General features: G+C 32.7%; 3 protein-coding genes and 1 long non-coding RNA gene across 12 annotated transcripts; 2 read left to right on the plus strand and 2 right to left on the minus strand.

The window, feature by feature from the left end:
• Positions 1-86: 86 nt before the first annotated feature.
• LOC111394709 lies at positions 87-2,300 on the minus strand. Of its 2 annotated transcripts, none has more exons than XR_002702695.1 (3): positions 1,598-2,300; positions 594-739; positions 87-508 (listed from the first exon to the last, which is right to left on the minus strand). It is a non-coding gene; the product is annotated as an uncharacterized LOC111394709 (long non-coding RNA). The 2 variants fall into 2 exon arrangements; XR_002702694.1 differs by having other exon boundaries at positions 594-700; positions 1,598-2,283.
• A 2,341-nt stretch (positions 2,301-4,641) lies between these two features.
• LOC111394963 (protein MIZU-KUSSEI 1-like) lies at positions 4,642-5,954 on the minus strand. The gene has a single exon (XM_023020999.1). The coding sequence runs from the start codon at positions 5,691-5,693 to the stop codon at positions 4,962-4,964; it is 732 nt and encodes a 243-aa protein (XP_022876767.1). The 5' UTR covers positions 5,694-5,954; the 3' UTR covers positions 4,642-4,961.
• Positions 5,955-19,022: 13,068 nt separating this feature from the next.
• LOC111394711 (tRNA(His) guanylyltransferase 2-like) lies at positions 19,023-28,764 on the plus strand. 8 transcript variants are annotated; one of them, XR_002702696.1, is made up of 15 exons: positions 19,023-19,296; positions 21,927-22,076; positions 22,167-22,298; positions 22,390-22,434; positions 24,148-24,317; positions 24,466-24,551; positions 25,406-25,513; positions 25,952-26,208; positions 26,383-26,514; positions 26,604-26,648; positions 26,789-26,958; positions 27,366-27,451; positions 27,857-27,970; positions 28,069-28,403; positions 28,516-28,764. XR_002702696.1 is itself a non-coding variant. In XM_023020651.1 (15 exons), exons 1-14 carry the CDS (start codon positions 19,289-19,291, stop codon positions 28,398-28,400), a joined length of 1,782 nt encoding a protein of 593 aa, XP_022876419.1. In that variant the 5' UTR covers positions 19,025-19,288; the 3' UTR covers positions 28,401-28,403; positions 28,480-28,764. The 8 variants fall into 8 exon arrangements, 6 of the variants coding, with proteins under 6 accessions (XP_022876419.1, XP_022876420.1, XP_022876422.1 ...); XM_023020651.1 differs by having other exon boundaries at positions 19,025-19,296; positions 28,122-28,403; positions 28,480-28,764; XM_023020652.1 differs by having other exon boundaries at positions 19,026-19,728; positions 28,122-28,403.
• Positions 28,765-45,477: 16,713 nt separating this feature from the next.
• On the plus strand, positions 45,478-49,300 carry LOC111394256. The gene is made up of 7 exons (XM_023020012.1): positions 45,478-45,561; positions 45,898-45,965; positions 46,920-46,992; positions 47,793-47,905; positions 47,988-48,089; positions 48,772-48,871; positions 49,124-49,300. Exons 1-7 carry the CDS (start codon positions 45,478-45,480, stop codon positions 49,298-49,300), a joined length of 717 nt encoding a protein of 238 aa, XP_022875780.1.
• Positions 49,301-52,298: the final 2,998 nt, after the last annotated feature.

Raw genomic sequence — 52,298 nt, forward strand, 5'->3', positions numbered from 1 at the left:
TTGCTAACTTAAAAAACTAACATTAAACCAACAACCAAATATATTATAGAAACGATTTATATTATAAACCATCAAAACCAACAGTGTTTCAAACAATTAGTTGAATACTATTCAAGAGAGGCATAGTAAATGAGTCTAATGTGTTTCAAACGCTATATTTCGTTTCATTTTCCTCTTTTGAGTACCAGACTCATATTTAGGAGGCATAGTGTATGAGTATGTACCTAATGTCCAATGATTAACCTAAAAAACAATTACAAAATATCTCAATCATCACACAATTACAATTTCTAATACAGTTACTATGTGCGCTTGTACAATTGTTCATTCCACAATAACCAATCATATAAGCCGACAAGGCTGCAATTATATATGCCGATAAGGTTTCAAATATTTCCAATATCTTCAATAACAAGTTAGGGCAAGCCATTGCTTACCTAAGAAGTGGAATTTAGACGATAATTATGGAATTACACCCTTGAGAATGATCTCGTCACAACTCACGAGCCTGAAACAAAAATTTATATAAAATTATATATCATGTCTAAGACTGCCAAGACTAAGGGAATTAAGAATATTTAAGAGTAGCAAACCGTCAATTTTTGTGATTTGTCACCTCTCACTTTCTTTTTGCTCATTATATTCTTGAACCAAACTCCAGAGCCCATGATCAATGCTTAATATAGCTCACTGAAATACCCTGCAGATGATGTCAAATTCTTGAGTGAAAATGACATCACTATTGAATTATTGATTCAGTTAAATGCTTAATTTGCAAGTGTCTTGTGAAATCGTTACCATCATATTCCAGTCTACAGACAATAATAATTTGTACTCTTCAACTAAATTTATGATAAGACAGTTGAAAGTACTTAAAGCTAATATTGTACATTATTTCATATCACATCGCTCCCGCTACTCGCATTTTACTAGTTCTAATCCAGCATAATTTTATTCTGTCATATACTCAAAACTGGTTGCAGAAGCTATGCATGAGATCTTCAAGAAATAAAAATAAAAAGATAAATCACAAAGGACTAGAATATTGACAACGCTGAAGTGAATTCACTAAGACCCAGCAGAAAGTGTTTCTATATCTTAAATTTGTTGATACGATTTGAGTACTGGAGAATAATAGCTTTATACAAAAGCCAAAAGAAGAACAATCCAATTTCACTTTTTACTCCAAACATAATTGAATCAATTACAAAACATAGAGCCTATACAGTTTATATTTTGAAGTAAATGAATAGAATTCAATCTTATGAATTGAAATGTAATTTTAATTCATAATAACTCAAATTGATCAGCAACTTATTACTTACTGGAACTGGTTTTTAGCCTTTTGTAGCTAAGGGGGAATGTTTGATATTCATTACTTGAAAAATTCATTCACTTGTATAATCTCCAACTTAGTCCGAATTCGAGCAGGAATAGATATTTATGCACGTATCTTATTTTTTATCAAGATGGATCCAGTTCAGCCACCTATTCTGATCATGGTGCCTACTCTAAAATCAAGCTAGAGGCCCTACAACTAACTAAAAAATTACAGAAAAGAAGAATGGGTATATAAAAACTATAACATGTAGAATACCTTGGGTTTATAAGTTCTTCTCTTCTTTTTCTTTGAAGATGATTCACCATCAATATCTCATTTCCTCTTCAAATCAATTTCTCTAACCATTGTAGAAATAGGAGTCAGATTTCGGAGTGAAAAAGTTAAAATCGGAACAGCTAGGGTTTCTTCTATTTGTGAATTAGGGTTTTTGCAGTAATATCAACGAATAGAAGAAGGAGAAGGCGAAAAAAGGACGGGCACGACATGAAATCGGCAATTTGGATCCAAAAAGCTTAGGGCTTCTGCTATTTCGATCCACGCAAACTGGTGTTTATGGTACACCACGAATAGGAGAATGGGGAGACAATGGATGAAGACAAAAGCAGCGGTAACGGACGGAGGTGAAAACTGCAGAAAATGGCATGAGAAAAATCGCGAAGGAGAGCAGAGAGAGGCATGGCGTTTTTATGTCTTTTTGTACTAATTGAAGATTGGGTGGGTTTGTAGTGAATGAAAATTGAGTTTTATGTTTAGGACGTATTAATTACGGGTGAATTGGTTTAATTAGTTTTAAAAGGGTATAATCCAATTTAGTTACATTTAGGAGGTCATTGGGCCTAATTTTCCCTCATTGATTTTGGTTCTTTGGGCCCGCTGACCTTGATCTTAAGAGGGGAAAAAAAAATTTTGGGCCAAAATTAGGCCCTTTCAGGCAGCTGGTTTTGCTCTTTAAAAAAAAAATGGGGGCCAAAATGAGGCCCCCTATGGTCTTGGGCCTGAGGCGCGGGCCTCACTCGCCTCGGCCCAAGACCGGCTCTGTCAAACAACACCTCCACTAATGCGATCATGACATCACCACTATCGATTCAGAATTTCTGTAATCTCTCTTTTCTTGCCTCTCGCCACCCACCTCCGATTTACACACCAATGTTTCCTCGTCCCCATTTTCTATTGGTACATGAAGGACTATTGCATTCACTTCAAGCTCCATTCTGTTGAAACCCAAAAATCTCTGCCATGGTCCAATGGGTTGGTGGCCCTCCATTGTCTATATACTTCTCGAAGTTCATCGACTGATGCAACAAATGGGCTACATTGAGATTTTTTTGGAGCGATTTTATTCGAAGCCAACTTTGCAACATGGTACCTTCTAGTGTTGGCCATTATGTCTTTTAATGTCAAGGCATTTATTATGGTGGTGATGAGGCTTGCAATTAGGCACTTAGTTTTTTCAAGGACTACGATGAGGAGGAGGATATCTCATGTGATTTTTTTGAATCTTTGAAAGCTAAAATCGATCAACGCAACCAAACCCATGCTCATCATCTATCTAAATTTCATTCGCCCAAGTGGCAAAAAAAATTCTACGTTGTATTTTCTCCTTAACTGTGATTTTCTCACTTAACTATGATTTTAATAAATTTTCTCACTTAACTATGATTTTCTCCTTCTAAACTTACTCGTTTCGATACTCAAACTTGAAGTAAGAGGGGAAATAGTTATTTGTGAGGGAAATATTTGAATTGTATGCGTTATTATTAAAAAATAGGGGTATATATGGACTTTTCTCAGGCTTTGGAGGTAATTTAGTCTTTTTAGGGAATACAATTGATGTCGGATCCCTATTGGTTGCCTTGTAATCGATTTTGTTATGAATATCATATTTTATTTGTTAGCCTACGTGTTTTTGTATTAGTAGCCCGTAGTCGCGCGTTAAACATTTTCTTTGCATTTGGATAGTAGTTTTTGCTAGCCCTGATGGGGATAAGTTCGTCTACTTGGGACGAGCCTCTAAAACCCCTTCGCATGTAGCTTTTGCTTCGCCAATATGGGTAAGGTTCGTGGAGTGTATCTCAATAGTTCGTATTTTGATTCGGTATTCCAACCCCTTCCTATGTATATTCTTTCTTAAAGTGGTAGAAGTTCACCCTAAAAAAAAAATAATAATAATAAATAAAGATGAATTGTAAAACTAACCAAGAAAAAAATAAGCTGATATAATTATTGCTGGGATTTTTGTATAGATATTATAACTAAACATGTATAGCGGAAATTAAACAATAATATGATAAACATAATCAACAATAAATTAAATAAAGAAATAAGAGATAAGAAATGTTGGCATTTAGAGTCGCACAACCTTCGTACAGTTACCACCACAGCTTCAAGATCGAACCCTATAAAAATCATATTGATTTCTCCTAAAATGTGCACGAGAATATGGACAATATATTTTTTAATTGCCCAAAATAATAACTATATGGTAAAGAATAAGATGAAATACCATATATAGTTTATACGTACACTACACTTACCAGTATATTTGAAAATGGAATTAAAGTAGAATCAAGTGTCTCTCCTCCATTTTAACCTGTTATGAAATAGCAAATTATACCTTCCTTATTAATAATATTAATACCATAATTATGTAAGAGTTACAAGTATTTAACATTTTAATTAGGGCTACAAATAATATTGGCTAGTAATATAGTAATAATATACAAAAATATAATTGTATTTATCTAAGTTACAATATATTTTCAAAACTAAAAATTTAAACTTAATAGTAACAAAAAACAGAGATTTTTTATTTTTTTATTTTTTATTTTGAAAGCGACAATTAAAGTTTTTAAAATTATAAGCTACAAGCCTACGAAAATGTAAAACGAACAAATTAGAAAGCCTAAAAATTAATCTTGATAAATAAGTTATGAATAATCTCTCATGTGTTCTTTCCATACAATCCTTTTTATCTACCAAATTTCATCTAAAATGCACCCTCATGTACGTACTGAACCTCGGGTTTTCCAAAAAACAACCCGGTACCATCAACATCGTCTCGAGGATCTCCATTTCATCCAAAATCTTCTTCGTAATTAGTATATCTTGTTAAAGTAGATCAATAAAGGTAAGACCATTTTCTTAGGTTTCCAAAATTTTTGAAAAAAAAATATTAGCTAGTGATTCGAGGTTTTCCATCAAATATAAATTAGTAAGAGTCCATGCAAAAAAAAAAATAATAATAAATACATCATATCGCTAATCTTGATTCTAAAAGAAAAAAAGAAATTAAGAACAAATTAGAAAGCCCTTAAATTAATCTGGATAAATAAATTATATATTTATTTTTTTCAATATTTCGTCTACATAAAATATGTATCTATAAATTAACACTACTCAACCTTGGCATAGAATTAAAAAATTAACCTATTCCGAGAAGCCGCAATATGAAGGTTTGATTCCTTATATATGAAATTGGACTCTTTGTGAGCACCAGTGTACGGGCAAGCTGTTGTTCCCTGTCCTACTATAGCACATCTCACGATTTACCTCCTTAACGATCTTCAGAGACGAGGCGGTGGGAGTCCTTAAGGTTGGGGTTAAACCTTTTTTCAAAAAATCAACCAATCCTTACAAAGAAAATACTCAATTCAGGTCCATTGTTCCCATCAGGGCTCAACATGTATAGAGTCTCCGAGTCTTTGGATCCCACAACTCGTTCGAAACACGCCCTCATGTACGCCATTTCACCGTCCGGTCCTTCCGCCTCGGATTTCCCTGGCAACACCCCCGCCCCCATCGACACTGCCTTGAGAACTTCCATGACATTCAAATCCTCCTCCGTTGCCTCCCTCTTCACGCCATAGCCGGATTTCTTTCCATTACAGTACATTGTCCATAATGGCTCCTCCAAGAGCTTCGTCTTGTCTTTATCGGGTCGTTTTTCGGATTCCAGGGCGATCCTCACCATTCCAAGGCTCATTTCCTTTTGCAGCACATTGGTTTGAATGGCCAACTCGACCACCAGTGTGGGGAGGGTCTTAGGGTTTTCTTGAATGGACAGGCTTACACGGCCTTTCCGGTATCCGAATAGTGTGCCGGTGATGCGTGAGCCCGTGACAGAACGACCATCAGGTAATATGCCGCCGGGGAGGGAGGGGAGTTTGCATACGGGTGTCATTATCGGAAATGATCGGAAAACATTACGGAAAACACGAAATACCCTGGCATGTTTGTTTTTCTTCTTGGTTGAAGGCTGAACCAGAGACAATGAAGGGGTTGGCGGCGGTGGAGGCGTTGGCGGTGAAGGTGCCGACGGTTGCGCCTCCATGCTTGAACTTGGATCCCCCATGACCGGACCTTCAGAACCAGCAATAGGAGAATGCCCACGAAAGAGAGAGATCTAGAGAAAGAAACAGGTCTGATTTTTCAATCTGAGGTTTCAAACCTGAAAATAGTGGCGATGAAATTGGGAATTTTTTTTACAAGAACTGAAGAAAAATGGGTAATGGTTTTGAGGTTTCCATGGTTTTTTATTTTTATTTTTTCTGTTCATGGAAGATGCTTCAGTCCAATGTCTTCGGACCTTAAATTGTGGAACTAGAAATACCAATTCATATCATATAAAAAGCTATAGGGAAATTTTAATTTCAACCGCTTTACTCAATTTATTTAATTTTGATTAAATTATTATGTTTATAACTACGATCAACAATTATCGTCACTTCACATGAATGGACTATGCACCAATTACTTTCGAACGTCATATCGACCATTTTTGCCAACGAGAATAATTCAAATTGAGTAAATTAAGAATATTAAATTTGCCTTTATATGATTCCCTTTCAATTCATTTGCTTAGCGATTATTAATTTAGCATCTAATAAGCCACGTCTAGCATCTCGTCAATCAAGTGGAATTCGACTTCAGTTGGCATGATTTTGGACGAAATGGTCACATTGAAGCAAAAATATTAATTGGTGATGAAATTCGAAATTTAATCACTAACATGGAATAGACCTGCAAGTTGAGTGACTTCCAATGAAATTTTGCTGAAGATTATGAATTCATGAGTTGATGATGACAATTTTCTATATTTCAGAGCTGAAATTTTTTCCATTTACTCAGTTAGGGGGTGTTTGGGATCCATTTTTATGTAAAAGTGCATTTTTGAATAGTAAATTGATAAGAAATGTGTGGTAAAAAAATAAGAAAATGTTTTTAATTTACGTGTAATATTATTTTAATAAAGAATATGTGGTTGAAAAGAAGAGAGAGAAAAATACATTTTGAAAAAAATGGATACCAAACGGCTCCTTAATTAGTCCATTTTCAATAATAGTTGCTAACCTCGTACTAAATTTTAGACAATTCTATTATCTATAAAGGTCCAAGATGGTATATTGGATGCTAGAAATGCGATTATGCTACACAAGGTATATAAGTATTACAGTCCACAAAGGGACATTAATATAATAAATAAATTATTGTATAACTCATTTAAAGGTAATATGGGTGCATCAACTAGACAAGTGAAATACGAGCTTTCCAAGGGATATTTTAATGGCAATGAATGAAAAGTAATGAATAAAAGTGACGAAAAGATAGCACGTCTATTACATAATTTGATATCGAAAAATCAACCAAATCGAATTGCGTCAAATCAGTTTGGATGGATTTGAACCAAAAATTCGGGTTGATTCAATTATGAAGTTAGATATTATTTCTCAACTTGACTAAATTGATCTGAACAGATGTCAAAAATTTGAAACGAATCATGCTTTCTCATTACACGACAATTAATATAAAGTTAAATAAACTTAGCAATATATCTAATCTTCATAAAAATTGAATATGATATGCATGCAATGGCGGAGCCACGCTTGGGCAAGGGTGGTCAGTGGACCCCCCAAAAAAATTGATATTCTCTAATTATTTTATTTTATTTTATTTTTTTTTGGGAGGATTGCATGAGATTGGAAGTGGTAAGATTCAAAGGAAAACGTCAATAAATACAAGTTCACTTCTATATACATTCATATATATTACTAAACAGGATGAAATAATGGTATTGAGCGGAAGACGACTACGATTACTTATTCAAGGTGGTGCTGATATGCGATTCAAGTGTCGACAAATTGAATTTCACTCGAAATAAGTTCAATCTCAAGCCAAATTCGACCATTTAAGTTGAGTTCCCCACTCGAAGCACCCAAATTGATGATAAGGTAGTCAAGTCCCAGATTTGGGACAATGCCGGCCAAAAAGGGTATATATGTATATGCGATTTTATTTTATTTTATTTTATTTTGTAACATGAAATGTGTGCTTTTTGTGAATTGGAGTTATTGTAAAATATCTAGATCTGGGTAGCATTATGTTGATTTATTTTCTAACATTTTATTTGAATTAATAGCATGGTTCTCTTTCAATGAAACATATTTGTCTTTCCGTGTTTACTTATGGGGTTATCTTACTTTTTCTTCTTGTACTTTTTGTTATTGGTGTAGTTGTAAGTAGCGATGGAGCTAGGGCCAAGGAAATTGACAATTCAAGTTTCATCTCTAATCGTTGTGCAATCTTCATGTACTTCTTGGAAGGTTTTAGCTAGCAATTTTTTGAAAAGATTTTGTAATAGAACAAAACAATATTTTGTCTATTGAGAAAATATATTTAACGAAATTGATAATGATGTAATTATACGATATTTTTAAAATATGAAAATACGTTGAGAATATTTATAATAATATCATTTATAATAATTTTTGCTACATAATTTTTGCCCACCCAAATAAAATATCCTAACTCCACCACTGTATACATGTCCAAATAGGGAAGTCATTTGGCTATAAACAATAATCACCTTAGTTAATAAGATTAATTACTTTATTTCTATGTTTGTTCAAGAGCGTGGTACTGGTACATGCTATGTTCATACAAAGAGAAATGGGAGAAAGAAAAGAACGTCAAAAAGTTCAGAGAAAATTGCACTATTTTATGAAGTTAAACTTCTCAACTCGACTTGAATTAACGTCAAAAATTAGAATAACATCTCAACCTGACTTGGATCGCTGTCAAAATTTAGACGCGTTATGTGACAAATAATGTAAATTAGAATACATGTAACAAATGCAGCTACAATAAAGTCATAAGTACATAAAAATTTAATAGAATTTGTACCGATACTGATGTGGCAAAATTTAAGTGGACATTTTTTTTTCTCATCTTTCAATGATATCGTACCGTGTGTTGTCTGTAAAGTTTTCCTATCAAAAAATTATGTACTTGTAGCATGGTTCATGCAGCTAATCTTCATAAAAATTGAATACAATTGACATGTCAAATACCGTGTTGAAAATACAAGTATAGATAAATGCAACTGGCTTTCAAAACAACTCTATATTCGGAAAAAGGATATTTCATACTTGTAAAATGTTTAAAGATTATCCATCGACGTAGGTACACAGACCAAAATTCGATGGTTGATCTCTTTTATTATATTCTTAAATAAAATCATATCCCTCATCAACCATAAAATGAGTTAACTACACGTCGATCCACAGATTGACCCAAGTTGTAATTCACTTCTAGCCCCGATATCTCCATTTAACTCTATCTATTACCTATAGCTTAAGCCGACCATAGGAGATGACACGCTGTAGCTTACTACAAAGCCTAGCACAAGTAAAAAAACTTCTATGCTAGAAATTCCATTCATGCATCATGTTGCAATATTTTCCTCAACTTTCACTTCTACACCTTTTTAATGATTTGTACAGCATCTTCGTCTTCCAATTCATGCTCCTGGTAAATAGCAAGGTGAATCATTAATCACTCAGCAACAAATGCCCTTGTTTGATACCCATTTTGGGGGGAAAATGTATTTTGGAATAGTGTTTTTTTGGAGAATGTAAGAAATAGTTTTTTATCTACGTGAAAAATTATTCTATTGGAGAATGTGTGGTTGAAAATGAGTTTTCAAAAAATTAATTTTTGGAAAAATAGGGCTCAAACAAATGGAAGACCTGCATTTAAAAAGTTCTTATAGTTAGTTACTGTTGCAGAAGCTCTCTCAAAATGATCTTTAAACGGTGGTTTTCCAGGCTCAGTCTAACGTACCTTTCTCTACCAACAACCAATCCAAACGGCTCCAAACCACAACCAATTGATTCACCTTAGTTGCTATACAATCTTACCCACGTAGGACAAGAAGGGATGATGATTTATCGCCACAAAGGCTAGGAGAAGACACCACAAATGTATACTATGAAAAAACTACCAATTGCACATGTTATACAAGCGTTTTGGACACTTCTGGACACCTTTTTCTCACACAAAAGGTGGGCAGCCGGGATTCACTAGTTTCTTCTCTCAAAATCACACAATCATCATCACAAAGAGGCTAGGGTTATATTTATATATATACTCTAGGGTTAGGCTTTAAGTTGGACCATTAAAGGGGTAAACGGGCCAAGATTCAAGTCATCCATAAGTAATACAATTGGGCCGGGTGTAGCTCATGGATTTGGTTGTTGGACTTATTTCATTCATCGGCCTATACCTATGAAATAATATTAACCCACGTTAACATCATAGCCCGGGATTTATTGGGTATCAAAAACCCAACAAATCTTCACCTTGATGCCCAATAAATCTGCAAGCAATCAAAACACACAGTTAACACTTGCATATCAAGGTAGCCAATAAAATTGGATCACAGACCTTACCTCGTGTTTCCAACTTGAAACACATACCATACCCGCTCCATGTACTCACTGGGGCTAAGGTCAAAAACACCCAAGTAGAAGCAAATATTTAACAGTAAACAATCAAGAGCGAATACACATGCGATGACGATATATTATAGGATAACACACACAGATCTTTTCAGAAAACACGTTCACATAGAACCATAGATTAACACCAAGTCAATCAAACCACGGTCAATCACATATGCAACACATGCATAAATGACCCTAAGAAAAGACCTCACCACACTTATCCTATCCCATTCCGTGTTGCTCACACCTCGAGAACACATATCTCCTCTCATCGCCCACCACACTCACTAGACAGATCACTCAACTCATGTCTAACTGGCAAGTCACAATAGATCCTAAGTCCATGGGATAATCCTCTATCTCCACATCACTTCTCCCAACCTACGTGGATAATGGGTCTCCACCTAACAGAAGTGATAGAAGTGCCTCTCTCACACTCCACCTGATCAGGGTCTCTTTCCAGATAAAGGATTCTAGACATTTGATCACATCTCCACTCGTGATCCAAATGTCACACTCTACATCCCTCGGTACAAACCACCATGTACCCTTAGGCAACTATACTCCACCTCACCAAAAGACACACAACACACTGCTAATGCATCCTAACCCACTATGTATGCAAGCAATTACACCAAGTAATCCTAATGTCTCAAATTCATGTAAATGCACATATCAAACACATTGAAATGTAGCAGATAATCATGCAACAAAATTTAGACAATCACACACATGTAGAAAGGATCACACATAGATGCATATGCAGTACTAGGTTTACACTCAATAAACCTCACTGGGGTCATAACTCGACCCCTCAACCAAATTCGTCTCACCTCTCATCTTTCCCTTCAGCTTATTTTTCTTCTTGGGACAGTCCCTAATAAAGTGTCCAGATTTACCACAACTGTAACACCTTTTACCATTAGACTTGTCTCGTCCCTTGCCCTTCTTCTTACTACGCTCATCACTCGAGTCACTACTCGAATCACTACCGTTTTGAGTTCTACCCAAATTCATTTGCTTAAACTTCATCCTACTCCTCATCATATGTAACTCGCCACTCCTCTTATCCTCTTTTTCAGCCTTAATCTCCATCTCCTTACTCCTAAGTGAGTCTATGACAATCTCGGGTGTTAAGGTATCCCTACCATACTTAATTGCATTCTTAACTTCCCTATATGAATCAGGCATGGAATTAAGCAGGATAATAGCTTTATACGTTTCAGATACCTCTTCATCACAGTTAACGATGTCTTGAACTAATTTGTTAAAGACATCTAGATTATCATCGAGATCTTTTGAAGGATCCATTTTAAAGCTGAAAAATCGTTCAAGCAAGTACAATTTATTAGGAGTTGATTTAAGCAAATATAAGTCCTCCAACTTTTCCCAAAGTTGTTTTGTAGAATCCAGTTTTCCTACTTTTCTCAAAACAGTATCAGATAGGTGTAAAATAATTGAAGTGTATGCAAGTTCATCATACTCTTCTTTTTGTACTTCTGTTAAATTTGCAGGAAATTTGCCATCTATGGCCTTTGAAACTTTTTGTTGGACCAAAATACCCTTCATCTTTTGTTGCCAAATTGAAAAATCCCCTTTCCCATTAAAAATTCCAACTTCAAAGCGTAAAGACATTTTTAAAAAACTAGAACAACCAAAAGCACAGATAGATTACACGAAGTTATCCTACGGCCGCAATATACACCGTTCTAAATTCCCAGGGTTTCGTAAGATTCACGATCTTAGATCAAGGGAATGTTCGAACGGGTCAAGTCCAGGTGTTCTAACAGGAAAATCAATGCAACACGAAGGTATATAAACAAAAGTTCGAATTTCCACGCAACAAGCCTCACACAGTGACTATATGACAGGTAAAGCACAAAATCAACTACTAACTTGCAATCAAAACTCAACACTTCACAAACAGAGCAAATAATTTCTAAATTTTCTAGCACAAGCAATGGTTGCCAAGCAATGACAACCCCCAATCCTAACGATCACCCCACACGATGATCTGCTAATGCTGAAATTTAAAACTAAGTTAAGCCAATATACCAGAGCGGACTATCTGAGTCCGTAAATTATGAGAGTTGTGAATTTATCACTTTAGGACCACCACTATTCGTCCTAAAGTCTCTGGAAACTACAGCAACCAAAAAATCACGATCGAGTCCCGAACGCCCGAAGAACAACGCTATCTATATTCTTCTGCGTACCCTGAAACAGAAAACTTTCAACACGAAAAATGTCAGAAATAATATAAGGAACAAATTGCCTGAAGAGACCGTCTCCAAATTAAGCTTCACGCGCCCTCACGCGCGGCCTCTCTTCTCTGCGCGTGGGCTTCACGTGCCACCACACGCGCCGGCCCGAAGGGTTCACCTCCTCCTGCACGTCACGCCAGTGGTCTCCGTTTCCCCAAACTCGTTCTGGATTGGTCAGAAAACACCAAAATAGAGACTGATTTTTAACAGTTTTCTGGACAGTTTTTCGATCTGATTTCTGCCACGTTTCTGCTGATTTTTTGGACGATTTCTGGTAGATTTCTCGAGTCAAAACCTTCACCTTGAAGCTCTGATACCAATTGTTGCGGAAGCTCTCTCAAAATGATCTTCAAACGGTGGTTTTCCAGACTCAGTCCAACGTACCTTTTTCTACCAACAACCAATCCAAACGGCTCCAAACCACAACCAATTGATTCACCTTAGTTGCTATACAATCTTACCCACGTAGGACAAGAAGGGATGATGATTTATCGCCACAAAGGCTAGGAGAAGACACCACAAATGTATACTATGAAAAAACTACCAATTGCACATGTTATACAAGCGTTTTGGACACTTCTGGACACCTTTTTCTCACACAAAAGGTGGGCAGCCGGGATTCACTAGTTTCTTCTCTCAAAATCACACAATCATCATCACAAAGAGGCTAGGGTTATATTTATATATATACTCTAGGGTTAGGCTTTAAGTTGGACCATTAAAGGGGTAAACGGGCCAAGATTCAAGCCATCCATAAGTAATACAATTGGGTCGGGTGTAGCTCATGGATTTGGTTGTTGGACTTATTTCATTCATCGGCCTATACCTATGAAATAATATTAACCCACGTTAACATCATAGCCCGGGATTTATTGGGTATCAAAAACCCAACAGTTACCTTGCTCACCCTGTGCACGCTTGAACCCCAAACTAATGCACTAAATAATTTGAAAAACGAAGAGTCAGTTTAGAATAAAGGAAGTGTTGAGAATCAGATAACTAAAACATTCTATGAAACATTTTGTCACAATTATTTCAGATATCCCAAAAACATATTCTAAAGAATACAGAAAATTTCTAACAAAATGGTGGAAATGAAGCAAATGCATGGAATGAGAAGAGAAACTAATGAACAATCGAAAGTTTCAGAAACAAGGATGTGGTTGCAGAAGTCCTCAATTGTTGTCATTTTCGATGACAAAAATTACAGGAACGTTGTAGTCTGGGTTCATTCCCTTGGGCTTTGTGTATATGTGAGTTAAATTGAGATATTCCCATATTTTCTCCAGCAGACCCTCATGTTCCATTCTAGATGAGCACTTCATTAATTTGTTGCAAATCATAATAAGAAACAAATTATTACGCGAAACATAAGGAACAACGAAATCGTCAGCCACTATATTTTCTAAAAGGGAAACAGCACAGAGATTTACTGATTTAGAGGACAACCTCATCTATGATGTCATTAGCTCATACATTTTTGAGAAGTACAGCCTAAAAATGGTGTGAGCTTAAGATTTTACAACTAATAAACTTGAGAAAATCAACTGTCTTAACTGAAAATCTTTTAACTGTCTAGATATAAGCATCGAGAAAAATGAAGATAGAATAACACCTACGGGTTCTAAGTTTTCACAGGCTTGTGATTAATGAGACACCAAATCATTTTTTGCATGACGAGAAAAAAGGTAAGCTGCTTATTCAACTCTTCATCTTACAAGCACAGACATCATTTTTTCAAATAGTGGAGAGAGGGAGAGGAAGAGGTGGAGAGAGAGACCCAGGAATTGTCTATTTCACCATATGAAAAAAATTCAAGAAGCTTCAATACAAAGTTAAGCATTGCATGGTTTTTTTTTTTTTTTTTTTTTTTTTTTTTTTTAAAAAAATGGTTGTTTTAACTCGTTTTCGACCCACTTTAACACATTCCAAATGAAAATGAAATATTGCATTCTTAATATCATTTCTAAGCATTCATGGTCTAGTTTTCCGCTTCTTAATAGTGTGTGAAATGATCGACCATAGCAAAAGATACGATGTATTAAATTCTTGACCCCATAATCCAAAACGGCTGGGTCCGTCCCTGCTTGAAAAGAAGACTAAAAGAAGAATAGGTCGCAACAGAACCAATAACAATATTTTGGATGAATTTAAGAATCAAAGATCTTGAGGTTGAATCAAGGAATCAATAGAATGCGTTTTAGATCTTCAAAGGAATGATCTATAACGTAAATTAATGATTCAACCTACCTTTGAGACGATTTAATATTTGGTATAAATAATATGAAATGTTTTGAGGTTGAATATGATTAGAAAATAAAAAAAAATCGTGAACCTAAGGTTTCCCCAGTAACAACGCCTCTCAAGCGATTATCGAGCAACCAGCGAGCGATCTCTAAGCAGTCGTCAGTATTTTCAATTCTTTTAGAAATAGCATGTTTTTGTATGCGAAAAATGCATCACAACTTGTGACTGAGAATTTGGAAAAATGACTTGGGCAACACTTTGACACTCCTTTGACTTTTAATTGCATTCCATTGATCATATGTATCATGGACATCTTTGACTCCTCGTAGGACCATACTATTAACACTACCATTTCTGTCATACTTCAATGTTCTTTCCAGTCAATTTCTAGGAAAACAACAATTAGTTCAGTTGTATTCTATGATATGACTTTACAAAATCAAAAATCAATATGATAGGACAGTTTACAAGATTGCATTCTGTAACATATCTACCACATATTATCAGTTATGAAACTCGGAAATTGTAAAGTAGAAAGCATCCTGCAGCATATTCTTTGAGGATTCAGGTTACACGAGCAACTCCCTATTTATAATCAAACAGCAAATAAAGAAAATGATAGATGGCAGAAAGCATCATGATAGCATAGAGAGGATATTTAACCAGATGAACAGCAAGTATATATAGCACAACAAAGATGTTACCTTATACCTAATCCCTCAAGCTCTCTCTCAATGAGTCGTTTGTGAGTAATTGGCTTTATTGCATCCAACACAGTAAGAATACAGTTACATGACCTGAATTCAGACCAGATAGAATCATGGTATGAAGAGAAACTGATGAAGAGCATAAGAGGGGATGGGGTTAAAACCACCAAGAAAATAGTACTGAATCAGTGATCAGAAAAAATGTCTTACCTGTCTACCTCTACCCTTTCCATCTTTAGCACCCTCAATAATACCAGGAAGATCCAATAACTGCCAGCAAAAAAAAAAAAAACGATATTCAATAATAAGTACAAAAAGGCAAAGGCTTTCAATTCTGATAGAAAATGGTGAGACTGCTGGCGCTGGAACATAATCTTCCACAACAGTCACTCAGTTTTTCATAGATGATATACCTTATTATGATCTATGCCATGAAAAATTAAAAAGGGAACCACATAAGAAAATTTAAAGGAACGATAGTTGCTTCCTTGAGAAAAAGTTGTACAACCCAAAAAAGAACAGAAGAATATAGATTAGTTCACTTGCTCAAGATCGCATGGTTCATAAATCATTCTTAAAATGCCAATAGAACTTTCCGAACTTTGTCTTTTATTCAAACATCCATATTATCATCGATGACCAATATGGAAACAAAAATTCAATGAGCCATCAACTTTTACACCTGCTGCTAGCTGATTTTTTTAATAAATGCAATCTTCTCCGTAACTAGAATTTTCAAACCCCTATATTCTCTCATGCCTCGACAGCCATTCTAAATTCCTTATTCATTTTTACATATGCTTAAACTTAACTTCTTTAGGAGATAAATCAGATAACATAAATAGTTTCAAAACTCTTTACAGAATAAACATTAATGTATAATTTCTAACATCTAAGTCATATGAAGAAGGCATGCCTCAATAGTTTTTCAAAACACATGCTGCAAGCTGACAAAAAGCAAGAGTATAACTGATGCAAAATTAAATTTTATTCAAAATTCTTGCCATTTTATATTTTGAACTCAATTATAGGATTGTACTTCCTAAAATGCTTTCTACTTAAATTAGGTCAGGTACCCTCATATGAACTCTGATCCTCCCCAACTATCACGGACACTTCTACTAGGATGGACAATCCAAAATGTGTCGTGTCCTCTTGGTCACCGACACTCCTTGAATACTTCAAGATGTGTCATACACACAACGTGGTGTGTCATAATTTTTAGGAAGAAAGTTACTCATCAGATTTTAACAACAAAAAATCAAAACTAGAAAAGTATTGATTCTATTAAACATTGACAAGTCTAAAAATAAAGATCTTATATAGTATAATTTTAATTAAATAATTTAAGTTAACATGTCCCCCTTGTGTCCATTTCCTTTTTATTATACATGTAGGGGTGTTCGTTCCTTGCCTCTTAGCTCCCACACCTTTCCCTTTCCTCTCTTTCCTTCTTCCCCTCTTTCTCTCTTCAATTATAATTTAATGATTGTTATGTGCATATATCAATAATGAAATCAGTGTAAACAAAATAATCGGTCACCCATCGAAATAGGACGGAAGTAGGCCTTCGGTATCAGATGGACGAGAGAAATTTACATTTTATACATAGTTGTTATAATAAAACTATTTTCTGTAGTAAACAAATTAAACTTCCATTCATTTGGTAGCCTTATTTTCACAAACAGGCATCACAGTTTAAACTTAAAGGATGGTTGTAGGATCCATGCTGTATCATAATTGCATCTATAACAATTCCTATAACAAAGGAAGCTTATCAAACGTTTTCTTAATTCAGGCATATTTAAAAATGAAGCCTAAACCAATAAGGTAGAACAAAACATAGCTGTTCACAGAACTGGCAGTTTTTGTCTAAAATGCATTTGAAATTTACTATGTGGGAGAACATATAGATTGCCCTTTGGAATGCAATCAAGTGGCTGATTATTTAGCTGGGATGGGAGCTAAAGGTTTGTCACAACGGTATAACACGTGGACGGAACTGTCAAGACTTGCTCAAGGATTACTTTGTTTGGACATGATGGGAGCGGCTTATTTGAGAAAGTAAGTAATGGTTGGTGATGATTTGAATAGTTGTGACTTTTTGTGTATATTTGTTTAGATTAGTTGATGGTTTGTTCCTACAGTTTTCCTCCGCCATAAGTGAGGGTATTAATAAATTATTATTTAAAAAAAAAAAAAGGAAAAAAAAAAGAAAGAAAGATAGCCCTTTGGAATGAGATAAAGTTATGAATTGCAATAATAGCTAGCTTTTATATTAGCGACAAAGACAACACATTAATTATCTACAGCAGAAATTAATACCGAAAATTTTAGCTCCTCGATACGTGATTACACCTGGAATGCAAGTTAAGGTAGTAAACTCATATGAAGCAACCTACAAAACACATGAAGTTTTGTGAGGAAAGCATATTTGAAGCTTTAGAAATGTGTGGATACTGCCTTCGGAAGACATATGAGCAAGTAACAGGGAAAAAAAAAGAGAGACTTATCAGAGAGGCAAAATGGTAGACAAATTGGTTGAAAGAATAATGTTTGTGAGTTTAAAGTTTAAAGGCTTGTTTGAGGCACATTATTGGACAAAAAATGAAAATTCTGACCGTTAATTATCACATCCAGCCAGTTTTGTTGACTTCTCATCTTTTATGTGTGGGGTTCAGCTGTGTGTGCAAACGCTGGAATTCTCATTTTAATGAAACAAATAATGTGTCCCAAACAGGGGCAAAAAATCTAAATTTAAAATTGAAAAAAAAAAAAATTGTATCAGGTGGATAGGTTGGTTAATTGACGAGTTAGTTGCTTAAATTGCAACCTACCTAATCCAATCCGACTTTTTAATAGTTAAAAATTAATTGAATCAACCCAAATTTTTTGTTCAAATCCATCCAAAACGATCCGATGGAAATTGATTTGGTTGATTTTTCAATATCAAATTATGTAATAGATGTTTTATCTTTTCGTTACTTTTATTCATTACTTTACATTCATTACCATTAAAATATCTCTTTAAAAGCCTGTATTTTACTTGTCTAGTTGATGCGCCCATATTACCTTTTATGAGTTATATAATAATTTATTTATTATATTAATGTCTCTTTGTGGACTATAATAATTATTTTGTGTAGCATAATCGCATCGCTGACATCTAATATACCATCTCGGATCTTTTAATGTTATTGACTAAATTTCGAATTTCATCTCCCAACTAATATTTTTGTTTCAATGTGACCATTTCGTCTATAACAATGTCAAAAACTGAAGTCCAATTCTACTTTATTGACAAGATACTAGACACGGCTTATTAGATGCTTACTTAATAATCGCTAAACGAACGAATTGAAAGGGAATCTTATAATGGCAAATTTAACGTTGTTAATTTACTAAATTTGAGTTATTTTTGTTGGCAAAAAGGGTCAATTTGACGTTCAGAAGTGTATAGTCCATCATGGTTATAAACACAATAATTTAATCAAAATTAAATAAATTGAGTAACGCGGTATTTCTAGTTCCACGATTTCGAAGACATTGGACTGAAGCATGTTCCATTTAAAAAAAAAAAAAAAAAAAAAAAAAACCGGGGAGCATTGGACTGAAGCATGTTCCATGAAAAAAAAAAAAAGACATGGAAACCTCAAAACCATTACCTATTTTTCTTCAATTCTTATTAAAAAAAAAAATAAATTTCCCAATTCCATGGCCACTATTTTCAGGTTTGAAACCTCAGATTAAACAATCAAACCTGTTTCTTTCTCTAGATCTCTCTCTTTCGTGGGAATTCTCCCACTGCTGGTTCTGAAGGTCCGGTAATGGGGGATCCAAGTTCAAGCATGGAGGCGCAACCGTCAGCACCTTCACCACCAACTCCTCCACCGCTGCCAACGCTGTCATTGTCTTTGGTTCAGCCTTCAACCAAGAAGAAAAACAAACATGCCATGGTATTTCGTCTTTTTCGTAATGTTTTCCGATCATTTCCGATAATGACACCCGTATGAAAACTCCCCTCCCTCCCCGGAGGCATATTACCGGACGTCCGTTCCGTCGCGGGGTCACGCATCACCGGCACATTATTCGGATACCGGAGAGACTGTGTTCGCCGGGTAGAAGTCATATGATATTGGGGAAGATGAAGTCAAGGCACTTGGGCCCTTTTTTTTTTTTTTTTCTCTCCAGAAAAATGTGGAAGAATGGGCCTTTTTCTTTTTTTAAATTGTGGCCCACTGAAGAAAAAATTGCCAAAAATAAATCACAACAATCCATTCCCAAGTCTGAAGTCAATCAAGAAAATTTCCCTATTTTTCTACCCGAGACACCTACTCGGCGATTCCAACTTCCCGGTGTACTCCCACCCGTCGCCGCCAGTCCTGCTTGTAATTTTATTGCATTTATTTTCTTAATTCTTAAATGATAAAAAAATTGAATCTTTTGCATTTTAGGGTTTGTGAATTGTGAAGACATTGATTTTAGTTAGAATTATATCTATTTAATTAAGAAAATTTGATTAAATGCAATTGGAGCCTGATTTTAAACGTGTGGAAAGTGGACTAGTTGCCCTTGGCAGTGGTTAGAATTTTAAATTTACATTTGTGTATTTTGAATTTATCTGTTTTTTGTGTTCTCTTTTTCTTTGTTATTAACTTAGAGGTATAGTCTAAAATGCTAATCAAGTGTATAAATTTGACAGAAGTGAGAACCTTTACTTTATATGGCTGTGTTATTATCATTTAAATGTTAATTTGGGGAATTTGTGTGATAAATAATAAATTGTTGCTGAAAGTTGGAAATTTAAACTTGATGATAGTATAACTTGTGATTTACGATAAATCTGAGAAGTTACAGAGTGAGGTTTAATTATTTACACCTTTTTTTTTAAAAATAATTTTGGATTGTACTGAATTATATTTTCATGTGAATATGATTATTACATTTTAGTTAATTTACATATAGATAGAAGAATTTTTAATATCATTTAATTAAATATTAATAATGATCTTGCTATTACGGCCGTTAGTCAACGGCCGCCCTAGCTGATCTTTAATTCTAGATCTGCTACTGCAGATGTTATCAAGAACTGAAATATGTTAAACATCATCCAGATTATGAAAGCAAACACATGAATACAAAAATCTGTGGACAACTAAGACAAAAATCAAGAGAGAGAAAAAAAAAAGAAAAGAAAAGAAAAGGAAACTTTATTTTGTTTACTTTCTGTAGAGTTTCATAATGTAATTGATCCAGCATAAACTCAACAAAACATTCATTTTCTTGGCAGCTTCACAAGTTCCCGTATAAAAAACACCTGAAAATTCAGAAAAGACATTCGAGGCCATGTTAAATCAGTAGTATGGGACTCGGGGAACAATATTTTAACTCCTATTTCTTCAGTAATATTATCTTGTCTAATCTAATTTATCAGAAGTGTCACATGGATAATTCAAGAATGAAAACTACAAACATAGAGGGGGATAATATTTTACCTCCTTGCGATCTTCCATATGGTTTCATAAAAAAATCTTGGATTTTCTTGAATATACACTCTCTCTTCTCTCCAAAGAAATAACTCTGAAGTGATAATTTTATTTGTTTAAAAATGCTGAAATGAGTAAATATAGGCAAAGAGAGGGGGGAGAGAAGCTTTACACTTTAAACTTCTACGACGGTTCCTATGGTATGGACTGTGTGGTTACTGTATACTAATTAAAAATTCTGCACGCCCGTATATTTGATTACGTGTGTTGATAACTGATTTTGTGTACAGTGGCGGATCTAGGAATTGTTGTGACCTAGGGTGGCCGTTGACGTCTACAATAGTTAGATCGTTTATTAATATTTAACTAAATAATATTAAAAATTCTTCAATTAATATATAAATGCACAAAAACGTAAAATCATATAAATATGAAAATATAATCCAATACAATCCGATATTATAAGAACTAGGTTGAGACTTTCATTTAAGTTGAAAAAATCATTCATAATCTATTAACAAATCAACATATATAACTCACAAATCTTTAAATCAACAATTCAATATAAATTAAGTACCGGTACTCATTAGATCATCTCTCTCTCTCTGTCTCTCAACATTTCTTGATCACTGATCAACCAATTTAATGGTCACGATAAATTATCATAGTCTGACCTCTTTGTTTTAGTTTAAATTCCACCCTAAATGATGGACTTCAATTGATCATAACACAAGTGAACAATATTGATTAGCCCTAAATTTATCATAACACAACGTCAAGAATACAGCAAAATAAATTTAAAGTGGTTAATGATAAAATGCATTCACATTTAAAAGTAAATTGATATAATCACGTCATTTCAACTCGCTTCAAAGCCGGATTTTAATGGGTTCTTGAGAAATTTGATCTTGCCACATGCATCAATTTTGCTTTTAGAACTTGATAGAAAAATTGCTCTTGAAACGGGTAGCTTTTTGGGGAGGAGGGAGATTAAGGGTGATGGCTGCGGCCAACAAGAATGTAAGATCAATTATTTAGATAAAATTTGTAATGGTTTATTGCTAATAGCCTAAAACTAGTCTCTATCCTTGCCTACCCAGTGTTTGTCCTATTTCCCTATGGAGATTTTCAGCATTCCATATTGATATGGCGAATAGTAAGTACGAGTACGTGAAATCCTTTGAGGTGGAAGATGAAATTATGCTGCCCAACATCATTGTTGTCAACATTGATGGCCGGGATTTCAGCAGGTACATTAAATTAAAAAGCATATGCAGGGAATTACGACACTAAAACTTCACTGTACTGGTGCATGACCCATTTTTCTATGTATTAATTAGATTTTCTGAAATGCACGAGTTCATGAAGCCTAATGACAAGAGGGCATTAGAGTTGATGAATGACTGTGCCAAAATGGTTTCAGAGCAGTTCCCAGATATTATTTTCTCATACGGGTTCAGCAATGAGTATAGGTAGAGTAAAGAAACTACATTGTTTATTAAATGAGTTGGCATTTCTTTATTTCTTAATATATTGCTGAGTTGATATATGTATTTTCTGCAGTTTTGTGTTCAAGAAGGAAACGAATTTTTATCAGAGACGTGCAAGGTTCGTGTTTTCACCTTATTGCTGCCTATAATTTCTTTAATTTTAAGTTCATTATAAGGTTTTGTTGCACCTGATGTATGGCATATGTTGCGTGATATAACCTTTGAAATGTTTTTACTTCCTATGTGGTTGTTTTTAGTGTACAGCACTTGCTTAGAGATCATGTGTGGTTGCTCGAATTTCAAATTAGAATATGGTGTACATTTGCTTGTGGATGATGCTTATCTAGGCAAAAGAAAATTGAAAAAAATATTAATTATTAGGATTTTCTAGCACCTTGGAACTTTGTAATTGTTTAATAGTTAAATGAGTATATGTTTGAAGCAGTCCTTGCCTAACCGTGGGCATAGCTACATGAGGTCTAGTGTGGCCCAGTCAGCAACTTGGGAGACATTGACCGTTTACCACTTGTAGCATTAAGTGGGTTATATGTATGGTCTAAGAGCCTTTAAGGTTGTGATTTGGCAAGGTTGTAGTAGACCTAGTAAAGTGGGGAAGCTACGGTCTATTGTGCTAGAAGTAAAACTATAGTGTTTCAAAGTTAAAAGACTAGAATGTAATCAAACATCTTCGTGAAAGTGAATTAGTTTGGATCTCTATTTCTATCAAAAAGTAATTTTTCTCATTCTAGTAGATTTATCTGGATAAGAATCCTCACCAGCCACCTAAATGATGGTTAATGAAATAGTGAGTAATTATCATTTTTTCCCCTTTTTTTAATAGGTAATCATGAAAATTTATTAATCAAAAGAGAATACATAGAAAGTGTATTATCAATTTAAGCAATAAATAAACAACATTAAATTAGGCAGTCCTTCTATAGGATTAGTAGCCGCGGCATTAAACTAAGTAATCAAAGTCAGAATTCGAACAACTAGCATTTTTCCAACTTCATCAAGCCCCCTTACATTCCAGTTTTGGGATCATTTTAACGCTCTGTCATCCCTCCCCAGCATTCCTTTCTTTGACTTGCCACCCTTAACGTCATAATTTGCCTCACCATTTCTTCTTGATTTACCTCATCGTGTACTCATCCCTTGTCTCCTACTAGCCTCCAGTTTCTCGAATAATTGCAAGAGTCTACTTTTATATCCATTGCAGGACACACCAACAAATTTACTGAAATCCTAAATTTTTTGAAGAACCCAATTTGAAGATGGGGGTTCAATTTCAATCGCATTCACTTTCACTATTTCCTTTGCGTAAAAAGATTCTCATTTTAGTTAGTAGTAATATGAATTGAAATTTTTTTGCAACAACTAGAGAATTGAATTTCATGCATGGTCAAGCATAACTAGCTTTTATGATTACCTACGGCATATCTTTTTTCAGCCTATGTTTACATTCAGAAATCTTTACTTCAATTGACAGCTTAATTGTTGGTTGCCCGTGAATAGAAAATCTCAAGAATGATGAATGACAATTATTAGCATTGTCTAAGCATTTTTATGTAGCATTTAGTTATACTGGAGATGTTTTCTCCATGTGCTGTAATTGTACATGTGGTGCATTAGGAATTCATTAGATTTTTGTATCCAACGGATCAGTTAGAAGACTAGTCTAGTCTTTTAGATGTGCCAATAACTTCCCTTAAATATAATATTTCGATACCAAAATTTTCAGTTCTAGTTCCACGATAAATTTATTAGGAGTATGAAATCCGTCATATCTGTTTTAAAATGAGCTTGGCTGACAACAGAAATGGCTATGCAGCAAAATATTCTCACTCATCATCTCTTACTTCTCATCCGTATACGTCACAAAATGGAAGGAATTCTTTCCTCAGACAGAGATGAGATTTCCCCCTTCCTTCCAATCACAAGTTATTAGCTGTGCATCAATGGAGGTTCTTCAAGCATATCTTGCATGGAGACAGCGCGAATGTAAGTTTATAATTTGTTTCTGACTTAGTTGTATAAATCATTAAATCTGCATTTGAATAATGATTAAGATTTTGAGTGTAGAATATATATATATTAGTGATATAGAGAAGTTCTATTTGAATTGGCTTAAACCCAATTCTCTTGGCAGGTCATTTAAGCAACCAGTACAATACTTGTCTATGGGAGCTGATCAGAAATGGAAAATCTGGAAAGGAAGCTGAAGAAATACTGAAGGTGAAATACATGGAAATAAATTTTTATGGTTTTCCACATTAATGAAGTAGTTGCATGATTTAGTCAGTTTCAGAGGAAATGCAGTTTTAGTAAAATTAAATATATTTGCTTCTGTGATCTAAACAAATATTTGACCTTCTTTAAGTGGCTTCTTTACTAAAGAAGCAAGGCCAAATATGCTCTGTTGCATGATTACTTTCAAAGGAAATACAGTTGTAGTAAAAAGTAAGATATACTTGTTTCTATGTTTCCATACATGCATAAATTTATATTTTACAGTCTAAGGCGTTCCATTTTATGAATTGCTCAATTTTGTCAATGTCGTAAAAACAGTTCTTGTTTGTGGGTATGCTGAACATTCATGTGAGGACATCAGTATGAATATCGCATATTTTGCTGGAGGTGAACTGTACCAAAAAAGAGAAAAATGGATTAGATGTTACTGCAATATATATATATTTTTTTGATAAGTAATCAGGTAATTCTATTAATCAAAGGAGATGTTACTGCAATATTGACAACAAATAACAAGAAAGACTTAAGCTTCACATATACTTGTGGTGGTTGATTCTGAGATTTGTGGTTCAGCTTGGAATGCATCAAAATGAAATTGTCGTGTTGGCACTTGACTGTTAAAGACTCAAAGTTTGTTCATATGGAAGTTTCAAATCATCTACTAGATGGTTTTAGCTCCAAGTAAACAAATTCAGTCTGGATTGAGCATGATCTTCTGCTTATCTCTATCTGTGTTTACATTTCTTTCGTACATGTGGTCATTGTGAGTTTCATCCAAATTTTTCGCACGCTCAGTAGTTGAAAATACTTGTGTTCATTTTTATTTGAAACTTCTATAGGGAACACATAAGCAGGACAAAAATGAGTTGCTTTATGAGGGGTTCAATATTAACTATAAAGAACAAGAAGCCATCTTTCGTCAAGGGACATGTATTCTCAAGACAGAGGTAGCTTCAAGAAATTCAGTTTGTTCCATCATTTCAATAGTTTCAAATTGTATTATGTTTAATGGCGTCTTACATATAATAATCTTTTCATGTTTGTTGACTTTAATGTGACACTCATGATAGAAATTGTTGTCTTAGATATTAATTATGTGAAATCTATGGTAGAAATTTTTGGATCTGTTTTACTTCATCAGGCAAACTGAATGATATCCCAAAGATATTATCTTATGCTTATCTCTACCATGCCTTAAGCCATAAGTTGAATAACAATAATATCTTTATTTTCAATTGCAACAAACAAATAATTTATAATGATTTTTTTTTGGGGGGGGGGGGGCCCGTGACCGTCTATAATCAATGTGATTTTGTTTGCTTATGATATATGAATGCACTCTACATAAAACCAGACTTGTCCATCTTTTGTCTATTTTGACCTAGGTTCAACATATTGTGAAGTACAACAAGGATGGTTCTCCTGTTCAAAGACTGAGGATGAAGGCCATAAAAGTTCATTCAAAAAATATAGCATCAAGGAGCTTCTGGAATGACTACTTGTGTCTTTGTAGGGAGCTCGGACAATTTGCAGAGGATGTTAACAAAATTAAACCTGACTATGTCAAATCTTTCCTGCATGGAAGCAAGATGATGCCATCCACTTGGATTGTTATTCGCATTGATGGTTGTCATTTTCATAGGTAAATTACCTTAAGCTTCACTTAACCTTAATTGCCTAAAGTCATTGGTGTTAAACTATTCACTATTCTCGTGCTATTACATTTAACTGAACATGTGTGTCCTTTTTGTTGCTTGTTATGTTTTCTCATGTTATGAGTGTGACATTGCATTCTTTTCTTTTGGCTTTATAACAGGTTTTCTGATGTCCATGAATTTGAGAAGCCAAATGATGCACAGGCTCTAAACTTAATGAATTCATGTGCCGTAGGTGTGCTAGAAGAGTTTAGGGATATAGTCTTCTCTTATGGGGTTAGTGATGAATACAGGTAGTAAAATTGTACTACATTTTACGACTTCTTCCTGCTCAAATAACAATTCCTAGCTTCTCACATTTGACAAATTTAGTAACTTTCAGTTTTGTTTTGAAGAAAGAGTCTCAGCTGTATCAAAGGCGCTCCAGGTATCCCTTCCCTCCATGTCTTATAGGTCCTAGAATTAAGTTGGTTTTTCAATGGAAGGTTGCTCATAAGTTCCATACATTGTATGCACTATTTCAATCAATCTAAACCAATTCTTTCTATTTAATTTACAAATTTGCAGTGAAATAGTATCTGCCATTGTCTCTTTATTCTCTTCCATGTACACTATTAAATGGAAGGAGTTTTTCCCACAGAAAGAGTTGAAACATGTACCATACTTTGACGGGCGGGCTGTTTGCTACCCGACCTCTGAGATTCTACTAGATTATCTAGCATGGAGACAAGTTGATTGTGAGTGGCTTTCTTCTCATTTGATTTGTAAAATCATCTTTTGGCAGCAAAGGTGCATTTGTATGAAAAAAATCCTTAAAACGTGTGTCATAGTGTAAAAGGTTTACATGTAGAATAATTTTTAAAATAAATAATTTTTTATTGGTTAAAGTTAGAAATAAGATAAGAGTTTCTACCAATGTAAGTATCTTCTTTCTAATTTTTTATTATTTTATTTATTTTTTTACTTAAAAGTAGAAACTATGGTAAGTTACGTAAGGATGTTTAAAAACAAAAACTTTATAAAGTAAATTTTACATTTTTGTAATCTTAGTCAAACATGCTCTTATTCTTGTCTTGTAAGCTATAATTTCAATCGTCCACTATCTTAAAAATAGAGGTTTATATTACTGCTTTGTGATTTCCAGGCCACATTAACAATCAGTATAACACTTGTTTTTGGATGCTTGTAAAATCCGGAAAGAGCAAAAGTGAAGCTCAGAACTACTTGAAGGTGCTAAATCACTTCATATGCTGAGTTACTAGATTCTTAGTATAGTTTAATAGCTTCACTTGTTAGGGAACACATTTTATGAGAAACCTTGTGAACACACTTAATTTTAACCACATATTTTATGGGATCCACGACTTTATCAAAACCTTTGTCAAATTACCTCTTAGTTTATTGGTAAACGTTATAAATAGGTCGGGGGGGGGGGGGATTTCTTTCATAAAAAGTAGTTTTTTTCTAGAATAGTAAGTCATGCATAATTTTACATTTTTTATGCTTAGCCAAACCCGCTGTAAGGCCTGGATGTAATGATTCCATCAATGTAATTTCTCAAGATTGTAAGAGAATTAATTTTTACACTGAAAGGAATTCTTGATCTCTGAGCATTTGTTATATTCTGTTCTACAGGGTACTCAGTCTCAAGAGAAAAATGAACTTCTTACGCAGCTATCTGGCATTATTGATTATTACAACACATTACCGCTCATGTTCCGCCGAGGATCCTCTGTTTTCTGGCACATGGTTAATCTGTCTCTTGCATTATATATAGATCTTTTAATAAATATACAATGATAAGAAATAGAGCCTTTTAATTTTTAATTTTTCTTTTACTATTCCAGAAATTTGCATCCTTCCTCTTTTCTGGCTGTAACATTGGAAGTAATACATGCAGCATGACGACGAGAAAATGGCGAACCGAGGTAACGAGCCCGTTCGAAAATGCTGCAAAGTAGTAGTTGAACACTGTAATATAATTGAAAAGAGTTTCTGGGAAGCACACCCAGACATACTTGGTGAGAAGCTTAGTTGCTGGAAACCACTTCGTTGCACTTTTCCTTCAGACTCGCATCATTTAACGAGACGTGTAACTTGCTGCGATTGCGAAGTCTCCAAATTTGCCCGATATGATAATCTCTCTCCCCTGGAGCAACCTTCCACCAATTGTCTCTAAGAGGTATGTTTTGTAAATAGTGTTAGATTCAACACTATTATAGATAAGATTTTAATCTCTTTTTTCTTTAACCATGCGGTTTACCGTACTAATCAAGTCATGTTTGCGTTAATAGTCAATAACTGAGCATGAGATACATCTTGAAGTTGGATCAGGCATGTATCGAGGAGACCAGTCGAAGACACTGTGTGACAAGACATGTATGATTCTATCTAGTAGATTAAGTTTAAATGAGATTGTTAACAATCTTCGTGATTTTTCAAATAGTATCAGGGAGAATTTTGAATTAAATTCTTTGTATTGATATGGAAAGACCAATCATAAAAATTAACATGATTTTAATGTTATAAGGCTTTTAACTATACTGCTCTAGTGGTTTAATGGTAGAAGAGTACCCTGACAACAAAATAACAAAGTTTTTTATACTATAATTCCTAGACTTATCTGTAGAAAACAAAATTCAAACAGTACCTTGTCAAAATAATTCCTCATCCATCGTAATTGTGAAGAAATTTAACAGATTTCCATTTTTTAAATCATGATTTGTTGGATTACAATTCATATAAGTAAGATTCTTGGGATTATAAACTAAGAAAAACCCATAAGAATATAAGTTTATTGACCAACTTTATTGGAAGAATTAACCTTGAGGAATGGTTCAATGGTCAGGTGTTAAGTTTGCTCTCCAATGATCACCAGTTTGAGTTTCCTCAGGGTTGTTGAGGTGAGTACCCGGCTGTAAATTTTAGGGTCCTGTAAAATTAGTCGAGGTGTGCGTAAGTTGATTCGAATACTCACGGTCATAAAAAAAGGAAAAAACTTTGCAGGAGAATGTAACAAGAAAAAGGAAAATACCGAATGTTGGACTTTGGAGCTAAATGATATGATAAGGAGGTTAAACTAAACTTCATTTCTTGTATTGTGATTCATAAAAAAGAAAACTTGGGCTTAAAAACTAAGGGGGGAAAATGTGGAAATTACAGCCAATAAGAACTTTTAAGATTCGACTTCAAAAATCATATTTATGGTATTTTTATATAAAAATCATATGATAATATATTATTTTTAATATTTATAATAATATTATGAAAATTAAATTATTTTATATATTCACCCACTACTATTTACCTTCTCAAACCCTAATAAATTCACTCTTTCTTCTTTCTCTCTCCATACCACCGTCGCCTCCCTCCTCTCTCTCTCTCTCTCTCTCTCTCCCCTCTTCGTCCACACTGGTTGTCGTTGTAGCCGCCGCAGTGGAGACCCCCTCCAAACCCACTGCACGGACTCACTGGGAAGCGTCGTCGACTGCAGCACGATCGAAGAGGCGTCGGTCGCAATCGACACCCCTTCCAAACCCACTGCATAGCATGGACTCATTGGGAAGCGTTGCCGATTGCAGCACGATCGAAGAGGCGTTGGCCACAGCACGATCTAAGTTTGGCGGTTGTTTTCACCACGGCGCTGTGGTGTCAAATTCTGTGCCACTGAGATTTGAGAAGAGTCGCTAGATTTTGCCAGCAATCAAGTGAAGGAGCTTGAGAATGAGCTTTATATTAATGTGATGTGGTGATATTTTCCTAGTGAGGTGGTCGTGGCTCTGGGATGGTGGAGATGGACGGATCTAATGTTTGTGTGGTGAATCTCGATGAATTTGGTGGTTTTGAGATGTGGTGGTGTTTTCCTGGTGAGGTGGTCATGGATCTGGGATGGTGGTGGAGATGGGCGGATCTGGTGTTTGTGCAGTGAATCTTGAAGGATCTGGTGTTTGTGTGGTGGTAGTGATTTGTTTGAGGTGTTGCGGTGGGTGATGAATCTCGACGAATTTGGTGGTTTTGAGATGGACGGATCTAATGTTTGTGTGGTGAATCTCGACGAATTTGGTGGTTTTGAGATGTGGTGGTGTTTTCCTGGTGAGGTGGTCATGGATCTGGGATGGTGGTGGAGGTGGGCGGATCTGGTGTTTGTGCAGTGAATCTTGAAGGATCTGGTGTTTGTGTGGTGGTAGTGATTTGTTTGAGGTGTTGCGGTGGTGGCTGTGGTGGGAGATCTTGGCGGATTTGGTATTTGTGTGGTAGCGGTCGTGGGGGGTGGGATGAGATGGGAATGAATGTTTGTGATCAATTATTTGGTTGATTCTAACTAATAATTGTAATTGGATATGTGACCTGAAAAATTGTGACTGTGACTCCCGATTGTGATTCATAATTGACTAAGTTATGATTGAAAAAATTAATCGTGACTAATTAATCCAATAATTTGTAATAAATAAATGAATTGTGACAAATAAAAGTTTTAAATCTGTGATCGATGAATAATTTTGACCTATAAAATTTTTGGATTGGTGATCGAAAAATTTTCTTCCAAAAATTTTATGTGACATAAAATTTTCAATCTGCGATCGAAAAATAAGTTGTGATCAATAATTTGATAAGTTGTGACCAATAAAAATTTTTATTTTGTGACCGGTGAATGAATTGTGACCTATGAAATTTTTTATTTGTGACTAATAAATAATTTGTGACCGATGAAATTTTCAATTTGTAACTTAGAAATAATTTGTAACCAATTAATTTGATGAGCTGTGACCAAATTATATAGATTTGTGACCTTAATATGTTAAATTAAATAAAATATTTTTTTGATCAATTATTTCATAAGTAAATTTTAATAATATCTGAATTTTGAAATTGTAAACCTCTCTCTCTTAGTTTTGAAATAGGCTATAGATAAACTCTTAGAAATGAACTTTTCCCTATAAAAATCCCATAAATACAGGTTTGAAATCTTGTGATTGTCATTTAAGGGGGAAAAGAAATAAAATCAAACCCACAAAATTACATATTTCCCCGATCAAGATTTATTGGAAGAATTAATGACCAACCTGAGGGGCCGAAAAAAAAAAAACACATACGCACACACATATTACTCAATGCTAGAGAAAAGAAGAAGTTAAGGGTACATTTGATTTGTGTTTTAATTTTGAGTTTTGAGTTAATTTTCAGTTTTCTATTTTGAGGGCTAGTTTTAAAATTGCTAAAAATGTGTTTGGTTGTCATCTTAAGAAGTTGTTTCTCAAAATAGAGAATTTTAAAAACATTTATAACATTGTTAAAAACGTGTTTGGAATAAAATTGTAAAATGCGTGTTTGGTTGTCAGTTTGAAAGTTTGAAAATTTGTTTTATAGCATTTTATTCCATGAAATTTGATTATTCAATAAAAATAGAATGATGTTATGTTAATATATTATTGAGTAATAATACATTTTAGAGTTGGTGAGTTATGTAATTTTTTTTTCTTTATACAAAAGTAAAATAAAAATAATAAATTGATTTCAAAATATAGAAAAAAAAATAAAAATTAATGGCATGGACTGAGAATAATTTTACTTGTGCTCATTTAAATATTTTATGTAAATAATCATTAAAAGCTTTAATTATATGAATGGTCACTGAACTTTGCCCTATGTTACTAATTAGTCACTGAACTTAAAACCGTAACTCAATGGTCACTGAACTTCGTCAAATGTTACTACTTCATAACCGAACTTTAAAATGCATCTCAATGGTCATCGAACTTTGCACCGTATTACCCATCCGTCACTCAAATGGAAAAATCCGTTAAATCCAACAAATGACGTTAACTTGAATGACGGATGGGTAACACGGTACAAAGTTCGGTGACCATTGAGATACATTTTAAAGTTCAGTTGTGAACTAGTAACACTTGGCGAAATTCAGTGACCATTGAGTTACGTTTTTAAGTTCAGTGACTAAGTAGTAATATTGGGCAAAGTTCAGTGATTATTAAGATATATTTTTAAATTGAATTATTAATCCCTTGTTTGAGTTCCATTCTTTCAAAAAAAAATAAAAAATTACATTCTTAAACAGTGATTTGATATCATTCAACCACACATTCTTCAATTAGATAATATTACACGCAAGTCCAAAATTTTTCCTTATTTTTTAACTACACATTTTTCATCAATATACTATTCAAAAATTCATTTTATCCCTCAAAATTGGAATCAAACAAGGGCTAAACTTCTCAAATTGACCTCTATAAAAGAAGAAATCAAAGAAAATGAAGGGAAAAAAGAGGAAACAGAAAATCAGAGATCTATAAATTAAATAAAAATAGAATTGTTGCTAATATTCATCCATCATGGTGAAAAAGTACGTTTGATTTTTAGATTAACTGATATCAATTCACCGTATCTCAAATTCCGCATAAATAGATTGAAAGAAAAATAGTTGGAACACTAAAAGAAATTGACAAAGAAAAATTAAATAAAAGTACAAAAATGTTGAATAGTGCCAATATAACTGAGGTCGATTTGATTTTTCAACTATGTTACTATTTAGTCACTGAACTTAAAAACGTAACTCAATGGTCACTGAACTTCGCCAAGTGTTACTGCTTCATAATCGAACTTTAAAATGTATCTTAATGGTCATCGGACTTTGCATCGTGTTACTCATCTGTCACTCAAGTTGACGCCATTTGTTGGACTTAACGAATTTTTCCATTTGAGTGACGGATGGGTAATATGGTGCAAAGTTCGGTGACCATTGAGATACATTTTAAAGTTCAGTTATGAAGTAATAACACTTAGCGAAGTTCAGTGTTCATTGAATTACATTTTTAAGTTCAGTGACTAAGTAGTAACATAGGACAAAGTTCAGTGACCATTCACATAATTAACCCTTCCCTGTTAGTACAATTTGTTCCTTAAGCATTGAGATTATGTTTGTGTTATCATTCATATCATGAATTGAATTTAATCGTATAAATAAGAATTAATCTTGTTCAAGCACCAGAACGTTCGAAAACTAATCTCAAAATTTTCATTTTTTGAAATTCGTATTGAATAAGAACTTTTAGCAAGTAATTTATATTTACTTTTAAAGGATCGGGGACAAAATTCTTCCCCATTATTTTTACTGCTACCATTTTGCTATTTCCGAAAATTTTTATTGAAAAATTTCATTAAATTGCATCTGGCTGAAATTTGTGCAAGTTTTGTAGCTGGGAAAAGAAGACGGAACTAAGTTGTTGGGCGAATTTATATTTAGGAAGTGCTAGAGCAATCACTACACCAAAAATCACTTTTAGCAACGGGCAAAAAACGTTGTCGTAGACCTATGGCAACATTCAAACGTCTGTTGTGGATTTCAATATTGCCATAGAGCGAAGAGTTTTGGTAACGTTCATTGCCCCAAGTTTTGGCAACGTTCAATGCACATTGCGGAAACTGAGTTTCGGCAACGTGCAATGAACATTGCCAAAAGACCTTTTGGCAATGTGCAATTCCGCAACGTGCATTGAACGTTGCCGTATATCGTTTACAATTTTTTATTTTTTTTTTGCTTGCATTTTTCTTATTTGTATAACAATTTACCAAAGTAACCACAAAATGAAAAAGACTTTTTGGGCGTTCAATTGATATAAAAAGGTTGAACCCCAACCTTAAGGGCCCCCACCGACCCTACCTTGGGCCATCGTGGAGGAAGTAAATCGCAGGATGTGCCTCCCAGGAGCCAGGGTGGAGAGTACATGGATAGGCCAAGGCTGTTAACCCATATGGTAACTCCCGCTTGCAACAAAATCAATTCCACCTTGCGGGGAATTGATATAATTTTATTAATCCATGCCAAATAGTCAAAACACATCATTGTAATAAATGGAAGAAAAATTTTGATTTTCATATTGCCCATCAAATAAACATCATCTTACACTCCTCTTGAACAACAGAAAATTATAGTATAAAAGAAGAAAATTTACAACTTCTTGTCTTCAAACCGTTGGGTTGGCTAGTTCTCAAAAATCCTCCCCGTTACTTTCTTCTTGGCCTGCATCTATCTTTTAAATGCAATGGGTAAATTCAACCTTCATGATCGCCACAGAGAAGCTTGTCCTTATATCGAGTATGAATCTGAGTTCAGATACTACAATAGAGATTTAGTTATCTATTTAAATAAGTTAAAGGCCGGACAAAACATAAAGTGGCTGAGGCATGGCGACTGAATACAACAAGAATTTAAAAACACCAAATATTGAATCAATGGAAAGAATTACCTTGTTCTCAATTTGCAAATAACACATTAGAGCTACATTCTAATCAAGACACCAACAATGACTAACTTCCACAACTCTTTATGACAGATCATTATCTCTAGTCCTAGTCTAGCTATCTTTGGCAGTTCAAAAGCTAGACACAGTTTAAGGATGAAGAATTTGGGGCTAATTTAAGGATTTTACCAGAAATGCTTGATCAGTCTCATCCATCATCTGATTTCCCTGATCCATTAGCTATTGATTTGTCATATCTACAACATTGTGTTCATCAACAAAAGGCTTCATCAAACAAATTAAACAAGCAAAACAAAATTCATGGCAAAAATGTGAATTTTGTGCGCAAACAGAAATATACTAGGATTTAAAATCATCAAAGCAACTGGTGTAAACCAAAAGTAGAATTTGTTCTTGCAGCATATGTAACAAAATTAAGATATATTCATGGGGTGAAAACTTGTGTGTGGATTTCAAGCAAATTGCAAAACAAATTGCGAGAAGAATATTACGAAGAAAACAAATGTAGCGATCAAGAACACAAGTAAAAAAAGAAATTTGGTGATGTTACAAATAAACAAGAAGACAATTTCATTGTTAGAAACTCCTTCTACATACCCACTAACTTCACTGCAATGTCAAAAATTAAATTATTTACCTCATTTTTATAGCTATGAAATTATTAATGCTACAGAGCATTTCACAAAAAGTCCAGTGGCTATAGGTCACCCTTCTTCTCAACAATTTCCATTTTATATTCAAAATTTTGTTGCAGAATCGTTTCAATAAGCTAAAGTATAAATTAATGTGTCTGGCCATATCCTTTCTTTAGCTCATATTTTACCCCAATATTGAAGTAGCGATGGAGGCTAGGAAAATAAAATTGTATCAATCGCATTTCCAATATCATAACATGAAGAAAAGAAGGTGAAAACAAATTACTCTTTCCACTGTTTACGCCTTCTTCAGATTCTAAAATCCAGAATAACAAATGCATTAAGGCTTGCCCCCAAAATATTGGCATAATCTCTTTCCCACACCCACATTACAATTAGAAATGGCAAATGCCAGAAATTTTCTGTTTTGTCTTTTCTTTTCTTTTTTCAAATGGATATAGTTATAATCTAATATGTTACAAACATTTTAAGCCACAATGTAATGTCAATTCTTCTTTTTCTATTGTAATTTTGTGTCACTGGATGTGCAGAGATGGGAATTGTGGGGGGAGTAGCTTACTGGAAGCGAGCAAAACATTTTCTTCTGCAAATCCTTCACCAGGGCCCTCAAAGAGATCTACTCGCTTGTTTTCAAGATTGCTTGTGTACCTTGAGCATCATCAAGAAAAATATGATTACAAACACATAAGGAACTACATAGCATGCGAACAAAATTATTTACCAGATCAGCACACAAGGAAGAAACTAAAAATGTAGAATGTTATCAAGCACTGAATGAAGAAGCTTGAATTCCAGCTTATGATTATGAGGAAATTATTTTTTGAGAAGAGTTTTCAAATGAACTACTGAAAGAAGGCCTACTTAAGAGTGGAAAAGAAAATTTATAATTTCACAACAGCAAAAACAAATTACTCCATTGACTTTTTGCTTCTGAATCATAAGAACTTGTTTACAAGTATTAACTTCACTAAGAAGTCATAAAGGTTGCTCCATCATGAGCTAGATCACATTGTTCCCCTGATGTAAATGTTACAAGTGCTGTAACTCTTAAGGAAATATGTTCCACAAGTAGAGCGCAAAATCTATTTATGAACTGAAATCAAAAGGAGTGCAAAAATTTCAAAAATTAAATCTACTCCACTCAGTTATGATCAATTTCGGCTTCACAAAACCAAGCACATCCAAAATGAAACCAGATTGAATCAAATATCACACCAAAAAAATAAATTAATTCCAAAATAAAAAAAGTTAAGATCATAAACTTTACCAAAGTAAATATAGATACTGGAAAAAATATGGAGAAATCATTTAGCAACTCCTCTCCACCGACTTACAGGTTCATGATCTCAAAAGTTTTGGTGTTAACTTCAACAATTAGCCCCTTGGGTAAAAGGGTTTACAACAGTCAACAACTCAACAGCCTATGCAATACTATTCCAAGACGATTGAAGACTTACTGACGACGCTTGACTGTGGAAATCGGTGACTGGCGTCGACCAATGTCGACGATTTGGTGAGACGGCACTGTTGTGGGACTGTGGCTGCATAAGAGAGAGGGATGGAAGTTATTTTAGGGTTGTGTTGTTTCCTGACTCGTGTGTTTGATTTTGAATGAATTTTAGGTTTTTTTTTTAAAAAAAAAAATCGGGTCAAGTCAGGTCGAGTCAAATCGGATCCATTTGGTTTGGAAAATAATGACAACGTTCAAGGAACGTTGCCAAAGATACTTAAGTGCAACGTTCACATGACCGTTGCTAAAACAAATAATGTCAACGTTCAAAAAAATGTTGCTAAAACAAATTAATGGCAACATTCATTGAACGTTGCTAAAACATATACAACAATGTGCATTGTCCGTTGCTGTAAATAATTAACGACAACGTTCTTTAAACGTTGCTAAAACATTTACAGCAACGGTCAATGCACGTTGCCAAAAAAAAAAAAAAAAAAAAAAAAAATCTTTGAACGTTGTTGAAAGGGTATACTAGCAATAACCACTCAAAAAACGTTGCTAAATCTTAATTTTCTCAATCAATGGCAACATGCATTTGCTGAATATTGCAATAAACCCCTTTTGACAACATACAACTAGTGAATGTTGCTATTTACATGTTGTAAAAGGTCATTTTTCTTGTAGTGAGTTATAATGCATATTTTTGTTAATTGATAGTATCATATTTTGATTTTAAGTAGGGATTACTAGGCTATGCTGCAATTGTAGTGGAAGGTCATGTTTTTCATTTTTGAGATGTGCCTTAAATGTTGGAACATTTAATTAGTAAATGGTAAAATACAATATTTGAATCAGTGAGATTGCATTCGTGGTGGAAGATTAGGAGCCTGTTTGGGAGTGATTTTGAGAATTGATTTTTTGATCGTTAGGAGAAAAGTGGGGTCCACCTGTGAGAGAAGAAGTCAAATATTACGATTGAAATAGTGAAATAATGGTCAAACAACCAGTTTTTTGGATGAAAAAATATCTCCAAACAGGCCCTAGGTTTTTTATACTTGCTTCAAATGAGGGAGGTTTTGATTTTTTTAATGGCAAAGTACTACCTTTGAATCAATGAGACTATAATGAATAATTTTTGTTGATTGGGAGTATTATACTAAGCCCTTGTTTGAGCCTCATTTTTTCATCAAAATACATTCTTCAAAAATAATTTGACCCACTTTAACAACACATTGTTCAATCAAATAATATTACACGCAAATTCAAAATTTTCTTTATTTTTTAACCACACATTTTTCATTAATACACTATTCAAAAATGTATTTTTTGACAAGAATGGAGCTCAAACAAAGGCTAAATTGTTAATTGAAGAGTGCTAGGCTATACTGTAATTAGAGATTGGAATATCAGTTTTCTCGATGTACACTAACTGTGTGGACTTCTACGCCTGCCTTGTGCATTTAGATATATACAGAACTAAAACGTATTTATTTTTATGATTATATTTCAGGTCTAGAAACCCAGTGCTTAGATTCTTCCGCGGAAGTGCACTAATTCTAGTCTATAATTGCAACTTGATTTTGAGGTAACAGTGTATGCTGCTTGACGCTCATTTCGTTTTCGAAGGTACAGTCCTAGAGCTGCAATCTACTTCCATCAATAGGTCAATGCTCTCAACTGAACTTGTTACCTGTTGGAAATTATGAATTGTTGTGCCTTTTGGGCTCAATGAATTATTTTTGGATTATCACTATAGTAATGGATCATTGATGAATTGTTTTTTGTCCGAGGTTTGTAAGAATTTGCCAAGAAGATAGATAGAAATTATATTGGATGTAAATTTTATGTTTTAAAACCTCCTTGGAATAACTTCAAATGAGATGAATTTGAATTTAAAGTCATATATACATTTATTATATCGACTTCTGTAAATTTCAATCCCTGCATCCTAAATTCCTGGATGTGCCTCCGGTTTAACAATATTTTCTCTTCTTCGTATCTATAATCTTCACGTTACATTTTGAATAATGGCGTATCAAAATCTTTATGAATATGATGTGATTCTTGGTTCAAGCAAAGTTGTTATTTTTATCAATTTATGCATTGTAAAGGAGTGACGAATCTAAAGCACAAGAAATTTGATAGGCCAATGAAGAATATGCTTGGCTAATCTTAAAGGTTAAAAATAAGTTTATATCTATTTTAAGTGAATTTTTGTTATTCAAATGTGTTTAAATATATTACTTATTTATCTACAATATATTAAAAGTGGGGATTGAAGGAAAACTTTTAATTACCAATTGTACCCTTACATATTTAGCTTTAAGTCTAATATACCCTCATTTATCCTCATATCTTTACTTTTCCATTTGACCCTTATATTTTTATGTTTATGGTCAATAATACCCTTAAAATTAAATTTATTTCAACTAAATTCAATTATTATTAAAATTAAAATTATTTATCTTTTAAATTAAGTCAATTAATTTCCACTAAACACTATTATTACTAATTATTGGTCTACAATTAATAAAAACAAAATAAAAATTATAACAATACCACATATATAATTAACATGAAATGACATAGACTATTAAATCAATTAATATTAATATATAAGTTTTATAAAAACAATAAAATTATATATATACACTTAAATTTGTTTAAACCTAATATTATAATTTAAAAGTCATTCCTAAAAGATTTCATTGAAAATAAAACATAAAAGAAAAAAAAATCTCGTTAACTAATGTTTACTTAATAGGTATTGGATGAAAGTTCATTTTATAATAATCCATTAACTTTTTAATCACCATTAATTTATATTAATTTGATAAAATATGATACAAAAAAAAATTCATTTTTCAATAACCTAAATGTGAATAGATGATAAAAATTCGATTTCGCACTTTACTTTTACATTTTTATATTTGTGGTGAACAATACCTTTGATATTCAATTTATAACTTCTAAATAAGATAATTAATAATTCTTATTGCTTTCAAAAATTAAGTCAATTAATTTTCACTAAATACTATTATTACTAATTATTAGCACACAATTAATAAATTTTTTATTACACACAATTAAAAGAAATTACAATAATACTATTTATATATATAATTTACTTGAAATGACATATTTTATTAAGTCGATTAATAGTAATATATAGAATTGACTAAAAAATAAAATTACTAACACAATAAAATATTTTCAAACCTAATAATACATAATAAAAATAGTACTTCATTTCTAAAAAATTCTTTTGAAAACAATAAATTCAATCCATAATGGCAATCTTTAAATATTTTATTAATCAAATACATAATTAGGACATTTTATTGTCCATAATATAAATATTTTTCTTTGATTTGATTTTTTCGACAAAAATTTTAGCACAAATGAAGGAAATAAAAAAATAAAATAAAAAACTACATATGAGCTTCCTTACCCTTTAAGTCTCAATTATAAATTCATAATTCATCACTCACAGATTAAATATTGAGTATGTATTTATAAATTGTTTTTCTTCCTATTTTAATTTCTCTATGTAATTGTTGATGTGTAATTATTAATTACAAATTTTTATAGTATCTTTTGATCGGAATGATGACCTTTTTTTTTTTTTTTTTTTTAAAGCAAAACAACCAATAATAAACTTTTTACTTTTGTAAAACAACCAAAAATAAACTTTTTACTTTTGTCAGTGATGAATTTTAATAGTGTGAATTATGTAAAGATATATTACATTGGATAGTTATTTTCGATTTATTTTTTGCAAATATTATATTTTTAACTGAAATATTGCAATCCAATGCATTAAAATTTTTTCTTTATTTCCTCAACTCGAATCTTGTATATTTTGTTTTTATAATATTCGTTGATTAATGAACATATTTTCTTTCTTATTGTTACAGTCGTACAATGTACAAATTTTAGTTTTGAAGAATTGAAAATTTCAATTTTACTGGCAAGGAATTTATTAAAATTTACAATTTTTTCACTAAAACATTGGATAAAGAGAAAAAATCATCAAAATTTAAAATTAGATCTTCCAAATTTCGAGTGTCATATTCTTAGAATTTTTAACTCTTACAAATTTGATTCAATACACATTTCCATAGAATATTAGTAATTTTTGAGATATTAATTTTATTGATTATAGCTATTTCTATAATTTACATTCACTAAGTATTGTTACCTTTAATTTGTAGGAAAAGTATTTTTTATTTTTTTAATTATTTTATTTTGAATATTGGTTTTAACGCAAAATTATAGTTAAAAATTAATTATGTAAATAATTTAATTGCATAATCAAATAGTTTAAAGTTTTTGTCGCAACCCATAATTTTTTGTTCAAGTGTTTTGATATTTAAAATTTTTTTTTATCAATTATAACGATAGAACATTAGTCATATCATACAAAAAATGTGTATATTTTAAATTTTGACGTCATCATATTAAAATATTATTATACGATATACTAAAAAAATTGTGAGTATCGTTGATGCTTATTAAAGTTATATTATTTATAAATATTACTAAAAATATTAACATTATTAATCGCTAAAAGATCTTAAATTTAACTTTATAGCTTTGTTTAAGATATAAAATCCTTTTTTTTTTTTTTCATATTATACTATGTGCAAAGAATATCTAGAAAACTAGCTTTTGATTTTAAGTTCATACCAATTAATTTTATAATTTTTTAATATCATTTCCTTTCGATTTTCACAGGATTATTATAAACAGAGGTAAATGTCTTCAATGATACCAAATCTAATCAGAATCAAAGGAAGAGATTAAATATGTCACTACTTTTGACAAATTAAATGAGGTACAACTTTTTATATTTTGTGATATTGCATATACTTAATGAATATAAATTATTTATCCATTCTGGCATTTTAATATTCACATGTATACATACTTTAGTTTTTAGATTTAATTTGACATATTTATATTCAAACGGATCAGATAAGAACTTTGTTATGTTAAAGTAAAACTTTTGCAATGTATATGAAGTTGTCATTCAAAATAAAGCAAAAATGATAATAATTCAATTTTACGAATTTAAGCACCTCATTTGTTTGTAATAGTAATAGAATTTAGCGATTTTTTGACATGCTTGCTTATTGTCAATTCAATTCAATATTTAATTATTTTAGTTCTTCATCCTCAAGTTATGTTTTTTTTTAATAATTTCATTTCATATTTGATTCTCATTTTTCTCTTTTGTGTGGAATCTAAATACAAATCAATTTTATCAAGACGAGTTCCTAAATACATTGTTGCTCAATAATATTCGTGCATCCCTTTAACTCCAACAAATGATGAAGGATATCCATTCAAATTTAAGAGAGAACAATTTTCAATACATGTATACTTGCAATTATCATTAAAAAAGTTTAAGGACAAACTATGCTTACTATTAGAATATACATTTCTGAACATGTATTATCTTATGAATAATTATATCTCACACTTTTTTGTAGAGTTTCAATGCAAGCAACAAAAGTCTTGATAAAATACTAAAAATAGAAAATAAAAAGAAAAAAAGTTGTAGGATGTTGATAAAAAATATTGTGTACAAAGAAATGTTATTCAAATGAAAATATTACATTTCAATTTATTAAACATTTTACATTATAACATAATTTCATAAAATGTGTTATTCATTATTTTTTAACAATTTTAATTTTTTCCTTTAGTAATATTAATTACATCAACTACTTCAAAAAACATTATTAGTACTTAAAAATATTAGGCATATCATTTGTTCAATATATAAAACGTGCAACGCACGTGCTTACTATTAGTAAGTTAAAAAAGTTTACATTTTTTTCAAAGGAAGATGAAAAAAAAATATATATTTTTTGTATAATTATTTATTTTGAACTTAAACTGAAAGAGTATTTATTTTAAAATTTACTTATTTACTTATCAGTAAATTTAAAAGCATCTGTTTTAAGTTTAGCCAAATATGAAGCAAGTCCACCATGCATTGATTGTGTTTGATGAATATATATATTTACAATATGACATGTTAGTTAGTTTAGATCTTGTTTGAGAGAGAGTTTATAAAACTCTTTTTTCTCCAAAATCATTTTTAATCATATTTTCTCTAATAATATAATTTTACACGTGGATTTATAACTTTTCCTACTTTTTAACTACATAATCTTGATTTTTTTTTTCACAAGTTACTCCAAACAGACCATAGTAATAATTTAATGTTATTTTGAGATGAAAAAATTATCATCGATAAAGATATTTAACTATGCCTCTTAAAATTATTGGCCAAATTTATGTTTAACCAATATGTTTCCATTGGATTATTTTTAATCTTGAAGGGAAAACTTGTTAGATATTGCAATGCATTTTTTGCCGGGTGTACTTTTAGATTTTAATGAATTTTACAAAATTATAAATTCTAACAAGTTTCGTAAATTTGAATAGTTTTTCACAGAATTCGTAATAATCTCATTAAAAATTGTAAAATTTCTAGAGGCATATAGTTTAATAAATTTAGAAAGTCCTAAATGCATGTGTTACAAATTGAGATTTTAATGGATTTTAATTCAAGTATTATAAATTCACGAGTTATTGAGGAAACCTAAATTTTAAAGAATTTTATTGAAATTTATTAAAATTTTAGTTGGGGGCATTTTGAATTTAATGAATTTTCTTAAAATTCATTAAAATCACAATTATGGACACACCATTCAATTCTCTGTCGAAGATGCTCCTATTAAGCATACAAACATTAAGAAGATTTTCCATAATAAAAAAAATGAATTAATTGGAGTATTTTAATTAGTTGACTTTTTTTTTAAAAAATTTAAAGTAGAAATAATTATTATTTGCGATCAAAAAAGGAAAAAAGAAAAGAAAAAAAATAAACATTGTGCCCCTGTTTGACAACCATTAAATGAAAAAAAATCATATTTTGAATAGTGATTTTTAGGAGAATGTGTGATTAAAAAGTAAGAAAAAATTTTGAAATTACGTGTAGAATATTTTATTGTATGAATACGTGGTTAAAAATGAGTATTTAGAAAAATGATTATTTTGGTGCACATAATGCTCTACCCGTCAATGATGAAATTACATTTTATCATTATGTACACCACGGTGTAACCCTGATGCATAACTAGTTAAAAAAAAAAAAAAAAAAAAAAAAATTTAAATTAAAAAAAAAAAAAAGTGACGCAATATCACTTTTAAAACTTAAGTGTCTCTTTCTTATTACAAAATAAAATACAATATCATGCCTCATCAATGTCGACTCTTGACCACTACATTTTCATCTGTTATATTCTAATATTTTCCCCCTTCAATAATTGAAAAATTATTCTGATCTATTGAAATATGTAAGGTTTGTTACAACTTACTAGGTTGTTGAGAAAGTTGAAGAAATTTAAGGAAATGAATATTAAATTTATAGATTGTTTTGGTGTTTAGAGTTTGAATTGTGATCGACATATCAGGTTGCCTAATTATTTTTTGGCCTTAACGTGGCACCAAGCAATCTTTTGTTTTCTTGAGGCCCTAAAGTTGTCTTTGTATACAAGAAGTTTGAAACTTTATGAAAACATTCTGTGTTTTCTAGGTTTCTTGTTCATTAAATAGGGAATGAAAACAAGTCTATTGTGGCTTTTGTTAAAATTTTATTGCTTTTTAGATAGATTTAGAGTCCTCCAAGGGAAATTATAATCACTATTTTACTTGGTTGTTTGTTTTCTCCCTTGTGGTTGTGGATGATTTTTCATCTTTTATATCACCAGACTCCATTAAATTATAAATGAGGCTAGACTTATTCATTCCATACAATGTTCACATGGGTTGTTGTCCATGGTTAGGTCTTGTTGCTTCATAGGGATTATTCAGCTGAAAATAGTAATGGACGATGATGACTGAGATTTAATTTGTGATCTGGCAAAAAAGAACTGCATAACCATACGGTATCCTCACAGGACCAACCTTGCAGATTTTATCATCCGATTTTTGTTTTTCATGATGGAATAAGTCAATAGTTCTATTTATGTACACCATACTTGTAAGTTCTCCTAATAATAGATCAATATTTATTTTTACTTTTGTGAAAATATACTGCAGAATTGGTTCTTAAATTAAAAGTGGGTAAATGGTTTAGGGATCATTGTCATTTTTTCTCCTTTAAAAGCTTAAAGTCGAGCCGTTTGGAGCTGGTTGAGTGTAACTTGGACCCTTATGTGTTAAAGGGTTCTCTGTTTGAGAATTGAGATACCTCAATCTTCAATAAGGTCATTTCCCTTAACGATATTCAGTATATTTTTTTACGTAATCCACCCAAATGTAGACAGGGTAGGCCCACATAAACTCCAAATTGATTTCTGCATCAAATGCAACTGGTAGCTACCATGACTTGGTTTTATTATTAGGTTTCTGTCAGTGAATCACATTAGTAATTTTGAACTCTTCAAATGAAGTTTCGCTCCTTTGGGTAGAGGTTTATCATCTTAAGTTTCAAGTTTGAACCAGCTTTCTTTTAGTCCCATTTTCCTGCTGTAATAATCATTTTGTTTTATTAGCAGCTTCATTCCTCTCATGGTTTCATTTTAAGATCAGGATCTATCACACTGGAACATTGGATGACCACATTCCTGCGTGTGTTAGTACATGCACCACATTTACTCATCTAATGGACATACATTGGTTTTTGATTTAGCATTATTGAAGATCCTAGCAATGGAATCTTATGTCAAATGAACTTTTCTTTTAATAATATTTCACTTGTTATTTGTTGAATTAATGTTTTCTACTTGCTCATCTCAGGACAATGTTTTGTTGCAATTGATCAATTCGTTTTACATTTCTTAAGGATTTCAGATGGCTTTGAGCAAAACTGAAGTCAACCTGAGAAGGTTACTTGCAACTGCGCCCCAACAGCAAAATCAAGTGAAGCTCATACATGTACATCCACAGTTCTTTCCAATAGAATTGTTAACTGAGTAATGGACTTAACGCTAAATCTTCTTTTCCTTACTAATTTTCTCGAGAGATGCTCTAGATATATGCTTCTTTTGGTAGATTTATCAAGATGTTTAAGTATCTATTCAGTCATGTTGATTTATAAATGCCTTTATAAGTTAATGATGGATGGAACAATATAGTAGGTAAACTGTCGCATCTTTCCCTATGAGCTTTAATTTGGAATTGGAAAGATTTCTCATTTATTATCAATATGTTTGGAACTAGTGATGTTTTTATGTCTTACTTAATAGAATATGAATTGTGCTACCTGTGTAGTATGTTGCTACACTGCGGGAGCAATTGGAGCAATCGGCAGAGGAGAAGACTGCTGAAGGATTGCCCAGGTTTGCATGCTTTTCTCATAGGATACTTAACATCCTCTCATCTTGCATTCTTTCTTATTCAGTTACATAATTTTATATGTTGAACTGATGTTATTGAACTTATTTTGAACTTGTATCATTTGAGTGGTGCTATGTACTTCTAGTTGACAGAACTTCCCATCATATAGATGACTGATTGATAAGAATTTAAGTTTATATCATTTCAACTTTTATGAAAATCAAATACCATCTTTGCAAATTGTAATATAATTTCATATAGTATCTTAGATCCATGATAATGGATGCTTCACAGGGTGACATTTAAGATTAAAGACCTCGTGGTCATTAAGTGCATGTTTGGCAAAGCTTACTTTTTTTATAAGCTCGTCAAACATACTTTTTATTAGGACCAACCTACTATCCACGTATTATTCACACATTCCATAGGACTCACAACTTATAAGCACTTAAAAGTGCTCTCTAACATGCTCTACAATTACACACTTGCAGTGCAATTTCCTCTATATTGGAGTTGGGATTTTGGAGCACAAAAGTGTTTTTTGGGTAATAAGGATTTGCGGGATGGTATCTGCTTGTTTTTTTGGTGTAGCTATTATATCATTTCTGGAATTAATTCATCCGTCTCTGGATGTTGACCCCTTCGTTCTCAGAGATGGTATAGTGTCTTTTCTGCCCTGCTACTAATTGAAACCATAAAATAATGAATCTGCTTTATTGGAGCATGTAATATCTAATATGCGATGTTGAAAAGGTGGGGGCTCGGTGCTTCTTGCATAGTATGCAATTCAGGTTTGGGTTTTAGTTGCATTCTCGTTATGGTTGATGTCTTTTTACTCAAATGAAATGGTTTGTAGTTTCTTGAAATCTATTTAAGCTGTTCATGCATTTATTCTGATGAGAATTGATGTAGAAGATTTTATGATCTGAACTCTGTCTTTGACATACTTTCTACAGGGTTTCAAAAGCTCAGTTGAATGAATATTCAGAGAAAATTGAAGGTATTGCAGCCAAAATAAGTAACACTGAGGTGCGTGTACTGATGAGCTGCACATGTTGAACTTCTTTTTTTCCTGAAATGACTATATGATATATTTTTATATTACTATTCCATTTTTTGTTTGCTATGACATAGTAAGCCTTTGATTCCAGATACAACTCTTCACAAGGGAGAGTTGTTAATTGCAAAATGGACGCAAAACTAATATGATAACGTGGTGAATCAGGGATGGCCTCATTATTTTGTATAATATGAAAATTTCACATAGCTAAAAAGACTAGTCCCCTTAAAAACTGTCGTATATAAAACTTGGTTCTGTAAACGTTTTCCAAAATGAGAACTAAATTTGACAGGATGTAGGGACTTAATCTCTACTAGAAAAGCTGAAGAAAATTGCACTAGATCTGAATTTTTAGGCATCTATAGATTAAGAGATTCGATTACTATATGTTCATTTCTTCAAAAGTAAATAATGTACATAATGTCTGCCTTCAGTTGTTCTATCATTGCCCTCTAAAGGCTGGAAAGTTTCTGTCCCTCCAAATGAACCAAGAAATTGGGTGAGTTATACCTTTTAGACAACATCATTCTTATTCTAACTTTTGTACTGTTATCAACTAAAAATAAAAAACCACCTATAGCATCATCACCGTCTACTTGAGTCATGAGTAGACAGCAGAAATTGGATAAATTTGTAAAAATTTGCTTGTTTTGAACATTCAGAATATACGATTTCTGTTTGTTCATTTCAGTTCTCCTCTTTGATTGAAATAGATTGTGTTTGCATTTGTAATAATATTAACGTCACTCTTTTTTATTGGAAACTGCAGTCCACTAAGCAAGTTTCTCAGGATCGTTCTTTAGAGACTTCTGACACGCAAATCCTCTCCAGACCTGAAGGAGAAAGTGTTCACTCTCCTAGAGGATTGAGGCAGAGACTAGTGTATGTATAAATGAAGTTTATATAGCTCCTAGTATATGATATCTTGTCTTATATTTTTAAATTTGACTTTCAATGTAATCAGGCCTCCAACCGAAGATAGATCTAATGATACCGTCAAAGTCGACAATAAAGTGAAGTCTGTCAAATTGGATTCTGCAGCACACACTCATATTGAGAAGCACAGGTACTTTCTACATGTACATGCATTTATGAAGTTTCTTGATGAAAATACTTTCAAAATCTTACATAACTGAATTATTAATCTGAATAGCTTATTTGTTGAAGCTTTTCTTCTGAAATATTAAGTGTATGTTTAGTGAAGCTTATAATTGCTTATAAGCTGGTCAAATTCCATTTTTATTCACACATTGGAGCCATAACATTTTGTTGTCTTTTTAAACACACATTCTTTAAGACATACTGCTTATAAGCTTGTAGAAGCTTATCCAGTCATATATTAAGAGTTACATGCATATGCATGAGAACGGGTGTGCGGGAGAACAGAACTGAGCTTCAAGGCTGCAAGACAGAAGGTTACATAGTTCTTGCAGGTGTTTTTCAACTGGGGATACGCGTATGAATATCATTGCTGTTAATTCACTAGTTTTGAGTTTTTAACCAATAGCTGCAGCCCAAGTGTAGGCAACATAATTAACTAAGATTTGAGTTTAACAGAAAAAAGCTTCAATAACTAGTTTGGTTTAAAAGACTTCGAGTCACTACTTTTGTTATATATATAACTGTTTCCCCTCTGAGAAACATTGGGTCACTTCCCCTTTTTCCTCTTGTTTCGCATCTCATTTTTCTCCTTAGATAAAATCCCAGGTGTACCTACAAAAGTGATCTTAACTGTTTCTTTTCTGCAGAAAGCTTCGAGACAATTTGACTGATGAAATGGTTGGTTTGGCACGACAACTTAAAGAGAGCACCTTGATGATGAGTCAATCGATACAAAACACAGGGAGAGTGAGTTCAAATCTCGTGTGCTTAAATTTTAGGCACTAGGTTGCTTTGATATGTTTATATAAGGATCGTAATTCTAGTTTCGAATACTTGGTAAGTAATCCTTTTTAGACGAGGCAGGTTACCCAGCTAATTTTTTTATTTTTTATTTTATTTTATTTATTTATTTATTATTATTATTTTTTGAACCTATTTACTATATCGATCAGTGTTTTCACAATTGTTCTCCTTGTGTTGTTTGTCTTTTGAGTGTAGATACTTGAATCAACAGAGATAGCAGTCGAGCAGAGCTTGGTGAGCACTGGACATGCCAACACTCGGGCAATGGAGGCATACTCGCAGAGTTTCAAGACATCGTGTGCCACATGGCTTGCGGTTTTTGTAATGATTTGTATCTTTATCATGGTTGTACTGCTCATCCGCATTACTTGATATAAGATAAGCACTGAACGATTTTAGACTTTATGATAGTTTGGAGTTGATCGTTGAAGTGAAATCATGTACAAATACAAATTAAAGGAAAAACAATGAAGCTTTCATGATTTCAAACCAGGGAGCAATACGATATAATGTTTATTATTATTTCTTGGGAAAATATGAGTTGTTTTTGGCTCTACTTCTCACTTCAAAAGTTCATATTGAGACCCTGTTTAACAACGATTATTTTGATTCTTTATTTTTCATACTCATTTTCGACCGTACATTCACTTAATAAAATATTTTGCACATAAATTCAAACATTTTTTCTATTTCTAATCACACATTCTTCAAAAGTCACTATTCAAAACGTCATATTCCCTCATTTTCTCTTTATAATAACTATTTGATATGTCTTGCAAATATGCATACCAATGATATAGTGAAGCTTTACTTACAAACCACTTCCGAACAAAATCATGTTTCTTCAGACAGCCCCTCAGCATGGTTTAGTATTGTTGGGTTTATGTTTTATAGTATTTTTTGGAAATTTTAGCAAAATAATATCGAGTTTTCTAAACATATTGAGACGTGTTTGCATAGACCAGTCACAAGGAACTGCTGTTAGACCTCACAGTTTAACTTCTGTTTCTTTCTTAATACTATCCTTTGTTTTCTATTGGTACTTACCCAATCAAGAATAGGTCCTTCTGATTTTCTGCTTTCCCGAATTCTGAAGCCCTTTGACTGGTGATCAATTCTAACAGGAGTATTCCGAACCCGAAAAAATCTGTTTTTTCCGAGGATTGGCCTGTAGAGAGATACTTGAGGGCTACATGTCCTACAATGCCCCCAGTGGCCATCGTGATATGTGAATCATGATGATCCAAAAGCCTTATCGATCCAAAATATCCTATGACAGCCTCACAGTAATCATCGAGCAATAAGTTTGCAGCCTTTATGTCCCAATGAATGATCTTGGCATGGCCGGTCCCGAGCAAAGGCAAATGAGGCCTCTGTCTCATACCCAATTAAGAAGGGGACCTCAATTTTATTTATTTATTTATTTATTTTTTCCCTAAAGGATAAAAAAACTGGATTTAAGGACAATTTCTTACTTCCCGTTTGGCCTATGTGCATGCGTGCGAGAGAGAATTTACAATTAATTTGTAGTTAATTTTAAGTTAGATCCAATAGAAATTCCTATTAGTTGTTTTTCGATTTGTGAGTCATATTCTCCAATCTCCAGAAACAAGCTTGCTGCTTCAAGTTTATCCTCCTCTTAGTTTGTAATTCTATTTTATTTTCTTATATGTGCTTTAAAATGATTCTAGTTTACTTTTATACTCATCATTCATAAAAATATAGAAACTTTTCTTGAGACTATTTGGATTGAAAAATTAACAAATCAACAAGTCTTTTCCTTGAATTATTGGGTTCTCTTTAAAAAGAATTGTGCTAATAATCGTGTTGTTTTACTTTCCATCGGATATTATAAGATGAAAGAGTTAAATATGTATGTTATTTTTGTCCTTTTTCCTAATTAATATATGATATTAAGTTATAATTATGATTGATATATGATTATAATGCAACTTTTGAAAATAAACATTATGTAGCTATGTAGATTGATAGATGATTTGCTATATTTGTGGGGTTTTTGTATTACTGAAATAGAAATACTTAAGAACTTTCGAATGCCTACCACCTCTTATGTCATGTTTGTATGGAGAATTGAATTTATCTAATACTTAAAGTGAATCATAATTTTTCTTTGATTGTTAGATACCACTTATTCGATTGGGAATTAAATGTTATTTCTCTAGTTTCTTTGTATTTTGAAGCTTAAATTCAAAATTCAAAAGTAATATTGAAATCCATTTGACACGAAGTGGTAGAACGTTGATTGTTTAGTATTTAACCGATCATTTGGGGCATTGTCAAATTTGTTATTTGATTATAATAAAAATATTTTGTATAATACATTTTGCTTATTGTTTAATAATTGATTTCATAAGACACTGATAAAATTTTGCATGCATACTATAATTTTTGGGGCCTAATTTAGTAAGTTCGCCTCACGCCCCAAAAATCATAGGACCGGCATCTTGGGGTCACATTGCTCGCGAAGGTATAAAAAACCACGTGTAGCATTTAAGGCAATCCTTTTCCTAGTCCCAAAGTCCAACGATGGTTTAGCTACAGTATAGGAAAAATAGGCACAATAATACTATCAGTGAAATATGTAAATGATGAGCATACCATGGGAATGAACATCTTCTGAAGTTCTCTAAATTGGAACCTTCTCAAGTTTCCTAGACACTTTTTTGGCGGTGTTCTGAAATTGAGAAGGGCGAGTTTAGACATAGTACAATCGACTCGCTTCTAGACACCCGAGTATTAAATACATATCATTCCTGCCGAAGAATATTTGCTGGTTGTTCTCATGTCTCCACTAGAGAAGGAAACTGAACCCAAGAATCAATAGGCAAATGCAACTGAGAGTGGATCCTAAGGCCAAGGCGATTTTATGACTATTGGACGTTCTTGATGGCTGAGGATCTTCAAGAAAATCATAGCCATTTCTGGTCATGGATTCAATATACACTTAAAATTCGATGTCATGTACATAACGTGAATGTCATATTGATTAAATAGTATTAGACATTGTTAAGAAATATAGACATTTATATTCTTATTCATTATATTATTCAGTCAAGTGCAATATTGTTGATAAGTATACTTTTGCACACTCATTTAATACCTGAATAAGCTTAAATATTAATTAAATGAATGAAATTCTATTTACAATTATGCAATTATTGCCTTTGTAGGTAAAAATCACCCAAGGTAAGAGGACAAGGCAAAAGAGAGTGAAAATGAACCAGAAGCGTTCAAAATCATGAAGTGGGGACCAAAGTGCACAAGTTCCGAAAATTGGGGACATCATGATGCAATGTTTGGAGGGGTAATTAAAAGAAAAGTCAAAATTTGAGGACCAAATTTTGCAAGT

The sequence above is a fragment of the Olea europaea genome, chromosome 5 (assembly GCF_002742605.1).
Source record: "Olea europaea var. sylvestris chromosome 5, O_europaea_v1, whole genome shotgun sequence".
Lineage (NCBI taxonomy): Eukaryota > Viridiplantae > Streptophyta > Magnoliopsida > Lamiales > Oleaceae > Olea > Olea europaea.

What these genes read in the sequence shown, in the direction of transcription:
- LOC111394256 (XM_023020012.1), top strand. Translation starts at nt 45,478, where the DNA reads ATGGCTTTGAGCAAAACTGAAGTCAACCTGAGAAGGTTACTTGCAACT. An exon ending in ACTGCTGAAGGATTGCCCAG is followed by an intron (nt 45,966 to 46,919) that starts GTTTGCATGCTT and finishes TACTTTCTACAG; the next exon opens with GGTTTCAAAAGCTCAGTTGA. An exon ending in CGATACAAAACACAGGGAGA is followed by an intron (nt 48,872 to 49,123) that starts GTGAGTTCAAAT and finishes TTTTGAGTGTAG; the next exon opens with ATACTTGAATCAACAGAGAT.
- LOC111394711 (XM_023020651.1), top strand. An exon ending in GATGGTTGTCATTTTCATAG is followed by an intron (nt 26,209 to 26,382) that starts GTAAATTACCTT and finishes GCTTTATAACAG; the next exon opens with GTTTTCTGATGTCCATGAAT. An exon ending in CCTCTGTTTTCTGGCACATG is followed by an intron (nt 27,971 to 28,121) that starts GTTAATCTGTCT and finishes TAATACATGCAG; the next exon opens with CATGACGACGAGAAAATGGC.
- LOC111394963 (XM_023020999.1), bottom strand. Translation starts at nt 5,693, where the DNA reads ATGGGGGATCCAAGTTCAAGCATGGAGGCGCAACCGTCGGCACCTTCA.